Source organism: Hyla sarda, chromosome 6, assembly GCF_029499605.1.
Source record: "Hyla sarda isolate aHylSar1 chromosome 6, aHylSar1.hap1, whole genome shotgun sequence".
Taxonomy (NCBI): domain Eukaryota; kingdom Metazoa; phylum Chordata; class Amphibia; order Anura; family Hylidae; genus Hyla; species Hyla sarda.
In genome coordinates this window covers 228,573,432-228,645,520 of record NC_079194.1, presented here as the reverse complement: position 1 = coordinate 228,645,520, position 72,089 = coordinate 228,573,432, and positions in this window count along the sequence as shown.

Sequence of the window (72,089 nt, the reverse complement as noted above, 5' to 3'; positions counted from 1 at the left end):
TTATGCTCATGCCTCCTCCCTCTCCTTCTCCTTGAGGTGCTTATGCTCCACAAGGGAGATTTGTACATCCATTTCTTGTATTTTGTACAAAGTTGTTATTTCTTACGCAAATGTTCTTCTAGGAGTTGTAGAAGATTATGCCATTTGTTTCTAGGACGAGAGATAAGTGGAGAAACTGTGTCTACTATCTACAGACTCGGTTGATGTGGGGGTCGCTCCTCGCTTATTCATATTTGCCTACCATGTAACTGTTATGACCCTATTCCAGTGTTATTTCCTTATTGTATTTTGAAAACTTTCAATAAACACCTTATTTTGGAAAAAAAATAGTTATAGTCACTTTAAGCAAGTGCCCCGAGGAAAACTCTTGTATAAAAAAAATGGAAAAATATATAAAAATAAGTATTTTGAGACACGTTAACTTTAGATAATATAATGCAAAAACATACAAAAAAGTTAGCACAGTTAAGAAATGTGCCAAAAACTACAAATGTCATAAGCATAAATAGTACTACTGCAAGTAGTCAACTGCAAATTTTTTGCAATTAAAACTTCAGATATTGAATCCAGAGATCATTGTACTGTAGCACATTTTTCTGCTCTCATAAGTGCATACCACATACCTACATCTAAGTAGTTGCTACACAATGCGCTCCGGCCATTTGTGTTGGCTGTTAGCACATTGCTCCTCTCTCCCCTGCTGACGGCTGGGCTGGGATTTCGCAGCGCGGGATGCGAGTCCCAGCCCGTCATTAACCATGGTCCTCTTCCGTGTCCTCCACTGTGTCTCAGCTCTGGTGTGCGTGCCCCCTGTCTCCTAGGACATGCGCGCACTGGAGCTCTGAAATTTAAAGGGCCAGTATGCTCATAATTATGTCTAACACCTAACACTACTCTATAAGTCCCTGCACCTCCCACACTTCCCTGCTGGATCTTCAGTGCCCCTAGCCTGAGATTAAGTGTTCCTATTGTCTGTTGCTTTGCCCGTGTAATTGACTCTTCCGCTACGTTATTTGACTATGCACCTTTTCCTCCTGCCTTGACCTTCTGCTAAGTTGGAGTATGCCTGTGCCTCATCCTTCTGTACCTCATCTTGCCCAGTTACCTGTGTGGTCACGTTATATCAGGGGTAGTGACCTTGGTGTCACCTGCCGCAGCAAGCCCATCCTGCCTTGCGGCGGGCTCTGGTGAAGACCAGCGGCACCTTAGACTCCGCTCCTTAATACTGCCCTTGACATCTGCCACACAGGTTGGAGGATCCACATCCAGCAGTGCTACTACCACTACCGTGAGTGTTATAGTAGTGTACTATTTTGTACCTGTTAATCTGTCAAGGGCCTATATACTGTGAAAGGAAAGCCAATAGTACACACCTGCTGCTGTTCTAGACAAATACTGTTTTAAGCGTAGTCAAGCGTATTGTACTCCCCTCATATATGCAATAAGTATGCCAGGCAGAGAAGTGCCAGGACATGCACAGGGGAGTGGCAGATGCCTAAATTCATCAGGCTGGGGCAGAGGTCGCAGCAGAGTAGGGGTGTGTGGCAGCCAGAGTCGCAGCGAGAAGTCTGAGCTCCTAGTGTTAGCTAGCAGTCGTGTCTCGACCAGCAACTCAGCAGCCGTGATTGATCGGTTCACTCAGTCATCCACTTCATCCCAAGTGACATCCGACACCCCGAGTCAACAATCGGTGGGTTCCTCAGACTCAACCCTCAGTTGGCATGGCCCTCATGCTTCTGCTGCCACCTCAAGGCTCTCTCATTGTGCTGCCATGTGACATGTGACTCTTTGTTAACCCCTTAAGGACCAATACAAGTAAGCCTGTACGCCCCTGAAAGACCAGGCCTGTTTTTTCAAATCGGGGATGTCTGTCTTTATTAGAGAATAACTCTGGTAAAGTTTTGCCAATCACGATAATTCTGACATTGTTTTTTTTGTCACAAGTTGTCCTTCATGTACATAGTAAAAGTAAGCCGATATCATTTGTAGTTTTTTTCTTACAATGCAAAAAATCATGAAATTTAAAAATAATTATGATTTTTTGCTATTTTAACACTAATAGGTGGCATATATTTATACTTACTGATCAAATAGTCTATGAAACTTATACTTTCAGATGTCTATTTTATTTTGACAGCATTTTTTTTGTTTTTAATTCACATTTTAAATTAATTAGAAGCCTAACAATTTAACTTGAAATTTTTAAAATTTTTAAAATTTGAAAAGTGCATCTTTTTTTTATGTGCCATGCAAGGTTTGCAGAAATTTGAAGGTGGTAGAACATAGGAACATCCCCCAAATGACCCCATTTTAAAAACTAGACCCTTCAAGGTATTCGCTAGGGGGTACAGTGAGTATTTTAACACCATAGTTTTTTAGCAGGAATTATTACAAAGTCAGTGTTAAAAATTCGAAATGTGCATTTTTTCACAAATGCATCATTTGTGGGACATATTTTTTGTACATCACTTCTGATATTGCAAGAAATGCACCCTATATTTAATTAAGCTGCTCGGCCCGTGTTTGTAAATATCCCCGCATATTTGGTTTCTTGGCGGTGTGGTGGGACCCAGAAGGAGAAGAGCGCCATTTGGCTTTTAGGGCATCATTTTAGGCCGAATGGATTGTAGACCGCACTTCATGCCTGCAAAGAGTTTTAGCTGCCAGAACCATACAAAACCCCCACAAGTGACCCTATTTTGGAAACGACACCCCCTAAAGTATTCATCTAGACCAAAAGTGAGTACTTTGAGTCCTTTTTGTGTGGCTGGAATGGATACAAAGTCAGTGGAAAAATTTAAAATTTCTTTTTTTTCACAAATGCATTATTTGTGGGACATATTTTTTGTACATCACTTCTGATATTGCAAGAAATGCACCTTATATTTTATTAAGCTGCTCGACCCGTGTTTGTAAATATCCCCGCATATTTGGTTTCTTGGCGGTGTGGTGGGACCCAGAAGGAGAAGAGCGCCATTTGGCTTTCAGGGCATCATTTTAGGCCGAATGGATTGTAGACCGCACTTCATGCCTGCAAAGAGTTTTAGCTGCCAGAACCATACAAAACCCCCACAAGTGACCCTATTTTGGAAACTACACCCCCTAAAGTATTCATCTAGACCAAAAGTGAGTACTTTGAGTCCTTTTTGTGTGGCTGGAATGGATACAAAAATTTCTTTTTTTTCACAAATGCATTATTTGTGGGACATATTTTTTGTACAGTGCACAGTGAAAAGTAGAAAATGTGCCCCATATTTTATTACGCTGTTCGTCCCGTGTTCGGTAATACCCCAGCTCAGGCCATATTTGGTTGCATGGCCACATGGTGGGACCAAAAAGGAGAGGAGCCCCATTTGGCTTTCAGGATATCATAATACAAATTATTGGCTGCACTTCAACTTGCAAAGCATTCTAGCTGTCAGAACAATACCGCACCCCCCAGAAGTGACCCCATTTTCGAAACTACACCCCCTAAAGTATTCACCTAGCGCAAAAGTGAGCACATTGAGTTCTTATTGTGTGGCTAGAATTATTTCAAAGTCAGTGGAAAAAATTGAAATGAGCTTTTTTTTCCCACAAATTCTTTGTTTGTGGGACATCATTTTGGTAGGTCTCTTTGAAATGTAGGAAATGAGCCCCATATTTTATCACGCTGTTCGTCCCAGGCTAGGCAGTACCCCTACTTAGACCATATCTGGTTTCCTGACCGCCTGGTAGGACCAAGAAGGAGAGGAGCCCCCTTTGGCTTTCAGGGCATCATAGTTTGAATAGTCCCCATTTATACTGCATTTCTGCAGTATAGGTGTCCGTTGTCATGTCAGAAAAGGGATGCCAATGTATACTGTAGTATTCTCATTCAGAAATAAATAGAGCAGCTACAATATATGTCAGCATCACTCTTTTTGACGTGATGCTGACGGATACCTCTAACACTGCGGAAATGCAGTATGAACGGGACACAGTGTAGGGGTACAGAGCACATCCGTGGCTTATTTCACACCGCGGATGCCCTGCCAGCAGTCACAAGGGCGAGATCACTGCTGTGGCTGGGTAGCTCAGTGTATCCGCTCATGACTGGCGGCGGGAAATCCGCCGCTATGAGTGGACACACAAAGCTACCTAGCCGCAGCAGGGAGTTCATTATTGTGACTGTTGGCGGGAATCCGCAGCATGTAATATGTTGCGGATGTGCGCCGTGTGATCCTAAACATTATACATTTTATTTTTGATTATATTTATTTAATAAATGTATTTGTATTTTTTACACTTTTTTTTACATTTTTTTACACTTTTTTTTTTTACATTTATTGTCTTTACACTTTCTTTTTTACACTTTTATTTATTTTATATTTTTTTACACTTTTTTTTAATGCTTTGGAATACTTACCGTAGTATTCAAAAGCATTGCAGATATATGCTGTCTGCCAGTTTTACACTAGCAGGCAGCATATCAGGATGTGCCTCAGGCATGTCCTATCAGGTAATAACCGGGGCAGACCTGGGGGTCCTAGTAAAGACCCCCGGCTGCCCAGATAAGTAGCAGCACCCCGCGATAGTTGCGGGGTGCTACAGGAGAGAGACAGAGGGAGCCCCCTCCCTCTGTAAAAACTCCTTACAGCTTGCGGTCGCTTCTGACCGCGGATGTAAGGGTTAAACTGCCGGGACCAAAATTTTCTTCTGTCCCGGCAGTAACGCAGGTCCCCGCCCGTCGGGGATTAAACACAGCACCCCGCGATCGCGCTGCGGGGTGCTGCAAGGGTGACAGAGGGAGCTCCCTCCCTCTGTCATAACACTTACAGCCCGTGGTCACTTCCGACCGCGGCTGTAAGGGTTAAAATGCCGGGACTGAAGTTTATTTCGGTCCCGGCAGTGCGGCAGGGTCCCGGCTGTGTGTTACAGCCAAGTCCCTGCCGCGATCTCGTGGGTACACTGTGCAGCACCCACGAGAACCATGGACAAGTATACACGTCCTAATGGCTGAACGTGCATTCAGCCTGGATGTGTATACACGTCCATGGTATGGTCTTTTGGTTCTGCCACCTCAAGGCTGTGCCATTCAGCCACTATAGAGATTCCTCATGATTCACCAACCTCCAGGCTGTGTCATTCCGCCAATATATGGTTTACTGATGCTGCTGGGCCTGGGCCTAAACATTTTTATGGTAGAACTAGCTACCATAAATCTTCAATTTAAATATCAAAATTCATCTTTTAATCTTAGAGATTGTGAAGCCCTAGTGTCTACTCATGCTGCTGCCAGCTCAAGGCTATGCGATTCAGACACTATATGGTCTCCTCATGCTTCAGCCAACTCCAGACTGTGCCATTCAGACACTATATGGTCTTCCCATGCTGCCACAAACTCCAGGCAGTCATTCAGCCACTATATGGTCTCCTCATACTGATGCCACCTCCTGGCTCTGTCATTGTGCTGCCATGTGACTCCTTGTTTGATTTGGTCCTGTGTACCCACACGCTGGGTACCCGGGGCACTAAAACTTGGGAGTTAAAATTTCAAATTTTAAAATCCTCAATTTAAATTTAAAAATGTTTAATTTAAAAATCTTATATTTCAATGGTTTTCTAATGCTTCTGCCAACTCTAGGCTGTGCCATTCAGACACTATATGGTATCCTCATGCTTCACCCGCCTCCAGGCTTTGTCATTCAGCCAATATATGGTATACTGATGCTGCTGGGCCTGGGCCTTGGCCTAAACATTTTTATGGTAGCACTAGCTACCATAAATCTTCAATTTAAATAAAAAAAAAAATCATCTTTTAATCTTAGGGATTGTGAAGCCCTAGTGTCTACTCACGCTGCTGCCATCTCCAGGCTGTGTTATTCAGCCACTATATGGCCTCCTCATGCTGCCAACACCTCCACACTTTGTCATTCAGCCACTATATGGTCTCCTTATGCTGCCAACACCTCCACACTGTGTCATTTAGCCACTATATGGTCTCCTCCTGCGGCCAACACCTCCACGCTGTGTCATTCAGCCACTATATGTCTTCTCATGCTGCCCACACCTCCACGCTGTGTCATTTAACCACTATATGGTCTCCTCATGTTTCAGCCACATCCAAGCTGTTTCATTCAGCCACTATATGGTCTCCTCATGCTGCCAACACCTCCATGCTGTGTCATTCAGCCACTATATGGTCCCCTTATGCTGCCAACACCTCCACGCTGTGTCGTTCAGCCTATATATGGTCTCATCCTGCTGATGCCACCTCCAGGCTCTGTCATTGTGCTGCTCTGTGGCAGTGATTCTAATAGCGATGCCTGTAATCTGCATGTCATACTGAATAACAGCATTATTTCACTACCCCAGCACACTCCATGTGCATGTTAGAACAATGCAAAGTGTTCCACACCCCTATTGAGGCTCTCTGGAGGCCACAAATTGATGTTTTTAATATAGATTCCGAACCAAATCAGCTGAATCAAATTTTTCAAAAGTTCGCTCATTTCTTGTTATGGCTACAAGGGAACACAGACATTTGTATGGCTTTCTCCATTAAGTCTAGGGAAATTATATGAGTAAGGGCTACAGTAGCTGGAAATGTGTTGATATTTAATGTGCAACTTGCCCATTTAATGTATGTATTGCCATTCTAAAGCCTTAGAATAGTTCCCCTATGTTACTATACATATGTTTTTAATGGCCCTAATAAAGTTTTGAAAGTTTTATGGACTTGGTGGTGTCTCACTTGCATGTTTTCATGTTACTATTGAGGTTTTGGAGTACTGTGGGTGAGGAGAGCTGGGGGAGTTATGTAAACATCCCGCACATGACCCCTACATAGCAAACAATAATGGGATATGTCATAAATGTCACCTCACTTGAACAGAAGCAGTACAGTGTTTTCAGCTGGGTGCCATGGCCTAGTGTCACTACATAAATAAAAAATAAAAAACTTTAATACAAAACAAGTATCAATTGGCACTGAAAATGTTAGATTACTTCTATCGGGGCAGGTGTAGAACCAGTGCTAGCAATTCAGGGGGAGGGGGGGGGGGGGAAATGGCCATACAAATTAATTAGATTAATTTCAAACCTGCTGATCTTTCCAGGACCATCTAATACGTATCGGGGCCTCCTGACTCTTCCCTAAAGGGAGATAAGAGATGTCATTTGCCTAAAGAAAGATAAAAGGTGTCTGACAGTGGCTTGCTACTGTCTCCTTATTCAGAACATGTATGCATGGCCAAGCCAAACGTACAAGTGTATGGTGGATGTTGTTAGTTGTTAGCCAAGGGAGCATTTGGCCAGCAGCTATCTAATGTGTGTGGCCAGCTTTAGGAGATCAGTTCACTCAAACATGAGCTTATATCAATGAAGTTCTCTATCGAAGTCTAGCACAATACACAATGATAAAAGTTCAGTTTCACAGTGTCATGTTTAGGTGCATGCTACTTTTCTAAAGCTTGCCATACAGACAAGATGCTGGCCAAACCTGATGATTTTGGTGGGCACAGCTGGCCATCTGATATGTTTGTTGGCCTCTCAACTCTACCCTTGCACCCGATGTCAGGAACCTTTTGTTCCCCAGGAAATAAGCACTGCCAAACTTTCTACCCTCTCCCTGTTAAGAGGACACACACGCTCAGCTAAGATAAGAATTTACGTGTATTAGAGGATCAGGAAGGACAAAGTAGCTGTTGGTCAACTGGCTGTTTGGCCAAGAGGTATAGCCAGCCTTACGACAGCCTATGCTGTAAAAACAATTCAGCTATAGTTTTTATCTCATGTCTGTTTGCCAATTTAATGATAAATTAAAGATTTGTATTTCTCAATTTTGCTGTTTCTAGTTGTACTTTTCAATTTTCAGACATTGAAGAGATGGGACTTGCCTAAAAATGTACTGGTGTTAACTCAAAGTGCACCAGTCATATCAGTCATGAGGTGGCATATGAAAGAGAAAAGCGTCCAACATATTTTGCAAGATGAGCCAAATAAATAATTCCACGTGTGCTATGCTATTAAATTGTCCACCATTGGCATAAATATTGGCATCCCTGCAACACCCTATTCGCCAATATTTTTTATATGTTGAAGAATACAGGTACAGATAGTCTTAATAAAAAAGAGGAAAGAGCCAAACAGGACACATTATCAGAATCTGCTAACACAAATTGGAGAGGAGACCTTCAGAAGTCCCCTAAAAAGTAAACGTCTGTGTGAATGATAGACATGCAGAGTGCTGGCCGGGTTATTAGTCACATTAGCAAGCAGCAGATGCTATGGGAAAACAGTTTTTTATGAACCACCTGAGCCATTTATAGCCTAAATCTCTCTGAATTATTAATTAAACATTATGGAAACATTAGTTTTGCTGTAAAACAAGGAAATGTTCCTTCCTGCTGAACTCTGGATGGGAGAAGTTATCTTCTTATATCAACTAGTATTATTATGTCAAGTAGCACTGACCATCTCCTCTGGATTATTGGTAGATAAGGTGTTTTTTTACGATTACACAGGGAGATGTGTGGCCAGTGGGCTACAATTTTTTTACATATGTTAGATTTCAAATCATGCACCAGTTTAGACCTATTTACCGTAAAGGAAAACCCCTTTAAGTTTTCAGCCCGCTGACACATCCCTTGTTACATAAGCTAAGAAAAATACAGGCCAACAACAGTCTCATGGCAGCTATTTATGGACCACACTGCGGAGCTTCACCTAGACTCTCGGTCACCTATTCTTTTCTTAGCCCAGCCATGCTTCACAGTGGGTGGATCTAGGCCAACTTCACTCACACAACTTAAACGGGTATTCCACTGCCCCAGCGTTTGGAACATTTTGTTCCAAGCGCTGGGTGCGGGCTGCGGGGGGTGTGACGTCATGACCAAGCCCCTCATGACATCACACCACGCCCCCTCAATACAAGTCTATAAGAGGGGGTGTGGCGCCCCTCCCATAGAATTGCGTTGAGGGGGTGTGACATGCCGTGATGTCATGATGAGCGTGGTCAGGACGTCAAGACCTCCGCAGCCCGAACCCAGCGTTTGGAACAAAAGTGGACCTGTTATTAGGTTTTAAGGGTATGAAGTAAGGGCATGTTTGTATAGAGCATTTGACCCAGAATCTGTATGTACTTCTCATTAAGTATTGATTCCTCCAGAGTTGACATATCAGAGTTAAAAAAATATGCAGATTAGGCTTTGTGCGCACTGGGTTTTCTCCTCAGCTGCCAAATTACAGGGAAGAGGCAAGGAATACAGTGTAGCCTATTGTCGTATAGGTGTCAAACTGTGCTAAAACAAGCTGGAAAAAGCTCTCGGCTAACCATTGCTCACTACCTAAGATAAGCTCCATAGACTTAAAAAGAAGTGAGTCTTATGCAGTGAACAGTATGATGCGGAGAGAAGCGCTTAGCTGAACACTTCTCCTATATCATTCTGGCAATTGGTGGAGGTCTGAAAACTGGACAAATCCTGACAAATCAAAACATTTTGACATGTCACTTTAATAACTTACATACATACAGTAAATAAATAAATAAATACATAAAATACTGCATGTTTTGCAGTTAGAAACACAGATACCATGTTAACGCAAAAGGTGACAGAACTTCATAGTTGTGTTCAATGACTGGCCTTAGGGGCTAGTGCAGTGTGAAATATGGCTGCATTGTGAACATTTATTTCCGAACACTTTGCGCGCCCTGTGGGAGCCAGCCACGTCCCTAGTGATGTCAGGCCACGCATCCTCAATGCAAATCTATGGGAGGGGGTGTGGCGGCCGTCACACCCTCTCCCATATACTTGCATTGAGGGGGCATGGCCTGACATCACAAGGAGAGTGGCTGACTCCCGCAGCACATGCAGCGTTTGGAAAACTGGCCAGTGGAATACCCCTTTAAAAGCTTCGAGGTCATTCAATGGCTAAAATATAGATTCACCACCAAGTCCTCATGCACATGAAATATAGATATTGTAGAGTTTTTCTCCCCTAAAAACAACAGCCTCATAGGCATTTGTGGGTGCTGTATTACAGCTCAGTAGCATCTGCAGGCATCTAGTAGACAGCTTAGAAAAATGCTTAAGTCAAATGCTGATTACTTGTGGTGCCATCTGGGTCTAATATTACAGTGACACCCATTGCAGTAGGCTCCTTAACCCTATCACCTGATCAACAAGCAAGAACAGATTGGACATGGACTGATGAATAACTGCCTGTACTGCTGCTATATATAACATCTCAGTAAACATTTGCATGTGCCGCATACATTGGATACATACCTAAGAAGACACATACATTACTAGAAGGAAAGAAGATAACTAATGTGCTGACAGCTTGCGTTATTAGAGCACTTCATTTTCTTGTGGCTTTACTTTCATCCTGTACATTTATAGGACAGGGTGCTAGTTAACAAACTTCTTTCTACCCAAAAGTTCTGCAAAAAAAGCTGAAGACCCTACATAGAAACCCTTCATTGTCCATTGGCATCAAACTCTTATTCTCATCTGGACCAATGCAGATGTTTTACAGGGGCTAAGTTGAAGTGAAGGGACCACATAATAAATATTATAATGGGGTCACCTTCTGGTACTAGTTAACACCACCACATTTCTAACCGTCTGGTTGTTTGCTTTCCCCATTCATTTTCCAAGTGCTTGGATTCATTGCCCACTTCACAAAGGGAATTTCTCCACAGGTTGTCAACAGGTCCACAAGTCACAGCTGCAGGGCCCCCACAATGTCTAGAGGCGGAGTACCCCTTTAAAATAAGTGAAACCTCAAACCTCGGCTGGGCTCCCTTCTCTGTAAGGGCCTGATAGCTGTTACGCCTAGCGCTCCGGGTCCCCGCTCCTCCCCGGAGCGCTTACGGCGTCTCTCTCTCCGCAGCGCCCCGGTCGGTCCCGCTGACCGGGAGCGCTGCACTGTCATGGCCGTCGGGGATGCGATTCGCACAGCGGGACGCGCCCGCTCGCGAATCGCATCCCAGGTCACTTACCCGTTCCCGTCCCCTGCTGTCATGTGCTGGCGCGCGCGGCTCCGCTCTCTAGGGCGCGCGCGTGCCAGCTCCCTGAGACTTAAAGGGCCAGTGCACCAATGATTGGTGCCTGGCCCAATTAGCTTAATTGGCTTCCACCTGCTCCCAGACTATATCTGATCTCTGCCCCTGCACTCCCCTGCCGGATCTTGTTGCCTTAGAGCCTAGTGAAAGCGTTACTGTGTTTGTCCATACTGTGTACTTGACCTCCTGCTATTACCTTATTGACTACGATCCTTGCTGCCTGCCCCGACCTTCTGCTACGTCCGACCTTGCTTCTGCCTACTCCCTTGTACCGTGCCTATCTTCAGCAGTCAGAGAGGTTGAGCCGTTGCTAGTGGATACGACCTGGTCACTACCGCAGCAGCAAGACCATCCCGCTTTGCGGCGGGCTCTGGTGAACACCAGTAGTGACTTAGAACCGGTCCACTAGCACGGTCCACGCCAATCCCTCTCTGGCACAGAGGATCCACCTCCTGCCAGCCGGCATCGTGACAGTAGATCCGGCCATGGATCCCGCTGAGGTTCCCCTGCCTTCTATCTCTGATCTCACCACGGTGGTCGCCCAGCAATCCCGACAGATCGCCCATCTAACCCACCAGCTGTCGGAAGTGTCCACCATGGTGCAGCAACATCAGTCGCAACTTCTGCCTCTGCTACAGCAGCAACCATCTCCTCCGCCAGCTCCTGCACCCCTTCCGCAGCGAGTGGCCACTCCTAGCCTCCGCTTGTCCCTGCCGGACAAATTTGATGGGGACTCTAAGTTTTGCCGTGGCTTTCTTTCGCAATGTTCCCTGCACTTGGAGATGATGTCGGACCAGTTTCCTACTGAAAGGTCTAAGGTGGCTTTCGTAGTCAGCCTTCTGTCTGGAAAAGCCCTGTCATGGGCCACACCGCTCTGGGACCGCGATGACCCCGTCACTGCCTCTGTACACTCCTTCTTCTCGGAAATTCGAAGTGTCTTTGAGGAACCTGCCCGAGCCTCTTCTGCTGAGACTGCCCTGCTGAACCTGGTCCAGGGTAATTCTTCCGTTGGCGAGTACGCCATACAATTCCGTACTCTTGCTTCTGAACTATCCTGGAATAATGAGGCCCTTTGCGCGACCTTTAAAAAAGGCCTATCCAGCAACATTAAAGATGTTCTGGCCGCACGAGAAATTCCTGCTAACCTGCATGAACTCATTCATCTAGCCACTCGCATTGACATGCGTTTTTCTGAGAGACATCAAGAGCTCCGCCAGGAAAAAGACTTAGATCTCTGGGCACCTCTCCCACAGTCTCCGTTGCAATCTACGCCTAGGCCTCCCGCCGAGGAGGCCATGCAAGTGGACCGGTCTCGCCTGACCCAGGAGGAGAGGAATCGCCGTAGGGAAGAAAATCTTTGTCTGTACTGTGCCAGTACCGAACATTTCTTGGTGGATTGCCCTATCCGTCCTCCACGTCTGGGAAACGCACGCTCGCACCCAGCTCTCGTGGGTGTGGCGTCTCTTGATTCAAAGTCGGCTTCTCCACGTCTCACGGTGCCCGTGCGGATTTCTCCTTCAGCCAACTCCTCCCTCTCAGCCGTGGCCTGCCTGGACTCTGGTGCCTCTGGGAATTTTATTCGGGAGTCCTTGGTGAATAAATTCCGCATCCCGGTGACCCGTCTCGTCAAGCCACTCTACATTTCCGCGGTCAACGGAGTCAGGTTGGATTGCACCGTGCGTTACCGCACGGAGTCCCTCCTAATGTGCATCGGACCTCATCACGAAAAAATTGAGTTTTTGGTCCTCTCCAATTGCACTTCCGAAATTCTCCTTGGACTACCCTGGCTTCAACACCATTCCCCAACCCTGGATTGGTCCACAGGGGAGATCAAGAGCTGGGGTACCTCTTGTTTCAAGGACTGCCTTAAACCGGTTCCCAGTACTCCCTGCCGTGACCCTGTGGTTCCCCCTGTATCCGGTCTCCCTAAGGTCTTTATGGACTCTGCCTGCCATAAGAAGTGCCTCTCCCCCCCTCCCAGTCCAGTCAGGCAAGCCTCGGTGCCTCCTCATGGCCCCCGTCCTGGTGTCACGCTGCCCCGTGCCAGGCCTCGCCCTCTGCCCTCCCTCCCCATTCCCACTCCTGCTGTACTGCCTGCCGTTGAGGAATCCCTCCATTCTTTCCCGGTGTCCTCATCCCAGGGGAGGCAGTTACCGGACAAAGAGAAGGGGAGACCTAAGGGGGGGGGTACTGTTACGCCTAGCGCTCCGGGTCCCCGCTCCTCCCCGGAGCGCTTACGGCGTCTCTCTCTCCGCAGCGCCCCGGTCGGTCCCGCTGACCGGGAGCGCTGCACTGTCATGGCCGTCGGGGATGCGATTCGCACAGCGGGACGCGCCCGCTCGCGAATCGCATCCCAGGTCACTTACCCGTTCCCGTCCCCTGCTGTCATGTGCTGGCGCGCGCGGCTCCGCTCTCTAGGGCGCGCGCGTGCCAGCTCCCTGAGACTTAAAGGGCCAGTGCACCAATGATTGGTGCCTGGCCCAATTAGCTTAATTGGCTTCCACCTGCTCCCAGACTATATCTGATCTCTGCCCCTGCACTCCCCTGCCGGATCTTGTTGCCTTAGAGCCTAGTGAAAGCGTTACTGTGTTTGTCCATACTGTGTACTTGACCTCCTGCTATTACCTTATTGACTACGATCCTTGCTGCCTGCCCCGACCTTCTGCTACGTCCGACCTTGCTTCTGCCTACTCCCTTGTACCGTGCCTATCTTCAGCAGTCAGAGAGGTTGAGCCGTTGCTAGTGGATACGACCTGGTCACTACCGCCGCAGCAAGACCATCCCGCTTTGCGGCGGGCTCTGGTGAACACCAGTAGTGACTTAGAACCGGTCCACTAGCACGGTCCACGCCAATCCCTCTCTGGCACAGAGGATCCACCTCCTGCCAGCCGGCATCGTGACAATAGCAACCACATGAGCTGCCTCAACTGAACATGCTCCTTGGTGTATATGTTTTCCATATACATTTATACATTAAAATACATAAAAATTTTGTAAACCCTTTTTTTCGATATTTTTGATGTTTCATAAGAGGGCATGTTTGCTGAAATTGGGCAAGTGGGAAGAGTTTAGATGTGCTAAATTAAAAAGTACCTGTCATCAAACCATATTTTCTAAACTAACTCATTATATTCCCTAACTACTCCTAACACCCCTCCTGCCCTTAAAAATGTTTTCCAAGTTTTAAAAATCTCTGTATCATACCTTTCCCCTTGCTCACATTGTGTGAGCACCCGGCAGGAGATAGTGGGCATTCCCCAGCAGGTGCGATGTTACTGAAGCATGCGAGAGCTGTGCCCCACCATGCCCCGCATGCCATTCCTGAGTTTGGTCTCCTGTCAGGCCGGGAGGAGACCAAACTAACTGTTTGACTTGCAGCAGAGATCAGAACAGAGCCACCTAGTGGCTTTTTTTCAATCACATTAAAAACATATAAAGGTTGAGAATTTTAACAGCAAGTAAATAGCAAAGTGTCTTATACTTACACATATTAAAAGCTTATATATATATACAATATATTAAAAGCTTAGTTTGGTGACAGGTACTCTTTAAGAGAAAGGAGAACAAAAGCAAGGTTTCCGTTAATGTCAAGGGGGAGAAGGCATTGTATGCACTTACTTTCCTCAAATCAGCAACTACATAATCTTTTCTGCTCTATACTATACACATTCTCTAAATAATAGTCATATAGTGACCAGATAATCCCACTATACAAGAGTCACATGATAGGATCACATTGTTTTTCAAAAATTCGCTCATCTCTACTTCACACCAGCCCCACATACTACCTAATACCATGACACTGGACTGATCAAAATCACTTTACTAAGACTAATATTATCACTATATGTAGTGTCTCACAGGGTCAACTACAAAAATGTTAGGTTAGGTGTTTCATGTTTTGTCTGTCACTTTTCATTCTGTATCCTATGGTAAAAAATGAGGTTACCAACTTTAATACTGTTACAAACTTCCTGGAAGAAAGCATCAACTCTACTGGAGGAAGTCATAGTGAATGTAGAGTAGTCTAAGTTTAGGTGCAGGAGGGAGAGGAGAGAAGCGTAGCCTGTGCAAGGGCCTTACAGCTCCGGACTAGGCTAGTAAGCCTGCAGCACACCTGTCCCTATTGCACCACATATTTCTTAAAGGGGTACTCCAATGGAAAACATTATTTTTTCTAATCAACTGGTGCCAGATTTGTAAATTACTTCTATAAATTTTTTTTAGTCCTTCCAGTACTTATCAGCTGCTGTATGCTCCACATGAAGTTCTTTTCTTTTTGAATTTCTTTTCAGTCAGACCACAGTGCTCTCTGCTGACACCTCTGTCAAGAACTGTCCAGAGCAGGATAGGTTTGCTATGGGGATTTATTCCTGCTCTGGACAGTTCCTGACATGGACAAAGGTGTCAGCAGAGAGCACTGTGGTCAGACTGAAAAGAACTATATAACATCCACTGGAGCAAACAGTAGCTGATAAGTCCTGGAAGGAATAAGATTTTTAAATAGAAATAAGTTACAAATCTGTTTAACTTTTTTGCACCAGTTGATTTAAAAAAAAAAAATATTAATAAGTTTCCAATGGAGTATCTGTTTAAGGATCATCACCCCGCAGCAGGGAATTGTTTTATAAAAATGTATGTACCTCACTGCTGGGAATTGCTTTAGCATTTTGCACAATGTTACACCAGCCCGTACCACACGTTGAAACCTATCTACTTTGTTATTTATAAAGAATGTGTACCTCTCTGATAAACACAGACAATGATAAATTCTGCCCTATGCCTCTATTTTCATGTGTCTCGTGTTAAGATTTTGTTTGCTGAATAAAAGGAATGAGTTACCCCTGTCTTTGACTTGTCATTTGCACATTACCATCAAGGGCACCCAAACTACATCAGCCAGGAGACATAGACAGGGACTGCCCCAGGGACTAAAACCACCACCCTCCTGATTACAGGAGGGACCAGACCATGACTCCTGAGGACTATAACCTTTTTGATCAAGTCACACATTACAATCAACTTCTGCCATGATTACAGCCCCTGAAGTATCTCTGCCCCCTTAGAGCCTCCATACAGTATAATTGTTCCCATTGTGTTCTCAGACGCCAATAGAGCACCCAGCATAGTGATATATTGCCTCTTGAAAGCAATCTGCACTAAAATAGTTCATCTATGCAATAATAGTGCCCGTTTAGAGCCCCTCTAACAGTGATAGTGCCTCTTCAGAGCTCTCTTCATAGTAATAGTGCCCATTTAGAGCCTTCTTCACAGTAATAGTGCTTCTTTAGGGCCCTCAACAGTAATAGTGCCCCTTTAGAGCCATCTTAACAGTAATAGTGCTCCATTTCAGCACTCCTACAGTTATAGTGCCCTTTTAAAGCCCTCTTTCCAGTAATAGTGCCCCTTTAGAGCACTCTTCCCAGTAAAAGTGCCTCTTTAGAGCCCTCTTCACAGTAAAGGTGCCCCTTTAGAGCTGCATTCAAAGTAATAGTGCTTCTTCTTTAGAACCTCTTTCACAGTAATAGTCATTCTTTAGAGCGCTCTTCACCATATTAGTGACCATTTAGAGCCTTTTTCACAGTAATAGTGCTTCTTCAGGGCCCTCTTAACATTAATAAAGCCCCTTTAGAGCCCTCTTCACAGTAATACTGCCCCTTTGGAGCCTTCTTCACAGTTATAGTGCCCCTTTAGAGTGCTCTTCCATGTAATAGTACCTCTTTAGAGCTGCTTTCACAGTAATAGTGACTCTTTAGAGCCCTCTTCACAGTTAAAGTGCCCCTTTAAGGCCCTCTTCACAGTAATAGTGACCCTTTAGAGCCATCTTAACAGTAACTGGGCCCCTTTAGAGCCCTCTTCACATTAATTGGACCACCTTACTCAGCACAGTACAGGTACATTCACACATACTGTGTTTGTTGCTAGTTTGATACTATGTTTAATCTTATACAGTGGGGATCAAAAGTTTGGGCACCCCAGGTTAACATTTGTATTAATGTGCATAAAGAAGCCAAGGAAAGATGGAAAAATCTCCAAAATGCATCAAATTACAGATTAGACATTTTTATAATATGTCAACAAAAGTTAGATTTTATTTCCATCATTTACACTCAAAATAACAGAAAACAAAAAAAATAGCGTCTGCAAAAGTTTGGGCACCCTGCAGAGTTAATATCTTGTATTGCCCCCTTTGGCAAGTATCACAGCTTGTAAACACTTTTTGTAGCCAGCCAAGAGTCTTTCAATTCTTGTTTGAGGTATCTTTGACCATTCTTCCTTACAAAAGTCTTCCAGTTCTTTGAGATCTCTGGGCTGTCTGTCACACACTGCTCTTTTAAGGTCTATCCATAGATTTTCAATTATGTTGAGGTCAGGAGATTGTGAAGGCCGTGGCAAAACCTTCAGTTTACTTGATGTAATCCCCCGTGGAATTTGAGATGTTGTCACGATTCGGCTTACAGGTTGTGGATCCACTGTGTCAGCGAGGGATTGGCGTGGACCGTGCCGGTGGACCGGTTCTAAGTGGCTACTGGTGTTCACCAGAGCCCGCCGCAAAGCGGGATGGTCTTGCTGCGGCAGTAGCAACCAGGTCGTATCCACTAGCAACGGCTCAACCTCGCTGACTGCTGAGAAGGCGTGGGACAGAAGGACTAGGCAGAGGCGAGGTCAGACGTAGCAGAAGGTCGGGGCAGGCGGCAAGGTTCGTAGTCAATATGGATAGCAGGAGATCAGGTAACACAGGCTTGGACAACACTAAACGCTTTCACTGGCACAAGGCAACAAGATCCGTCAAGGGAGTGCAGGGGAAGTGATGTGATATAGCCAGGGAGCAGGTGGAAGCTAATCAGGCTAATTGGGCCAGGCACCAATCATTGGTGCACTGGCCCTTTAAGTGTCAGAGAGCTGGCGCGCGCGCGCCCAAGAGAGCGGAGCCGCGCGCGCCAGCACATGACAGCCGGGGACCGGGACGGGTAAGTGACTTGGGATGGGATTCGCGAGCGGGCGCGTCCCGCTATGCGAATCGCATCCCAGCCGGCAAAGTCAGTGCAGCGCTCCCGGTCAGCGGGTCTGACCGGGGCGCTGCAGGGAGAGAAACGCTGTGAGCGCTCCGGGGAGGAGCGGGGACCCGGAGCGCTCGGCGTAACAGATGTGCTTAGGATCATTATCCATTTGTAGAAGCCATCCTCTCCTTAACTTCAGCTTTTTCACAGATGGCATCAAGTTAGCATCCAAAATTTGCTGAAATGTTATTGAATCCATTTTTCCTTCTACTCGTGGGATGTTCCCTGTGCCACTGGCTGCAATACAACCCCAAAGCATGATTGATCCACCCCCATGCTTAACACTTGGACAGAAGTTCTTTTCATTACATTCTGTTCCCTTCTTCTCCAAACATACCTTTGCTCATTCCGGCCAAAAAGTTTACTTTTAACCTCATCGGTCCAAAGAACTTGTTTCCAAAATGCATCAGGCTTGTCTATATGTTCATTTGTAAAGTTCAAATACTGATTTTTGTGGTGAGGACTCTTCCATGAAGACCATATTTGTACAAGTATCTCTTTATAGTGGAATAGTGTTGCACAACTCCAGTGTCTGTCAGATCTTTCTGGAGGGATTGAGCAGTCAAACGTGGGTTTTGAATAGTTTTTCTCACAATCCTGCGAGTTGTTCTGTCTGATATTTTCTTGGTCTTCCAGATCTTGCTTTAACTTCCATTGTTCCTGATGACTTCCATTTCTTAAATAAATTCCGAACAGAGGATATTGACATCTGAAAAAGTTTCGCTATCTTCTTATAGCCTTCTCCAGAAATTATTTTCAGTTTCAGATTTCTAGACAACTGCTTAGAAGAACCCATGGTGCTGATTGTTAAGGCAAGGTCAGATGAGTCTGGGAATTTAAAACCTTTGAGATTGACATCACCTGAGAACAATCCATGACACTGGCAGGTCTCAGCTTTGCCTGCTATAAATTCTGCAGGGTGCCCAACTTTTGCAGACGCCATTTTTTAGTTTTCTGTTATTTTGAAAGTGTAAATGATGGAAATAAAACCTAACTTTTGTTGACATATTATAAGAATGTCTAATCTGTAATTTGATGCCTTTTGTAGATTTTTCCATCTTTCCTTGGCTTCTTTATGCACATTAATACAAAATTTTACCTGGGGTGCCCAAACTTTTGATCCCCACTGTAGTTGTATTCATTTACACAGCATGAAATCTGAAGCAAACATGGTGTGTGTGAATGCACGCTAAAAGTGTCCTTAAAAAAACTAATGATAAAATTAATACTCACCTAATTCCCATTCCCATAAAGAACACATAAACTTAAAATATAGGACTCTTCTGGCCCATGGTCATCCCTTAGTGTGTTCAGTAAGGGGAGTATAATGTATTTGGTTGTTTTATACTAAAAGATGTCACATTTTTTGTCCAAAAACTACAGCTAATTTTGCACCAAAAAACTAGTGTAAATGGTTACATCAGATTTATTATGAAATTAGCCACATACTGTTGGCATAATACAACCAAAAGGTAATGAAAATTTAGACAATCACGTCTAAAAATGAGCCATAATTATCATACATCCCGCAAGATAATTTTATGGATTACTCAATCTGCCCTACAATGTTTTTACAGAATAACACAAGGTGTGTAATAATTTAATTAAATAAGCCAAATATAAACAATTAAATACCCCAATAAACCATATATTCATATCATATGTAATATATATTAGTCGATTTTTCTTTTCCTGCTTTTTCTCTCCATTCATTGATCTTTGCTACTAAATATAGTAACTCATTTAAAGTTGATCTGTGCATGAACACAACACTGATAAATTTCCTAAGATTAGCGGAACCACTAATACGGTGTCCCAATTAATCCCTTCACTGCTGGGGAGGCGGCCACGAATGGCACAGGGATTAAACTTTTCAACATGTTGTAATCTTTGATATTTGATCTCCTACTAGAATTACAGTTTCCTTGTCATAAAGCCATGGTGAATAACTAGTACAGTTTCCAATACTAAGCTATGCCTTAAAGTCAATGCCTCATAGCCATTCCATTGGGGCGATGACATATTATTCATGCATTTTATGCTGCAAAGATTTATGCTGTTAGTTTAATATCATTTAGTTCCAATAAAGTTACACTGATGCTATCTTAACAGGGTATTCCAGGATTTTTTTTTATTTGACTATGCTACAGGGGCTGTAAAGTTAGTGTAGTTCATAATATAGTGTCTCTGCCTATGGTTGATAGTGGTCTCACAATTCTTCTGTTATCTTTGCCCAGGTGTTTATTTTTAACAGCATACAAAATGAGTGTCGTCTCAGGTTTTCCCAGGTTGCAGTGCAGCCCAAGACATTACATCACTAGTCAGCTGTTCAGAGGGAGCCTGTCTGCATCAATGGGTAGAGCGACCTCTGGGTAGGAGGAAGATCATTCTGCAAGAATTGTAGTTTTGTAACAGCTGGAGGCAGCCTGGTTGGAAAACACTGGCCTATTGTTTACAGTAGAGCATGGGAGCTCAGGTGTGCTTCAATGGGTGGGGTGGCTGACGTGTGGGAGGGTAAAAGTGGTCTCAAACTTACAAACAAGGAATCCTGGGACTTGCAGTTGGAGGGAGGGAACTCCAACAGGAAACAGCCATTTCATAAAAAGATGGCCTCAGCGTTATGGTAGACTCACAATACAGCCATTTAGCTCCAAGACAAGCACGGATCCTTCATTAGCATGTCCATTACTGTCTGATAGGTAAATACTAAAATCACTTTATGGTGGATAACCTCTTTAAGGTATGGGGTTGTTTCCTAAAATGAAACCTTCCACCTAATGCTGGATGATTATACAGAACCTTCGAGAATATATAGAAAATTATTAACAAATCTATGACCAAATTTATTTTGTATGGTTAATTTACATGGAACATCCTTTATTTTTGCAATTTAATAATAGGGCCATTGTGTTCGTCATATAGGATCAAGCGGTAAGTGCAAGACCTTTTTGGTCTAATTTGCTGGGGTTCCTGATAACAGTACCATGTTCACAAATCCCTAACTGATCAATTAAATAAGGGCTTCCATTTCCAAAGTCAGACAAAAAATATGTTGTGAGCCAAAGAGATGTACAGTATAGCAGAACTTATTTTGAAGATGTAGTAAAGATGAGATTGTCAGTTGTCATAATTTATTGAGATACTACTTGTTTTACACATTTATATGAATGCTCTTTCCAAATCATTGCTCATGCCTACCGATCAAATATGTGATATAATGCATTTGTAGTTGATTGGGTCTTTTACGTTGGCAGCATCTGCCCTTCTGTAAACAGCACATTCTGACAATAATGCAAAATTGTTTAAATAAATGATCAATTGCTCATGATCATCAAAATGAAAAATATAAAGGGATTCACGTAACATGCTGCAGACATGGTCAGATTGCGGATGGAGAGGCACAACAAAGGACACCTGTCTTTTAGCTGATGGCTCTATGGAAAGTTAAAAAATAATATTTTCCTTCCCAGCTCAAGTGTCATAGAGACGAAGAGTTGAAGATGGCACCTCATGTAATCCCATGGGGAAACACTTGGTTCAAAAACTTCAAATGTACTTCCACCTGGTGGAGTACTTGAGTATAAACATATGGGGGGACATTTACTAAGAAAGTCTATTTAAAGTCTGTTAATAGACCAGCGTATGTCTCTGTTACTGGTTTAATGTGCGCCAAATTTACGAAAAGTCGCACGGACTTTGATAAATTTGTTGCACGGATTTCCCGCCTCCCCACTCAGTCTAGTTTAGATGCCTGACAGGAAAAGTCTCAGCAGGCTTTAGAAGACGGTCTAATTTAAGTAATTTCGCTCAGGTAATAGTTTAAACTAGTTTTCTTAGCTTTTCAAACGCCTTACTCTGTCCTGAGTGAAATCATTAATGTGAAGGTCTGTTATTTTTATTATTTGAAACGTTAATTACATTTATAATTAAAGTAAGAAAAATGTAGTAAAAAAATTAAAACACGTACAAAAATATATAGATCACAAACTTAAAACACATTTAGGTGAGGTCAGGGATCATGCATGTAAGATGCAAGCTCAGGTCAGGAGCTTGAAGCATGAATGAAGTAACATTTAAGCCAGCTTCGGGATGGTCTGAGTTTTTGGTCTAAACAGAGCTGCTGTGACTTTCGCGGATAAGTCGTGAATAATAAATACCAGCCTAATGTTTAGAACAATCTAATTTAGAGCCTTATGCTTTCGAGGAATGGGAAAAATCTAAAGTGAAAGTCGCAGATAAGTCGCAGAAAAATAGACTGCGACTTTCAATGCAACAAATTTAGATGAGAAAAAGTGGTCTAAAGAGCTTGATAAATGTCCCCCATGATCCCCAAGGATGGCTGTCTGGATTGTTCAACTGGTATTCTAGCAGGGAACCCATGGGCCGCAAGAAGAGAACAAAAAGGAACACTGCTGCGGGCACTGCTCAAAGAGAAGTTCTGTAGACTTTCAGATGCTTTGCCTAAAAAAGTCAAATCTACAAATTAAAAACCTAAAAATAATAATAAATAAGGAATAAGAAAAATACTATAAAATAATGCGTTTTCGTGAGTGAATGTTTTACTTTCTATTTTGTTGTGTTATTTTGTAAGCAGCAACTGTAGCAGTATTCCTTTTTGTTTCTTCTTTTCTTGCACTCAGGTGTCATAGAGGCTATGCTGAGGGAGGAGGTGTGTATGCTGTAGCTTAGAAGGGAAACATGATTTTACAATTTAGCAAAAAGCCATTAACTAAAAGACTAGTATAATTTGTTCTGCCTCTTTATTAACTATCTGCCCATGTCTGAAGCTTTGAGCACTATATAGAGATGACAGAAGCTCCCAATAGGGAAATGTGCGTTGGGGTAGGTATGTATGGACTTTGCATCACACATGGTTTTAGAGTTACTCCTTGTTAGTTCCTCGGTATGTGTTGCATATTTGCCACTTTTTTCTCTCATTGTAAGTCAGCAGTAGTGTTCATCTGCCATTTCATTTGTTTGATTCTATTTGTCCTCTCACTATCTGTCTTATATGTATTCTGAGTCCCATTGTCTGTGCGCCTCTTTCTATATAGTTATTGCTATATATGTTACCATGTTATACTACCCTTAAGAAAGTCTTTCAAATTAAATACATACATCACCTTGTGACAGTATGAGGGATAAATATTTGCTCTCTAGGGGCCCCACCACTAGGAGGCCCCACCGAACACTACAACTGGGGACTGGAATAAGGGTGGATACAGGCAGAAAAAGACCCTGTCCCCCCAAAAAATATTAGCACATGGGGCCCTATTTTTCCAGGAATTCTTCACAAAGTACCCCCTCCACCATGTTTTAACAACTTACCAAACATTGCAAGCCATTAAATTTACATGCAATTCAAAAGACAACAGGGAGCTGTTTTAAGGACCAGGGAACCTCTTACCAACTGGAGGCATGGTAAAGAGTGTAAATGTCATAGTCTTCGGGGGTCCAAATAGTGGGCCCTCTATAATAAAACTATTCCATGGATTTATTATAAATGTATTTGATAGATAACTCCTTTTAAAACGTACTGTATAGGACTATACTTCCTTTGCAGAAACAGTCTGTAAACGAAATTGGTGCTGTGTCTGTGTATTACAAGTCAGTCCCATTCAAATAAATCCACAATACCCCCTTTAATATATGTACATGCTTCAAATGTTATTTTTCTAATGCACCTATAAATAACTGACTATCAAAAATTTAGAGGAGTAGAAATGTGCAAGAGACATAGAAAAGTGAATTCAACAAAGACAACAATAATGCATCTTCACGAGAGATTAAAAAGACATGAAAAGCTGTCAGGTTGGTTTTGCATTAATCAAATGCTTGGATAAGCAGATATGTTTTAATCTGATTTTGAAGATTTTCAGGGAAAGCAGCCTGCGATAACTCTCCGCAGAGTGGTCTTGTAGAGGCTGTGTACTCCGAGGTGTAATCTACTAAAGTTCACTGTACATTTGGCTAAGTATGTAATTATCCCATGAAAGGCAGAATGTGACATTTCTATAGATTGACTCCTTCCTGAAAAGGGAAACCAATTTAACAACTTGTCAGATTAGACACATGGGATTACAGCAATTTTACATATTGTAGACACAAGGTCTGGCCAGTGGAGAGAGCAAAGGATTGGAACAAGAGTGCCATAGTTAGGATTATACAGCCCCATAAAAATCTGAACTGCTGGATGTTATGGGGGCCATTTATCAACCTGCACCTCTTTGGCACAAATGTTGTAAATCAGGTAGAGTTGCAAATTTATTTTTTTTGTGCAATTTACACCACTTGCACCAGGGAGACAGTAGGGTACCTCAGCTCATTATATACACTTAAATGTTTACTGGTTAATTTTCATCATTTTTGACAACTACTCCATGGACAGACTCTGTCAAATAGAAACAATACAGTTACCCTCACTCACCGTTAGGCTTCAGACTTCCTGCTTTGACATGGAGTCTCCAGCGTACCCGGTGCTAGACAAACTATAGGGAACTCAGAAGCGACTGCCAGCGGTTCTGCGCTGTGTGTGCTTCTTCCGGCCTCAAGGCCAGAAGATGCGCACACAGCGCAAAACCGCCAGCAGTCGCCTCGGAGCGCCCTGCAGCTTGTCCAGCATCGGGTACCCTGGAGACTCCATGTCAAAACAGGAAGTCTGAAGCCTAACGGTGAGTGAGGGTAACTGTATTGTTTCTATTTGAGAAAGTTATTGATTCTATATTTCTGGTTCCCTGCAGTGCCAGACATGATATAAGGACCGAAGTCTCTCATATTGCAGTTGTAACCCCTCCTCTGAGCCCAGCTATCCAGACTCAGGCTTAGCAATAGTGCCACTGTGTTTTTTTTTTTTGTGAGCTATATCTCTAGGGACAGAACTTACGGCAAGACTGAGACCAGAGTCATTTCAGACATTTGTTGTGTGGCATTCAGCCCATTCACATTGATGTGAATTAAGAGGAGCTGCAATGCCACACACAAACTATTTATTTTTATTTTTTTCATTATCCTGTACAATCCCTTTAAACTGTTGGGATCTATTGGATTGAGTGTGGTAAAGCTGTTTACGAGGACTTCCTTGGAAGTCTGTCATAGTTGAGGGGGGTTCCCTGGTGGCCTAGGATTGTGCAAAGGGTCTTTGACCCCCCTCAAGTGATCTGCTATATATTTGTTTCTATGATTAGGAATTGCACTTGATTAACACTCTAACCAATCACCCAAAGTACCCTTTTGTGGGCATTTCCCTGTCAGTTAAAGAGCCAATGCTGTAGAAAGCAGTACCCCTTGTTATGCTCTATAGAGGTTCCCTGATGCCCATTGAGAGCAATCTCACTAATGCTTATGTATAGGAGGGTTAGAAGGACCTTTTGACACAACACAGATAGCACAAAACATTACATTGAAGGAGTTGAGATTTTAGAAATTGGTAGAGATTTGTAGGGTGCAGCCGGGAAGGTCCCAATGTATTTCACATCTAAAAACAACATGGTTGCTGAGCAAAACAAAAACATCTGACACACCATTATTTCTTGTAGTATTACTGTATGTCAACACTATATTGATGTATTATTTGGGAACTCGATTGATGTACTGTGTGAGAATTATATTAAAGAATTGTTAAAGGGGTTGTCAGGGAAAAACATTTTCTCCAAGTTGATGTAAGAACATTTTACAAGCTATATTCACTCTCCTGCTCTCCTGCAACTGCTGTGCCAATGCTCCTAATCCCACAATGGTCACAGCTTCCATCGATCCCATAGGGACTGGTTCACCCACCTACCTTATTTATAAAACATAGCTGAGCCATTTTATCAATGGCTCAGCTATGTCTTAACTCCATTCTTCATAATCTGTAAGCTCTCACGAGCAGGGCCCTCACTCCTCCTGATTGAATATTTAGTGTGCAAAATTGTAATGTCTAATACTTGTCTTTATTTGTATCCCCATAATGTTAAAGTGCTGTAGAATCTTTTGGTGCTATATAAATATTATTATTGTTGTTATTTTTATTATTATTATTATTATCGTACCTACAATGTTTAGCAAAGCGTTGTTTTGCTTACGTAAGTAATTGACTATGCAAGCACTTCCTGTGGGTTTACCATGTCACTGGAGTAGAAGGCAGTGACCAGCAGGGACCAAGGGAGTAGTTTTGGCAGCTGCTGGTGACTGGAGGAGGTAAGTATAGTCTGTTAATATTTTTACACCACCACAAACCTTTTGGTTTTAAGCACTGTATAATAAAGCTATATCATGAACAGCATTTGGGATGTTACTCACTTTTAATGTGCATTATATTGTACATTGTAAAATAGTATCTAAGGGACCATTTCGTCTCAATATCATAATTTTAGTACTGAGATCATGACATCTTACATCGCAGTTCTGCAACTATTGCAGTAAGAGATCATAAACTCAGAGAGAAAAATATCCAACATATTCTTCCTCATCAAAATCTCAAAAATCATGTCAAGAGATTTACACTATATCCAGAGCCCCTTTCTTCCCTGTATTTTACTGCCGCTGAATTTCTTTGCTGAAAGCGACGACATCTCATTAGTTCTGCCTCTGTGAAATGAAATGTGCACAACATTCTCTAAACACACAATCATTTCTGTTAGACACAGTGGATTTTCCATCAGTAATACACACAATTAGCCTGATTTAGAACATTCTAGCAGTGGAAGTAGAATATGTTAATTAATGATCCTTGGGATGGGAGTGGGGAATGTAGGCAAAGAACAGTGAGTTGTATAACAATCACAACACTGAACCCCCTTCCCAACTTTGCCTTCTATTCTAGATCTTTGGGCTTTCGAGGGCCTTTGGAAGGACGCCATTGTCTACTTTAAGCCATCAAGGACCAAGCCCATTTTCACCTTAAGGACCAGAGCATTTTTTGCACGTCTGACCACTGTCACTTTAAGCATTAATAACTCTGGAATGCTTTTACTTATGAATTTGATTCCGATATATATTTTTTGTGACATATTTTACTTTAACATAGTGGTAAATTTTTGTCGATACAGTACTTTTTTGGCTGAAAAATTCCATAGACATACGAAATAAATTATATATTGATTCACATTTGCAATTTGTCTACTTTATGTTGGCATCATAAAGTTGACATATTTTTACTTTTGGAAGACATCAGAGGGCTTCAAAGTTCAGCTGCAATTTTCAAATTTTTCCCAAAACTTTTAAAATTTTTATTTTTCAGGGACCAGTTCAGTTTTGAAGTGAATTTGAAGGGCCTTCTTATTAGAAATACCCCATAAATTATCCCATTATAAAAACTGCGCCCCTCAAAGTATTCAAAATGACATTCAGAAAGTGTGCTAACCCATTAGGTGTTTCACAGGAATAGCAGCAAAGTGATGGAGAAAATTCAAAATCTTAATTTTTTACACTTGCATGTTCTTGTAGACCCAGTTTTAAAATTAAGAGTAAAAGGAGAGAAATCTCCCCAAAATGTGTAACCCAATTTCTCTCGAGTAAGGAAATACCTAATTGTTCTGTTGGCGCAGTAGAAGGCTCAGAAGGGAAGAAGCGATAATGGGATTTTGGAGAGTGAGTTTTTCTGAAATGGTTTTGGGGGGGGGGCATGTCCCATTTAGGAAGCCCCTATGGTGCCCTAACAGCATAAAAAACAATGGCATACTATTTTGGAAACTACACCCCTCAAGGAATGTAACAAGGGTACAGTGAGCCTTAACACCCCACAGGTGTTTGACGACTTTTCGTTAAAGTAGGATGTGTAAATTATTTTTTTTCTTTATCACTAAAATGCTGGTTTTCCCCCCAATTTTTTATTTTTACAAGGGGTAATAGAAGAAAATGCCCTACAAAATTTGTAACCCCATCTCTTCTGAGTATTTAAATACCCCATGTGTGGACATCAAGTGCACTGCGGGCGCACCACAATGCTCAGAAGAGAAAGAGCGCCATTGAGCTTTTTGAAAGCAAATTTTGCTCAAATGGTTTTTGGGGGCATGTCACATTTAGTAAGCCCCTATGGTGCAAGAACAGCAAAAAAAAAAAAAAACATGGCACACTATTTTGGAAACTACACCCCCCAAGGCACATAATAAGGGGTACAGTGACCCTCTACACCCCACAGGTGTTTGACAAATTTCCGCTAAAGTTTGACATGAAAATGAAAAATTAGATGTGGATGTAAAGTGCTCTTTGGGCGAACTATAATGCTCAGAGGAGCGGCATTGAGTTTTTGTAGAGCGAATTAGGTTGGAATGGAAGTCAGGGGCCATGTGCGTTTACAAAGCCCCCCATGGTGCCAGAACAGTGCCCCCCCCCCCCAACATGTGACCCCATTTTGGAAACTACACTTCTCACAGAATTTAATAAGGGGTGTGTCACGATGCCGGCTGGCAGGAGGTGGATCCTCTGTGCCAGAGAGGGATAGCGAGGACCGTGCTAGTGGACCGGTTCTAAGACACTACTGGTTTTCACCAGAGCCCGCCGCAAAGCGGGATGGTCTTGCTGCGGCGGTAGTGACCAGGTCGTATCCACTAGCAACGGCTCACCTCTCTGGCTGCTGAAGATAGGCGAGGTACAAGGGAGTAGGCAGAAGCAAAGTCGAACGTAACAGAAGGTCGGGGGCAGGCGGCAAGGTTCGTAGTCAGGGGAGATAGCAGAAGTTCTGGTACACAGGCTTTAAACACACAAAACGCTTTCACTAGGCACAAGGGCAACAAGATCCGGCAAGGAAGTGCATGGGAGGAGGATAGATATAGTCAGGGACCAGGTGGAAGCCAATTAAGCTAATTGGGCCAGGCACCAATTATTGGTGCACTGGCCCTTTAAGTCTCAGGGAGCTGGCGCGCGCGCGCCCTAGAGAGCGGAGCCGCGCGCGCCAGCACATGACAGCAGGGGACGGGAACGGGTAAGTGACCTGGGATGCGACTCGCGAGCGGGCGCGTCCCGCTGTGCGAATCGCATCCCCAACGGCCATGACAGAGCAGCGCTCCCGGTCAGCGGGACTGACCGGGGAGCTGCAGGGAGAAAGACGCCGTGAGCGCTCCGGGGAGGAGCGGGGACCCGGAGCGCTAGGCGTAACAGTACCCCCCCCCTTAGGTCTCCCCTTCTCTTTATCCGGTAACTGCCTCCCCTGGGATGAGGACACCGGGAAAGGATGGAGGGATTCCTCAACGGCAGGCAGAACAGCAGGAGTAGGAATGGGGAGAGAGGGCAGAGGGCGAGACCTGGCACGGGGCAGTGTGACACCAGGACGAGGGCCATGCGGGGACACAGGGGCTTGCCTGATGGGACTGGGAGGGGGGGAGAGGCATTTCCTGTGGCAGGCAGAGTCCTTAATGACCTTAGGGGGACCGGATACAGGAGGAACCACAGGGTCACGGCAGGGAGTACTGGGAACCGGTTGAAGGCAGTCCTTGGAACAAGAGGGGCCCCAACTCTTGATCTCCCCAGTGGACCAATCCAGGGTTGGGGAATGGTGTTGAAGCCAGGGTAGTCCAAGGAGAACTTCAGAAGTGCAATTAGGAAGGACCAAAAATACAATTTCCTCGTGATGAGGTCCGATGCACATTAGGAGGGGCTCCGTGCGGAAACGCACGGTGCAATCCAACCTGGCTCCGTTGACCGCGGAAACGTGGAGTGGCTTGACAAGACGGGTCACCGGAATGCGGAATTTATTCACTAAGGACTCCCGAATAAAATTCCCAGAAGCTCCAGAGTCCAGGCAGGCCACGGCTGAGAGGGAAGAGCTGGCTGAAGTAGAAATCCGAACAGGCACCGTGAGACGTGGAGAAGCCGACTTAGCATCAAGAGACGCCACACCCACGAGAGCTGGGTGCGAGCGTGCGTTTCCCAGACGTGGAGGACGGATTGGGCAATCCACCAAAAAATGTTCAGTACTGGCACAGTACAGACAAAGATTCTCTTCCTTACGGCGATTCCTCTCTTCCAGGGTCAGGCGAGACCGATCCACTTGCATGGCCTCCTCGGCGGGAGGCCTAGGCGCAGATTGCAGTGGAGACTGTGGGAGAGGTGTCCAGAGATCTAAGTCTTTTTCCTGGCGGAGCTCTTGATGCCTCTCAGAAAAACGCATGTCAATGCGAGTGGCTAGATGAATGAGTTCATGCAGGTTAGCAGGAGTCTCTCGTGCGGCCAGAACATCTTTAATGTTGCTGGATAGGCCTTTTTTAAAGGTCGCGCAGAGAGCCTCATTATTCCAGGATAGTTCAGAGGCAAGAGTACGGAATTGTATGGCGTACTCGCCAACGGAGGAATTACCCTGGACCAGGTTCAGCAGGGCAGTCTCAGCAGAAGAGGCTCGGGCAGGTTCCTCAAAGACACTTCGAATTTCCGAGAAGAAGGAGTGTACAGAGGCAGTGACGGGGTCATTGCGGTCCCAGAGCGGTGTGGCCCATGACAGAGCTTTTCCAGACAGAAGGCTGACTACGAAAGCCACCTTAGACCTTTCAGTAGGAAACTGGTCCGACATCATCTCCATGTGCAGGGAACATTGCGAAAGAAAGCCACGGCAAAACTTAGAGTCCCCATTAAATTTGTCCGGCAAGGACAGGCGGAGGCTAGGAGTGGCCACTCGCTGCGGAAGGGGTGCAGGAGCTGGCGGAGGAGATGGTTGTTGCTGCTGTAGCTGTGACTGTACTTGCTGTAGTTGTGACTGGAGTTGCTGTGTCATGGTGGTCAAGTACGACAGCTGGTGATCTTGTTGGGCGATCTGACGAGCTTGCTGGGCGACCAGCGTAGGGAGGTCAGCGACAACTGGCAGAGGAAGTTCAGCGGGATCCATGGCCGGATCTACTGTCACGATGCCGGCTGGCAGGAGGTGGATCCTCTGTGCCAGAGAGGGATAGCGAGGACCGTGCTAGTGGACCGGTTCTAAGACACTACTGGTTTTCACCAGAGCCCGCCGCAAAGCGGGATGGTCTTGCTGCGGCGGTAGTGACCAGGTCGTATCCACTAGCAACGGCTCACCTCTCTGGCTGCTGAAGATAGGCGAGGTACAAGGGAGTAGGCAGAAGCAAAGTCGGACGTAGCAGAAGGTCGGGGGCAGGCGGCAAGGTTCGTAGTCAGGGGAGATAGCAGAAGTTCTGGTACACAGGCTTTAAACACACAAAACGCTTTCACTAGGCACAAGGGCAACAAGATCCGGCAAGGAAGTGCATGGGAGGAGGATAGATATAGTCAGGGACCAGGTGGAAGCCAATTAAGCTAATTGGGCCAGGCACCAATTATTGGTGCACTGGCCCTTTAAGTCTCAGGGAGCTGGCGCGCGCGCGCCCTAGAGAGCGGAGCCGCGCGCGCCAGCACATGACAGCAGGGGACGGGAACGGGTAAGTGACCTGGGATGCGACTCGCGAGCGGGCGCGTCCCGCTGTGCGAATCGCATCCCCAACGGCCATGACAGAGCAGCGCTCCCGGTCAGCGGGACTGACCGGGGAGCTGCAGGGAGAAAGACGCCGTGAGCGCTCCGGGGAGGAGCGGGGACCCGGAGCGCTAGGCGTAACAGGGTGCAGTGACACCCCACTGGAATTTGACAGATCTTTGGAACAGTGGGCTGTGGAAATGAAAAATGTAATTTTTTTTGGACCACTGTTCCAAAAATCTGTCAGACATCTGTGGGGTGTAAATGGTCACTGCACTCCTTATAAAATTCTGTGAGGGGTGTAGTTTCCAAAATGTGGTCACATGGGGGGGGGGTCCACTGTTCTGGCACCATGGGGGCTTTGTAAACACAAATGGCCTTCAGTTTTGGACACATTCTCTCTCCAAAAGCCAAATTGCGCTCCTTCTCTTCTGAGCATTGTAGTTTGCCCGCAGAGCACTTTACATCCACATATGGGGTATTTCCATACTCAGAAGAAATGGGGCTACAAATTTTCCTTTGTGAAAATGAAACACCAGCATTTTTGTGAAAACATTTTTTTTTTCATTTTCACATCCAAATTTAACAAAAATGTGTCAAACATCTGTGGGGTGTTAAGGCTCACTATACCCCTTGTTATGTTCCGTGAGGGGTGTAGTTTCCAAAATGGGGTCACACAGGGGTATTTATTTTTTTGCATTTATGTCAGAACCGCTGTAAAATCAACCACCCCTGTGCAAATCACCAATTTAGACCTCAAATGTACATAGTGCGCTCTCACTTCTGAGCCATGTTGTGCGTCCACAGGGCACTCTTGCGTCCACATATGGGATATTACCGTTGCATTACAAATTTTAGCTCTTGGGAAAATTTTAAGTATGGGGCAACACCAGCATGTTAGTGTAAAAAATTTAATTTTTTTACACTAACATGCTGGTGTAGACCCCAACTTTACCTTTTCATAAGGGGTAAAAGGAATAAAAAGCCCACCAAAATTAGCACAATTTCTCCTGAGTATGGAAATACCCCATATGTGGCACTAAACTGTTGCCTTGAAATACGACAGGGCTCCAAAGCGAGAGAGCGCTATGCCCCATTGAGGCCTAAATTGGGGGTTTGCATCAACCACCAAAATACCTTACGGCAGTTTTCCCCAAACAGGGTGTCTCCAGCTGTTGTAAAACTCCCAGCATGCCTTTGCTGCATCTCAAACTTGCAGCAGAAAACTCACTGTAAACCCCCGCCCCAGTGAATGTACCCTGTACATTCATGGGGGGGGGGGGGGGGCAAACCTCCAACTGTTGCAAAACTACAACTCACAGCATGCATTGACAGACCATACATGCTTAGAGTTATAGTTATGCAAGAGCTAGAGGCACGTTGGTTGCGAAACACTGGGGGTTTGTTACTTAACTCAGGGTTTCGAAACCAGTGTGTCTCCAGCTGTTGCTAAACTAGAACTCCCAGCATGTACAGTTGTGCTGGGAGTTGTAGTTTTGCTACAAATGGAGGCACACTGGTTGCGAAACACTGAGTAAGGTAACAAACGCTCAGTGATACACAACCAGTGTGCCTTCAGCTGTTGCAAAACTACAACTCTCAGCATGAGTTGACAGCCGAAGGGCATGCTGTGAGTTGTAGTAATGCAACAGCTGGATGCACTCTACTACAACTCCCAGCAAGCCCTTTGGCTGTCCATGCATGCGTGGAGTTGTAGTTATGCAACAGCTGGAGGCATACTGGTTGCAAAACGCTGATCATTTGTTACTTAACTCAGTATTTTGCAACCAGTGTGCCTCCAGCTGTTGCAAAACTACAACTCCTGGCATGTCCGGTCTCTCAGTGCATGCTGGGAGTTGCATTTTTGCAACAGCTGGAGGCACACTGATTGAAAAACACGGAGTTAGGTCACAAACTCTCAGTGATACACAACGAGTGTGCCTCCAGCTGTTGCAAAACTAAAACTATCAGCATGCATTGACACCTGAAGGGCATGCTGAGAGTTGTAGTTTTGCAATAGCTGGAGGCACACTGCTACAACTCCCAGCATGCCATTTGGTAGTCTGTGCATGCTGGGAGTTGTAGTTTTGCAACAGCTGGATGCACACTTTTTCATAGAAAAAATGTGCCTCCCACTGTTGCATACCTACAACCCCCAGCATGCGCAGACTACCAAAGGGCATGCTGGGAGTTGTAGTTGGAACTCCAGCTGTTGCAAAACTACAACTCTCAGCCTGCCCTTTGGCTGTGCATACTGAGAGTTGTTGCTAAGCATATTTACTGAAATCAAAAGCTATTTCAATCAAACTTTTAACAGACCTCACCTCCTGCTGTATCCTGCCGCCTGCACCACCACCACTCCTGCCGCTGCCACCACTTCTAACCGCTCCTGTCCGCTTCTGCCGCTTCTGAGGGGACCCTCGCTGGGTCGGGCAAAGGGAGGAGACCCCCGCCATCCCCCGATCACCGCCCAGCAGGGTAGTGATTTGTCGGTCGTTCCAACTGATCAATCATGTGACCGTGAGGGGGCACCCGTCTCAGACAGCCCCATTAACCCTTTTTTTCCAGGTCACCGGAGACCCGATTGACGCAGAATCGCCGCAAATCGGCGATCTGAATTGTCTCAGGACCCCCCCAGGGATTTACACGGGGTGATTTCAACAGGCCTCCCGGTCCAGTCCCCGTACAGGTATGTCCTTGGTCCTTAAGTGGTTAGAAAGTGCTTATCTATGTGCAGAGGCACCTGTCCCAGCTGGTGATCGGCTGAGTGGACCATTACTCCTGCTCAAATCTGAGGGTGGGGTCTGAAGCTTTCAGGAGTGGTTGCACCCCCTGTGATCAGACACTTATCCACTTTTCTGTGGATAGGGGATAAGTTGAGTTCCCTTATACCTCTTTAGGCTGCCCCTAGAGGAGACTGCAGGCAACCAGAATTTTTTTTATTCAATTATTTGTCTAGGAAGTGGATTTAGAGTTCTGTACAAAACAAAATGAGCTAGAATTACTTAAAATAATATATTAAGAAATAAATCAGCACAAAATTGTAGACCTAAAAGTTATATACATATGCACCCTGTTCCAAATTATTATACAAATTATATTTTTCTCATTTACCTAAATAATTGATGTAAATAACAGTCAGCATAATTCTCATGTTATCAACTATTAAGAGTACAATTCAAATTTTATTAAACAAACCTCTTAATGAAAACAGTATTTTTTCTAAACATAAAAAACTTACAATGCACTGTTCCAAATTATTACACATAGTAAGTTTCAAAACACTTTGTAGGTTGTAAAGAACTGAAAATTGTCGTTTGTTATGTTTTCAGCATATTTACTGAAATCAAAAGCTATTTCAATCAAACTTTTAACAACATTTTAACTTTTTAAACATTTTAACAGGTCACGTTACATTTTAATATAGTACCTTTTATTTGCTGGCAGTTTCACAAGTCTTGCATCCATTGAACTTGTGAGTCTTTGGACAGTTTCTGCTTGAATTTGTTTGCAAGATGACTTAATAGCCTCCTATAGCTGTTGTTTGGATGTAAACTGCCTCCCACCCTCATAGATCTTTTGCTTGAAGATGCTCCAAAGGTTCTCAATAGGATTGAGGTCACGGGAGTATGGAGGTCACACCATGACTTTCTCTCCTTTTATCCCCATAGCAGCCATTGATGCAGAGATTTTCTTTGCAGCATGAGATGGTACATTGTCATGAATGAAGATGATTTTATTACGGAAAGCATAGTTCTTCCTTCTGTACCAGGGAAGAAAGTGGTCAGTCTCCACATACTTTGCAGAGGCCATCTTTACACATTCGGGGACACTAAAGGGGCCAGCTCTCTTCCTATGATTCTGGCCAAAACATGACTCTCCACCGCCTGACGTCGCAGCCTTGTTGGAACAGGGTGGCCGTCCAACCATCCATTACACTAACCATCCATCTGGACAATCCAGAGTTGCACCACACCCATCAGTAGTGTTAAGCACGAATATTTGTAATGTGAATTTGCAAAATATTGCGATTTTGGCCCCTGCTGCTCATCACTATGAAGTAAACAGGACTGTTTAAAAACTAGTCTTCATGTATTTTTCTGCGCAATGCAGTCATTTCTGCTTGTGAGCATTGGTTAGATGTGGCTGAATAGATGCACAGTTACAAGACTCTGGAGGACTCTACACCTTGATGTCTGTGGGACTCCAGTAGCACCAGCAGCTTCAAATATCTGTTTGCTGCTATGTAATGGTATTTGAGCAGCTTCTCTCTTAAACCGATGCATGGATCTGGAAGAAATCTTCCTCAATGTGCTTTTATCTGCACGCACCCATCTGTGCTCTGAATCAGTCACAAATCTCTTAGTGCAATGATCACACTTAAGTTTTCATGAAATATCTAATGTTTTCACTCATTTCGGCAGCAGAGAGATCCTTTTCTCCCCATATTAATTGAAAATGGTGCTCTGCTTAGTTTTTCGTTAAATTGGGCTCACCTGGCAATCTAATTATCACAGGTGTCCGAGATTGTTTTCAGTAATCAAAAGACACCTGAGACACAATGCCATCCATGAGTTATACTGAAAAACAAAATAGTTAATCTTTTTGACACTTAAATACTGTAGAGTTTGCATAATCATTTTTTAATAGGGTGTGGTGTTAAAAAGTTGCCATTCACTTCAGATTCCACAATCAGTGTGGGGAGAAGGAATTGGAATGGGGCACTTATCGAAGTTCTGATTGCTACCTACAATATATAGCTGACCATATTTTCTAATAACCGTACACAGCTCTACATCGAATTTCTCCCCAGTGTGCATGAATTCTAAATGTGAACAGTGAAGAATGCTGCTTCCAGATACCTCTGGCAGCAGCTTATCTTCCTTAGTACAAAAGGTTCGGGCATGTTAAAATTCTACATGTTTAACCTCTCTCTTATCCAACATCTGCCATCAGGGAGAACTGAGAAGATGCCATGCATATAAGATGCCTGGACGATCTTGCTGACATTAATCCAGCTTAAGGGTATGGTGCTGCATGCAGATACCCCACACACAGATATAATGGCCATTGGTCACTGCACAAGGACATGGTTTTGCCCACATGTATCAGTAACAATATAGAACTATTCCTTTAAACTCTTACTTTAAATGGGCACTCTCATTAAAACATTTTTTTTGCTATTGCACTCCTTATAAATGGTAAATAAAAAATCTTTATTGTTTCCTATATTTTATTTGTGTTTAAAAATGCTGCCACTAGGTGTCTCCCTCCTTGACTAAAGCACATTTCCCCCATCTCCAGCACAGACTTTCCAAAATCAGGAAATGCAGTCTGGAGTGCTGAGGTGGGTGTGAGCAGCTGTTACGCCTAGCGCTCCGGGTCCCCGCTCCTCCCCGGAGCGCTCACGGCGTCTTTCTCCCTGCTGCTCCCCGGTCAGTCCCGCTGACCGGGAGCGCCGCACTGTCATGGCCGTCGGGGATGCGATTCGCACAGCGGGACGCGCCCGCTCGCGAATCGCATCCCAGGTCACTTACCCGTCCCGGTCCCCTGCTGTCATGTGCTGGCGCGCGCGGCTCCGCTCTCTAGGGCGCGCGCGCGCCAGCTCTCTGAGACTTAAAGGGCCAGTGCACCAATGATTGGTGCCTGGCCCAATTAGCTTAATTGGCTTCCACCTGCTCCCTGGCTATATCTGATCTCCTCCCTTGCACTCCCTTGCCGGATCTTGTTGCCTTGTGCCAGTGAAAGCGTTTAGTGTGTCCAAAGCCTGTGTTTCCTGAACTTCTGCTATCCATCCTGACTACGAACCTTGCCGCCTGCCCCCGACCTTCTGCTACGTCTGACCTTGCCTCTGCCTAGTCCTTCTGTCCCACGCCTTCTCAGCAGTCAGCGAGGTTGAGCCGTTGCTAGTGGATACGACCTGGTTGCTACTGCCGCAGCAAGACCATCCCGCTTTGCGGCGGGCTCTGGTGAAAACCAGTAGCCTCTTAGAACCGGTCCACTAGCACGGTCCTCGCCAATCCCTCGCTGACACAGCGGATCCACAACCCGTAAGCCGAATCGTGACAGTAGATCCGGCCATGAATCCCGCTGAGGTGCCGCTGCCAAGTCTCGCTGACCTTCCCACTGTGGTCGCTCAGCAATCGCAGCAGATTGCCCAACAAGGACAGCAGCTGTCGCGGTTGACCGCAATGTTACAGCAACTTCTGCCTCTGCTACAGCAGCAACCATCTCCTCCGCCAGCTCCTGCACCTCCTCCGCAGCGAGTGGCCGCTCCTAGCCTCCGCTTGTCCCTGCCGGACAAATTTGATGGGGACTCTAAACTCTGCCGTGGATTTTTGTCTCAGTGTTCCCTGCATATGGAGATGTTGTCGGACTTGTTTCCTACAGAACGGTCTAAGGTGGCGTTCGTAGTAAGCCGTCTTTCAGGAAAGGCCTTGTCTTGGGCCACACCGCTCTGGGACCGCAATGATCCTGCCACAGCCACAGTCCAGTCCTTCTTCGCTGAAGTCCGGAGTGTCTTCGAGGAGCCAGCCCGAGCTTCTTCTGCAGAGACTGCCCTGCTGAACCTGGTCCAGGGTAATTCTTCAGTGGGCGAGTACGCCATCCAATTTCGTACTCTTGCTTCCGAGTTATCATGGAATAACGAGGCTCTCTGCGCGACCTTTAAAAAAGGCCTATCCAGTCGCATCAAGGATGTGCTGGCCGCACGAGAGATTCCTGCCAACCTGCAAGAACTCATCCATTTGGCTACCCGCATTGACATGCGTTTTTCTGAGCGACACCAAGAGCTCCGCCAGGAAAAAGACTTAGATCTCTGGGCACCTCTCCCACAGTATCCGTTGCAATCTACGCCTGGGCCTCCCGCCGAGGAGGCCATGCAAGTGGATCGGTCTCGCCTGACCCAGGAAGAGAGGAATCGCCGTAGGGAAGAAAATCTCTGTCTTTACTGTGCCAGTACCGAGCATTTCTTGGTGGATTGCCCTATCCGTCCTCCACGTCTGGGAAACGCACGCATGCACCCAGCTCACGTGGGTGTGGCGTCTCTTGGTTCTAAGTCTGCTTCTCCACGTCTCACGGTGCCCGTGCGGATTTCTCCTTCAGCCAACTCCTCCCTCTCAGCCGTGGCCTGCTTGGACTCTGGTGCCTCTGGGAATTTTATTTTGGAGTCCTTTGTGAATAAATTCAGCATCCCGGTGACCCGTCTCGTCAAGCCGCTCTACATTTCCGCGGTCAACGGAGTCAGATTGGATTGCACCGTGCGTTACCGCACAGAACCCCTCCTGATGTCTATTGGACCCCACCACGAAAGGATTGAGCTCTTCGTTCTCCCCAACTGTACCTCTGAGGTCCTCCTCGGTCTGCCATGGCTCTGGCTTCATTCTCCCACCCTTGATTGGACCACCGGGGAGATCAAGAACTGGGACTCTGCCTGCCACAGGAAGTGCCTCTCCCCCCCTCCCAGTCCCGTCAGGCAAGCCTCTGTGCCTCCTCATGGCTCCCGTCCTTGTGTCTCCCTGCCCCGTGCCAAGCTTCACCCTCTGCCCTCCCTCCCCATTCCTACTCCTGCTGTACTGCCTGCCGTTGAGGAAACCCTCCATTCTTTCCCGGTGTCCTCATCCCAGGGGAGGCAGTTACCGGACAAAAAAAAGGGGAGACCTAAGGGGGGGGGTACTGTTACGCCTAGCGCTCCGGGTCCCCGCTCCTCCCCGGAGCGCTCACGGCGTCTTTCTCCCTGCTGCGCCCCGGTCAGTCCCGCTGACCGGGAGCGCCGCACTGTCATGGCCGTCGGGGATGCGATTCGCACAGCGGGACGCGCCCGCTCGCGAATCGCATCCCAGGTCACTTACCCGTCCCGGTCCCCTGCTGTCATGTGCTGGCGCGCGCGGCTCCGCTCTCTAGGGCGCGCGCGCGCCAGCTCTCTGAGACTTAAAGGGCCAGTGCACCAATGATTGGTGCCTGGCCCAATTAGCTTAATTGGCTTCCACCTGCTCCCTGGCTATATCTGATCTCCTCCCTTGCACTCCCTTGCCGGATCTTGTTGCCTTGTGCCAGTGAAAGCGTTTAGTGTGTCCAAAGCCTGTGTTTCCTGAACTTCTGCTATCCATCCTGACTACGAACCTTGCCGCCTGCCCCCGACCTTCTGCTACGTCTGACCTTGCCTCTGCCTAGTCCTTCTGTCCCACGCCTTCTCAGCAGTCAGCGAGGTTGAGCCGTTGCTAGTGGATACGACCTGGTTGCTACTGCCGCAGCAAGACCATCCCGCTTTGCGGCGGGCTCTGGTGAAAACCAGTAGCCTCTTAGAACCGGTCCACTAGCACGGTCCTCGCCAATCCCTCGCTGACACAGCGGATCCACAACCCGTAAGCCGAATCGTGACAGCAGCCTTATCCAATCATAGTTCATCTCACACTGAACTGCTCTGGGTTGTGTGTAACAGAGTGAGAGAGGAAGTTCTCACCTGTATGGCTTCAGATTATGTCACGCTTGCTGGGGAATGCCCCTTCCCAGTCTGTGAATCTGAGCAGAAAATACAGAGCAATATCAAGGTAGAAAACTACAAAAACAATAAAAATAAAGGCAGGGGTGGTTTATCATGATGGGGGAAGTGAACTGGGAGGATTATAAAAGTTAACAAGATCATGAGAGGTACTCTTTAACCCCTTAAGGACACATGACGTTCTCATACGTCTCCATTTCCGAGTCCTTAAGGACACATGACGTATGAGAACGTCATGTGTTTTACCGGCCCCCCGCAACCATCTGGAGCGGAGCCGGTCCCCGATGCCTGCTGAAATCGTTCAGCAGGCATCGGGGCATATCGCCCAGGGGGGTCATTATGACCCCCCATATCGGCGATGGTCGCAGATCGGTGGACAATTCAGTCCAGCGATCTGCGGCGGATTCCGGGTCAATCGGGTCTCCAGTGACCCGGTGACCCGGAATTATTGGCTGATCGGGGCCGTCAGAGACGGCCCCGAACAGCCAGAGCCGAGCCAGCAGGGGTGAGGTGGCACTGGTGCCACCTCACGATCGCCCTGATTCGTCGGCCGGATTACCGGCCGACCAATCAGGGCGCCTGATGCGGGTGTCACTCCCGCAACCCGCTCCGCCCCTCTTCCGGAGGACGTGAGCGGGTGCGGGACGTGCACCCCGGGTGCTGGGGACCCCGATCCCCGGCGCCCCTGTTGGGATCAGGGCCCCAGGAGCAGCGGCGGCGGCGGAGACGACGAGGGACTGACCTGGTGCAGCGAGGATCGTTGGAGGTGAGTGACAGCCTCCTGCTGTTGCTTAGCAACAGCTCCCAGCATGCAAAAAGGGCATGCTGGGAGCTGTAGTTATGCAACAGCAGGAGGCAGACCACCACAACTCCCAGCATGCCCTTATGGGCATGCTGGGACTTGTAGTTTTGCAACAGCTGGAGGCACATTCTTTCTATGGAAAAGTGTACCTTCAGCTGTTGTGTAACTACAACTCCCAGCTTGCACAATCAGCTAAAGTGCATGCTGGGAGTTGTAGTGGTGCATCTGGTGGTTGCATAACTACAACTCTCAGCATGCCCGTTGGCTGTCGGTGACTGCTGAGAGTTGTAGTTTTGCAACAGCTGAAGGCACACTGAGTTAAGTAGCAAACCAGTGTGTCTCCAGCTGTTGCATAACTACAATCCCCAGCATCCCCAGCCAAATTAGTATGCCTCCAGCTGTTGCATAACTACAACACCCAGCATGCCCTTCCGCTGTCCGTACATGCTGGGGGTTGTAGCTTTTGCAACAGCTGAAGGCACACTGGTTGCAAAACACTGAGTTTGTTACCAAACTCGGTGTTTCACAACCAGTGTGCCTCCAGCTGTTGCAAAACTACAACTCCCAGCATGCACTGATAGACCGTACATGCTGGGAGTTGTAGTTTTGCAACAGCTGGATGTTCCCCCCCCCCCCCCCAATGTGAACGTACAGGGTACACTCACATGGGCGGAGGATTACAGTAAGTATCCGGCTGCAAGTTTGAGCTGCGTCAAATTTTCTGCCGTAGCTCAAACTGCCAGCGAGAAACTACTGTGAACCCCCCGCCCGTGCGACTGTACCCTAAAAACACTACACTACACTAACACAAAATAAAATAAAAAGTAAAAAACACTACATATACACATACCCCTACACAGCCCCCCTCCCCTCCCCAATAAAAATGAAAAACGTCTGGTACGCCACTGTTTCCAAAACGGAGCCTCCAGCTGTTGCAAAACAACTACTCCCAGTATTGCCAGATAGCCGTTGACTGTCCAGGCATGCTGGGAGTTTTACAACAGCTGGAGGCACCCTGTTTGGGAATCACTGGCGTAGAATACCCCTATGTCCACCCCTATGCAAGTCCCTAATTTAGGCCTCAAATGCGCATGGCGCTCTCACTTTGGAGCGCTGTCGTATTTCAAGGCAACAGTTTAGGGCCACATATGGGGTATCGCCGTACTCGGGAGAAATTGGGCTTCAAATTTTGGGGGGTATTTTCTGCTATTACCCTTTTAAAAAATGTAAAATTTTTGGGAAAACAAGCATTTTAGGTAAAAAAAATATATATTTTTTTACATATGCAAAAGTCGTGAAACACCTGTAGGGTATTAAGGTTCAAATTACCCCTTGTTACGTTCCCCGAGGGGTCTAGTTTCCAAAATGGTATGCCATGTGTTTTTTTTTCCTGTCCTGGCACCATAGGGGCTTCCTAAATGCGGCATGCCCCCAGAGCAAAATTCGCTTTCAAAAAGCCAAATGTGACTCCTTCTCTTCTGAGACCTGTAGTGCGCCAGCAGAGCACTTTTCACACCCATATGGGGTGTTTTCTGAATCGGGAGAAATTGGGCTTCAAATTTTGGGGGGTATTTTCTGCTATAACCCTTTTTAAAATTGTAAAAATTTTGGGAAACCAAGCATTTTAGGTAAAAAAAATATATTTTTTTTTACATATGCAAAAGTCGTGAAACACCTGTAGGGTATTAAGGTTCACATTACTCCTTGTTACGTTCCCCGAGGGGTCTAGTTTCCAAAATGGTATGCCATGTGTTTTTTTTTTGCTGTTCTGGCACCATAGGGGCTTCCTAAATGCGGCATGCCCCCAGAGCAAAATTTGCTTTCAAAAAGCCAAATGTTACTCCTTCTCTTCTGAGACCTGTAGTGCGCCAGCAGAGCACTTTTCACCCCCATATGGGGTGTTTTCTGAATCGGGAGAAATTGGGCTTCAAATTTTGGGGGGTATTTTCTGCTATTACCCTTTTTAAAAATGTAAACATTTTGGGAAAACAAGCATTTTAGGTAAAAAAATTTTTTTTTTTTTACATATGCAAAAGTCGTGAAACACCTGTAGGGCATTAAGGTTCACGTTACCCCTTGTTACGTACCCCGAGGGGTCTAGTTTCCAAAATGGTATGCCATGTGTTTTTTTTTTGCTGTTCTGACACCATAGGGGCTTCCTAAATGCGGCATGCCCCCAGAGCAAAATTTGCTTTCAAAAAGCCAAATGTGACTCCTTCTCTTCTGAGACCTGTAGTGCACCAGCAGAGCACTTTTCACCCCCATGCGAGGTGTTTTCTGTATCGGGAGAAATTGGGCTTCAAATTTTGGGGGGTATTTTCTGCTATTACCCTTTTTAAAAATGTAAAATTTTTGGGAAACCAAACATTTTAGGTAAAAAAAATATATATTTTTTTTACATATGCAAAAGTCGTGAATCACCTGTGGGGTATTAAGGTTCACTTTACCCCTTGTTACGTTCCCTGAGGGGTCTAGTTTCCAAAATGGTATGCCATGTGTTTTTTTTGCTGTCCTGGCACCATAGGGGCTTCCTAAATGCGGCATGCCCCCCAAAAACCATTTGTCGCTCCTTCCCTTCTGAGCCCTCTACTGCGCCTGCCGAACAATTAACATAGACATATGAGGTATGTGCTTACTCTAGAGAAATTGGGTTTCAAATACAAGTAAAAATTTTCTCCTTTTTACCCCTTACAAAAATTCAAAAATTGGGTCTACAAGAACATGCGAGTGTAAAAACTGAAGATTTTGAATTTTCTCCTTCACTTTGCTGCTATTCCTGTGAAACACCTAAAGGGTTAATACACTTACTGAATGTTTTTTTGAATACTTTAGGGGGTGTAGTTTTTATAATGGGGTCTTTTATGGGGTATTTCTAATATGAAGACCCTTCAAATCCACTTCAAAACTGAACTGGTCCCTGAAAAATAGTGAGTTTGAAAATTTTGTGAAAAATTTCAAAATTGCTACTGAACTTTGAAGCCCTATGGTGTCTTCCAAAAGTAAAAACTCATAAATTTTATGATGCAAACATAAAGTAGACTTATTGTATATGTGAACCCAAAAAAAATATATTTTGAATATCCATTTTCCTTACAAGCAGAGAGCTTCAAAGTTAGAAAAATGCAAAATTTTCATTTTTTTCATCAAATTTTGGGATTTTTCACCAAGAAAGGATGCAAGTTACCATAAAATTTTACCACTAAGTTAAAGTAGAATATGTCACGAAAAAACAATCTCGGAATCAGAATGATAACTAAAAGCATCCCAGAGTTATTAATGTTTAAAGTGACAGTGGTCAGAATTGCAAAAAACGCTCCGGTCCTTAAGGTATAAAATGGCCTGGTCCTTAAGGGGTTAAATGAGCATGATTATTATTATTTGTATATAATTATTTGCATATACAGTGACCCCCCGACCTACGATGGCCCCGACATATGATGAAATCGACATATGATGGCCTCTCAGAGGCCATCGCATGTCGATGTCAGCATCGACATATGATGCTTTTTTATGTCGGGGCCATCGTATTAAGTGCTATCCGGCAGCGCTAAACGCTTAAGCTGCTGCCGGATAGCAGCTTAATGTTCCCCCGTGTGGTGCGGTAAGTATTATTTACCCCTCCACGATGCTCCGGGGTGCCCTCCGGGTCCAGCGCTGGTCTTCCGGTGTCTTCTCGGCCCTCTCCGATGACGTCAATACGCTGCTGCGCACGTCATCCAATAGGAATGGCGTACGCAGCGGTGTAATGACGTCGCTACGCAGGCCCAGTGAGGCCTTGCGGAAGACAGAAGAGGATCGGAGAAGACAGAAGAGGACCGGAGAAGACAGCAGAGGACCGGAGAAGACAGCGGAGAGCCCAGCGGAGGCCAGGGTCACCATCGGGATCGGCGGGGACACCATCTCGAGCGGCGGGGACAGGTGAGTACAGCTTCCTATACTTTACATTGCACGAATCCCTCAACATACGATGGATTTGACAAACGATAGCTCGTTTGGAACGAATTACCATCGTATGTTGAGGGACCACTGTATAGTCTTTATACATGTGCTCGGTGTATACATAAAGGACACACGTATTGCAATACTGCATATTGGTATTGCAGCAGATAAATATCTCTCCACTTGTGATATGTCCAATGACATATTCATATTGTATTTAAATCGATCAGAAGGGTAAAGAGAACAAAAAAAAGAAAACAACAATTTGATATTTTCCTAGTATTTATAAAGGAAAATATGGATTTTATTAAAGACAAGAGGCGAGTATTATACTGCCAATCTTTCTTTACTAGCTCAGAATAGGAGCAAGTAAACAGTTAACAGAACAGCAGAAACAATCATTCAGGTGGTAACAGTTATTGTATAGGTAACATGTCCACCAATCAGCGTGTAGCACAGGTAATATAAGATCCAGGTATTGCTTCAAATTCCTCTTTCTTTGATGCAAAGTTGATTGAAAGTAGGTAGAATATTAAGAAAACCGGAACTTGTAAAATTATAAATAAATCAAATTAAAAAAAAGAAGAAAACCGGAAAAATAAATTACAGGATAGATGAAAACCACAAATTTCTCAAAAGATGAACTAGATCAACTGGAACAAGATCCGGAAGAGGTAAGTAGAAGATGTGGAACATGATTCAACGATGCTGAATCTATCAAGCTGTAGGGAACACAAGCAAAAACATAATAATAGTAGGGTGGGCAAAATCCATAATTTCCTTCATAAATGCAAGGAAAATCTCACATTTTATTACAAGACAAGAGGCCTGTTCAAAGCTTAACATTAATGTAGATTAAACATTAATAATACACTTAAACTGATGTACTAGATACATGAGATTCTGGTTGAAAATAAAAGGTCTTGAAAGTGGATTCTGAAGACCAATCAGCTGTTCTAAGAACATTTGACAAGGAGCCTCCTGCCTTAAAAACTTTTGTGGACATGGCGCCCCTGGTAGTGTGGGCACCAAATCTGAGAAATATCGATAGCAGTTAGTTGCATAGTGCACTAAACCCATCTTGCTAGAGTGGAAGAGGAAACTGGAAGAAAAGGTCTGCAATAGGAAATAAGTAATTGAGATGAATTTTTGGATCTGATATGAATTGTTTTTGATTCATAAGCCTTGAGGCAACGGACTACGCACAACTTGTCCTGAAGAGGAAAAGCAGGATAAAACGCGGTCTGAAGATTAATTTTAGTATGTCTAGCTATTGTGAAAAGCACACCCTAAGGAGAAAAGGTTCTGTGGGAGATGTATAAAGCTCTAACATCTGAAATTATTTTCATGGAGATTCATTATTTTCCCAGGATTTAAACAAATTAAATATTAAGGTAACGTCCCAAGTAGAATGGTATCTGGGACGAGGGGGTCTCTCGAATGTAATACCCTTCATTAATTAGCAAATTAAAGGATGTTGAATCCGCAGGGGGATGAAAAAATGAAATTGCTGAATGATAGACGTTGATAGTGTGGTAAGCTTTACCAGATTCAAAGGAAAGGAAAGGAAATTTAGGATGTTGGTGATAGATGCAAAGGTATCCAAATCCAGTTGCATGCACCAATGAACCCAAAGCTTCCAGGCTAATCTGTAAGCCAACCTGGTACCTGGAGCCCAGGCTTCTGAGAGTATGTCTCTAGTAGTTTGTGAAAATTCCGAATCAAAGGTTGTTGTCCCAAAATCAATCACACCAGCAGAGACAGAAGTTCTGAAGTTATTAAAGGATGAGGATTCCCTGTCTGGTCCTGAAGTATTTCCGGATAAGAAGGGAGGATCCGAGGAAAGTCTATTGCTATCCCCAATATTTGGGGACACCACGATTGGGTTGGCCACCAAGGGGTTATTATGACCAAGGTCGATTGTTGAATCGTAGTTTGAAGAAGAACTCTCGGAAAGGTGTAAAATGTCAGTGGAGGCCAGAATTGGAGAAAGGCATCAACCCCTAGAGCTTTGGGATCGGGGTGCCAACTGAAGAAATTAGGTAGTTGGTGATTCAAACGAGAAGCAAAGAAATTTATGCCGAATGGACCCCATAATGCCTTGATTTGTATGAAAATCCGATGATTGAGTTTCCAATCACTGCTCTTGATCAGATAACGAGAGTTCCATTCCGCAACAGTGTACGAAAGTCCCGGAAGGTACTCCACTTTGAGGACAATGGAGGAGATTTATCATTGCTTTTAGAACATTTTTTTGTTCTATGTTTTGGTGCAGTTGAGGCGCAAGTAGCATATTTTGCGACTTTTATGCGTCTTTTGATATAGACAGTTTCAATCTTTTTGCCTACTCGTAGAACTTTTTCTTTATGACCATGCAGTGGTCACGTATTTATCATTTGTGACTTTTGTCAAAAGTCGCTATTTTGTGCGCAAAGGTACTTTTTAGGTGCAAAGCTACACCACCTACCAGTAGGCGTGAGAGTCATTTCTACCTTCCGCAATTCAACCTTTAACCTCTTGTGGACGACAGCGTCCCACTCCCCTTCACTGGAGCTGAGTGCGAGTCATAGCCGCATGGTCATCACCAGGACAAATCTCTAATGTCATACATCACCGATCACAGTGATGCCCTGCTTAAACCCTTTAGACACCACAATCAAATTTGATTGTAGTGTCTAAAATGCAAGTAAAAATGTCCCAGCAGCTCTGTGAAATTTAGTAAAAACACCTAACAATCTAAATTCAGGACCCGGAAAAGTGTCTACTTCCCTCCCTCCTAAGCGTCTAGAAAAAGTGTATGTGGTAGAGCTTTTCCCACCACAGCAGAGCTGCGCAAAATTTATCATCCTGCTGCACCTTCTTAATAAATAAGATGCAAGCTAGTCAAACCCACAACCCAAATAAACGTGGGAAAATAGCTCTACTGTAGAAATTCTTTGATAAATCTGGCAATTTGTCTTTGGCAATATTTGCTAGATGTTTCGATTTTGTACCTCCGAGAAAATTTATGTATTGTACCGCTGAGATGTTGTCCATCTTCAGGAGGATACAACAGTGAGATTTGTCCCTCGCAAAGCTTTTGAGGGTAAAGAAACCCGCTAGAAGTTCTAGGCAATTGATGTGTAGAGAAGATTCTTCTTCTGACCGTTTGCCTCCAGACGACTGGCAACCGACTCCGTGATATGATCTGGAATGGAATTGAAGATAGCTTTTCCATTCCAATTCTGAATGTGGTGTAGCCACCATAAGAGTTCCTCTTTGGTATCTGGATTTAAAGCCACCTCATCTGAGTATGCCAGGCCCTTTCTCAGTTGTTGAGCCTTGAAACGTTGTAGGGCTCTGTAATAGAGGGGTGCCGGAAAAATTGCCTGGATAGAGGCTGAAAGAAGTCCCACTACACGGGCTATGCTCCTTAGAGAAATACGTTTTTCGTTCAAAATTGACAGGATCTTTGGATGAATGTCAACCTTCTGGTTGGAAGACTCAAGAGGGCTAAAGGAGTGCTTATCGTAAAGCCCAAAAATTCTACCTCCTTTGAAGGGGTTATGATGGATTTCTTGGTATTGATTAGAAATCCCAGACTGGTAAGGAGCGACAATGTCCATTGTGCATATAGACTGATCAGGTAAAGAGACTGGGCCATGATGAGGATGTCATCCAAATACATTATGAGACAAACTCCTCTGCTTCTTAAGGTCGCTACCACTGGTTTTAACAGCTTTGTAAAGCACCAGAGGGCTGACGACAGACCAAGTGGGAGACTTGTAAATTGCCATTTTTGGCCTTCCCATATGAATTGGAGGTATGGTTGATGCAAATGATGCATAGGTATTGTCAAATAGGCATCTTTTAGGTCTATTTTGACCATTCAATCGTCCTTGATCAAAAGATCTCTTAAAAGATGGATGCCCTCCATCTTGAAGTGTTGATATTTGACAAAATTATTCAATTCTCTGAGCTTTATTACAGGTCTGTGACTGCCATCCTTTTTTTTTTCCAAAAAGAGGTTGCTGAGAAAACCCTGAGTGTGATAAGAAACTTGAGAGATTGCTCCCTTGATAAATTCCATGACTTCTGAATTTACTAGACTGTGGTCTTCCTGAGAAAATAATATAGGAGGAGGAAGGCACTCTTGAACTGGGGTTTGCCAAAAATCTATTTGATAGCCTGTTATGTCGTTCAGAATCCAAGTGTCTGAGGTAATCATATGTCAAATAATTTCAATAGGATGGCTGGAGGATGCAGCTTCCTCAGACATATCTAAAATTTTTATAAGGATAAGGGGCCCTAACAAGTCAAGAAACTCATCCTAACAAAATTTAAACGGGCGATCAATCCTTTTTCTGGGATTGCTACCCGATTTTTGAAGATACTTTGATAAAATGGGATCCAATTAAGGAGTCTGAGAAGATTTGTTTGGTAAGGAAGGCCTGGGGCACTCAGCCCTCAGACTCCTCTGAGGAATCCTGACTACATGAAGTATTGTAGGAATCTGGCTTAAGCCTATTAGAGGCTTTGGTAACCTGCTTAATAATTAACTTGACGAGGGTATGGGGTACTTGTCATGAACACCTTTATGTACGCTGCCTTTCAGAGGGGCCTCAGTTATCAATACTTGATCCTCTTAGCGTACAGCCTCTTTTTTAGGAGCTGGAGGATCAGTCTTACAATAGTGTCTCTTTTGAGAACACTTGTCAGATATTTTAAGGCCTTTAGCCAAGCCCGAGGTTGAGCTCTCTGCTGACCAAAAAATGTCAGACAGGGTAGAAGAGCGTTTCTTTTTAATATTGGAGGAAGCAGTTTGTGTGACTGCCATGACCACTGACTTGGTAATTGATTCATGAATAGAGCCCATAGCTGACTGGACAGCTAAATTGACAGATTTGGCTACTGAATCATCCACAAGGTTTTTAATATGATCTTCCAGAGCATAATGGAAGTCTTTATCCCCTGAGGGTGAGCAAGAGAGGAGAGACTGCCTAGTATTGTTCTCATTTGCCATGTTATCCAATTGGGAATTGTTACGATATGCGCTCCAGCCGCACACGCTGGCCATGAGCGCATGGTCCCGTTACCTGCTGCTGCCGGCTAGGGCTGCGACTCGCATCGCGGGACGTGCCCACATGCGAGCCCCAGTCTCAGCTTCTCCAGCCTCTGCCTCACTGCTCTGGTGCGCACGTCCCCTTGGGCGCGTGCGCGCCGGAGCTTTAATATTTAAAGGGCCAGTGCGCTCATTAGTGTGATTCATCTGTGGCTGATTTATATTCCTCCACCCTCCTCATTCCCCTCTGCAATGCTCCAGCCGTTTTTCAAGAGTTCGTCAATGATATCTTCCTACACCTGTGTTGTCGTATACCTAGATGACATCCTGATCTTCTCTTCCTTAGAAGACTTAGAGGAGCATCGTACTCATGTTCGTCTGGTTCGTCTGGTTCTTCAGCGACTATGGAAGAATCATCTCTATGCCAAACTGGAGAAATGCCTGTTTGAGAAATCTAGCCTTCCGTTTCTTGGATACATTGTCTCTCACTAGGGTCTGCAGATGGATCCGGATAAATTGTGTGCAGTATTGGATTGGCCTCGTCCTTTGGGCCTACGTGCTATTCAACACTTTCTGGGGTTCACAAACTATTATCATCAATTTATCCCACATTTTTCATCCTTGGTTGCTCCAATTGTGGCTTTCACCAGGAAGGCTTCTAAACCTAAGTCTTGGCCTCAAGAGGCTGAAGAGGCCTTCTCCCATTTAAAGTCTGCGTTTGCCTCTGCTCCCATGCTTACAAGACCTGATCCGGAGAGGCACTTTGCTTTGGAGGTTGATACTAGTGTTGCTCACGAATATTCGCAATTCGAATATTATTCGCGAATATCGCATATTCGCGAATTCGCGAATTTCGCGAATATAGCGCTATATATTCGTAATTACGAATATTCGTTTTTTTTTTTTTTTTTTTTTTCACAGTACACATCACAGTGATCACCCCTCACTGCTTCCAGGTTGTGTGGTGTAAAGAAGGCTGTAATACTACTGTGTGAGACTGGCGTGCGAAAAATCGCATATGCGAAAATTCGCATATACTAATTTTCCAATATGCGAATTTTCGCGTATGTTAATTTTGTATATGCTAATATTCACATATGTTAATTTTCGCATACGCGAATTTTCGCATATGCGAAAATAAAACGGGAATATAACGAATATGCGATTATTCGCGAATATATGACGAATATTCTTCCATATATTCGCGAATATTCGCGAATTCGAATATGGCCTATGCCGCTCAACACTAGTTGATACCTCATCTGAGCGGGTGCCGTTCTTACTCAGAAAAATGCCAAGGGCAAGACTGTTACTTGTTGGTTCTTCTCCAAGACCTTCTCTCCTGCTGAGAGGAATTACTGCATTGGAGATAGTGAACTCCTCGCAATTAATCTAGCTTTGGAGGAATGGCGACATTTATTGGAAGGTTCTTCTCATTGGGTCAGCATCTACTCCGACCATAAAAATCTTCTATACCTTTAGTCTGCTGAGCGTTTGAACCCCCGCAAGGCAAGGTGATAACTATTCTTTTCTAAGTTCAACTTCTTCATTCACTTCCGTCCAGCAGACAAGAACATCAGGACTGATACTCTTTCCAGGTCCTCTGACGTCATTGGATTGGACTCCAAGCCTAGGCATATTATTCCTCCTGAACGTTTGATTCCTGCAGCTCCAACCGAGATTCAGAAAGTTCCTCTGGGAAAATCCTTTGTGCCCACCAGATTGAGATGCAAGGTCCTGAAATGGGGTCATTCTTCCTTGACAGCAGGACATCCTGGAATACGCAAGACTCTACTTCTTATCTCCCTGCATTACTGGTGGCCCCATCTTGAACGTCATGTTTTTGATTTTGTTCGTTCCTGTGAAACTTGTGCCCGCGACAAACCTCCTACAGCCTTTACCCATTCCAGAGACTCGCTGGTCCCATATCGCCACTGATTTCATCATCGATTTATCACCACCTCATAATAACACCTGGGTCGTTGTACATCGGTTTTCCAAGATGGCTCATTTAATTCCTCTACCAGGTCTTCCTTCTGCCCCGCAGCTGGTGAAGTACTTCTTGTTACATGTCTTTCGTTTACATGATCTTCCTCAGCATATCGTTTCGGACCGAGGTGTGCAGTTTGTTTCTAAGTTCTGGCGAGCCCTTTGTAACCGTCTGGACATCAATCTGGACGGCTCCTCGGCCTACCACCCTCAGTCCAACGGACAGGTGGAGAGGGTTAATCAAATCCTAGAGACTTTTCTTCGGTATTTTGTTTCAGCTCGCCAAGACGATTGGGTCGACCTTCTTCCCTGGGCTGAATTTTCATATGATCATAAGGATTCAGAGTCCACGAGGTCATCTCCCTTTTTTGTTGTCTACAGACTCCATCCCCATCCTCCTCTTACTCTCCCAGTCTCCTCCGCTGTGCCTGCTGTTGATGAGCTAGTCCGTGACTTCTCTACCATCTGGCAACAGACCTGACAGTCATTATCTCAGGCTTCTTCACGCATGAAGGCACAAGCGGATAAAAGTAGAAGACCTCCTCCATCCTTCTCTCCTGGTGACATGGTGTGGCTTTCATCCAAGTACATCCGCTTCAAGATCCCCTGTTACAAGCTCGGTCCTCACTACCTTGGTCCCTTCCAGATTCTGCAAAAAATCAACCCTGTCTCCTACAAACTCCGTCTACCTGTTACGTTACGTATTCCTAATTCCTTCCACATCTCTCTCCTCAAGCCTCTTGTCAGAAACCGGATTTCTCAGAAGAATCTTGTCCCCACACCTGTCTCTGGCTCTTCTGACATATTCAAGGTTAAAGAGATTCTTGCTACAAAGACTGTGGGAGGTAAAGAATTTTTTTTTGTTTCCTTGAGCCTGAGAGATAGCATTCCTGTTTCTGCTTTGCCGTGTATCTGATCCTTCACTTTGTGACCCGACCTTGCTTCTCTGCCGCCTACCTATTGACCTCCTGCCATGTCCTGACAACGCAACCGTTCTGCCTGCCCTGACCTTCTGCTATCCAGACTACAAGCTGCCTTATCCCTCCTGTGCCTCACATCTCCTCATCCGCCTGTGCGGTCGAGCCGTGCAAGGGGTAGTGACCTGGGTGCCGCCTGCCGCAGCAAGTCCATCCCGCTTTGCAGCGGGCTCTGGTGAAAACCAGTGGCACCTTAGACTCTGCTCCCTCGTACAGTCCGAGTGATCTGCCACACAGGTCCAGCGGATCCACATCCATTGGGGTTCCTGTCTTCTGAAATGTGAGTGTTACAGGAATGGACAGTTTATATGAGGAAATATATATATATATATATATATATATATATATATATATATATATATATTAAAGCTGGGAATATACATACACTGTAACAATATATATTATATTAGATAATATGCCTCAGAAATAATATCAAGAATACTGCTGTAAAGGTAAGAAAACTATCTCTGACAGGACGGTATGGGAACGAAAATAACTCAGCTGTGACAGAATCCTGTCTTCTACGAATCTGAGAGGCGGGAGCACTAAAGGAGTATTATAACAGTACAGAGGAGAGAGATCTCGCGAGACTCGACAGGATTGCGTCAGGAGCGAGAACCGGAGTCTGCTCGGCAACAGCGGACAGCAGCAGAAGGGGTATGTGGAAGGAAGAACTGTAGTAAAGGTGAAAGACTGCCTAGCAACAGAGTAGCAGAAAAGTAAGTGATATAAGAATATAAGGAAAAACGAATATAAAAGTGGGGGAGAAAGCGAGGTATCGCAACAGCACAGAAGTGGGGAAATTCCTTATAAATTCCATTCACTATAAATGGGACTGACAAAAATAGCCAAGTACAGTAAGTGCAATAGGCAGTAAATGGTGAAGTGGTGATGTGACTGATGGCCTACTTGCTTCTTTGACATCATTGGAAAATATGATATATGCTTTACTTTTTTTTTTTCTTTTGGTCTGTTTTATAAGTCATTTGGAACTAAAGAAGTCCCAAAATGGTGCATGGGAACATTGCTTCCCACACAGTATTCTGGGCATCATTTTGGTCAGTGTTTTTACCAAAAGCAGGAATGGGGGAGATTTATCAAAACCTGTCCAGAGGAAAAGTTGTTGAGTTGCACATAGCAACCAATCAGATCACTTTCATTTTCTAGAGGCCTTTTCATACATGAAAGAAGCAATCTGAATGGTTGCTATGGGCAACTCAGCAACTTTTCCTATGGACAGGTTTTGATAAATCTCTCCCCCCCCCCCCCCCCCCCACACCTAATTTTGATTTTCGTTATGTTGTCTTCACTCCTGGTTCGGTTAAAATTTTTGCTAAAATGAAACAGGCTTAGGGTATGTTTACACACATTTTTTCAGCCTCATTTTAAGCCTCATTGAAACTATAAAGCAAGGGCAGGGGACGCTAATTTCCATAATCATCCAACATGCTAATGCCCACCATTACCCCTTCAGATGCCAGGATAAATCTTGAAGCAGTGGCAGTCCTTGTATTCACTCATTGCTCCACCCACAGCATAATCGCAGGGGTCTGATGAGTGAAAAAAAAAATTATACATTTTTTTAAAAATGTGATTAAGCCCCTCCAGCTAAAAATTTTAGAAATCCCCTCTTTCTCCCATCTTACTAAAAAGTGTAAAATAAATAAATAATAATAAAAAACAAAATGGACAAACTATTAAAATATTATGTTAATGAACCTGCACAGTGAATGGCGTAAACATTAAAAAATACCAAATTCCAAAATCATACATACACTTAGGTGCACTACTGTGGTAGATGTAGACAGTAACATGTGAATAACCCTCAAAATGATGTTAAAATTGAGACATTAGACAGTATATCCTTATATGAAGGACATACCTGAGCTCGCCAAGGTTTCTCAAGTTGCACGGGACCTGACACCAAACCTACCTGTGCCATATGGGCAATACCAGGGGCCAGTGGGCAATTACAGCGGCATTAGGTCCGACTCACAGCCTCCTCCCAGTTCACTCCAGTGTGACTGGGCACATATACAATGGGAGGAGGGAGGAAGGCTATGAGCCCCCCCCCCAAAGCAGGCTGATATGTTGCTGGCCTCACAGGTGCACCAAAATGCCGCCTATAATAGTGATTAAGGCACATTAGATTTTGAATTTATACACCTCCAAGTACAAGATATAAACAACAAGAAAAAAATGTGGTTTCAAATGGCAGGAAATGCTCAACCCCAAATGTGCATTTATGCTGGGGGAGAAGATCCTGCGCTTGTGGTCTGTTACTAAGGGCGATGCGATGTGGTCTGTTGCAAGTGCCACAATAGCATCCTACACCCGATGAAAAGTGTGGATATGTAACATGTAGAATAATGCATACATTTAGGTGCACTACTGTGGTAGATGTAGATAGTAACATATGACTAACCCTCAAAATGATGTTAAAATTGAGACATTAGCCAGTATATCCTTATATGAAAGACATACCTGAGCCCGCACACCAACACCTAGGTTTCTCAATTGGCATGATTCTCAAATTGCCCAAAAGTGGTATAAATAAAAACTACAGATCAGGACACAAAACAAATGAGCCTCCATACTGCCCTGTTTACGGAAAAACAAGAAAGATATAGGGGTCAGATTAGGTTAATTTTAAACATGCTTATTTTGTAATAAAAACTTTAAGTATGTTTAAAAGCAGTACCATAAAAGAAAATCATGTCATTATAGGTATTACTTTAATTGAATCAACCCAAAACTCTAAAAAGGTTGCAAAATTGCAAAAACAATATATATTTTTTTTTGTTACACCATACACTTTATGGTAAAGTAAAGGGTGTCATAGCAATTCTGTGGATGGAAAAATAAAAGAAGTCATGGGTCCTAAAGGAAGAAAAAAATGAAAAATAGCGGTGTGCTCAAGGCCAAAATTAACTCTGTACATAACAGAGGGTCCTTAACCCCTTAACGACGAGCGCCGTAAATGTACGTCCTGGTGATGTGGTACTTAACGCACCAGGACATACATTTAGGTCCTAAGCATAATCGCGGGCATCAGAGCGATGCCCGGATCATGCGTGGCAGGTCCTGGCTGTTGATCGCAGCCAGGGACCCGCCGGTAATGGCGGACATCCGTGATCCCGCGGATGTCTGCCATTAACCCCTCAGATGCTGTGATCAATATAGATCACGGCATTTGCAGCATCGCGGTCACTTAACCCCTTAAGGACGCAGGACGTAAATGTACGTCCTGGTGAGGTGGTACTTAATGCACCAGGACGTACATTTACGTCCTGTGCATAACCGCGGGCATCGGAGCGATGCCCGTGTCATGCGCGGCTGATCCCGGCTGCTGATCGCAGCCAGGGACCCGCCGAAAATGGCCGACGCCCGCGATCTCGCGGGCGTCCGCCATTAACCCCTCAGGTGCCGGGATCAATACAGATCCCGGCATCTGCGGCAGTTCGCGATTTAAATGAACGATCGGATCGCCCACAGCGCTGCTGCGGGGATCCGATCATTCAGAATGCCGGACGGAGGTCCCCTCTCCTTCCTCCGTCCGGCTCCTGGCGTCTCCTGCTCTGGTCTGTGATCGAGCAGACCAGAGCAGGAGATGACCGATAATACTGATCTGTTCTATGTCCTATACATAGAACAGATCAGTATTAGCAATCATGGTATTGCTATGAATAGTCCCTTATGGGGACTATTCAAGTGTAAAAAAAAATGTAAAAAAAATGTAAAAGTAAAATTTAAAAAAAAGTGAAAAATCCCCTCCCCAAATAAAAAAGTAAAACGTCCGTTTTTTCTATTTTACCCCCAAAAAGCGTAAAAAACATTTTTTATAGACATATTTGGTATCGCCGCGTGCGTAAATGTCCGAACTATTAAAATAAAATGTTAATAATCCCGTACGGTGAACGGCGTGAACGGAAAAAAAAAAAGTCCAAAATTCCTACTTTTTTAATACATTTTATTAAAAAAAATTATAAAAAATGTATTAAAAGTTTTTTATATGCAAATGTGGTATCAAAAAAAAGTACAGATCATGGCGCAAAAAATGAGCCCCCATATTGCCACTTATACGGAAAAATAAAAAAGTTAGAGGTCATCAAAATAAAGGGATTATAAACGTACTAATTTGGTTAAAAAGTTTGTGATTTTTTTTAAGCGCAACAATAATATAAAAGTATATAATAATGGGTATCATTTTAATCGTATTGACCCTCAGAATAAAGAACACATGTCATTTTTACCATAAATTGTACGGCGTGAAAACAAAATCTTCCAAAATTAGCAAAATTGCATTTTTCGTTTTAATTTCCCCACAAAAATAGTGTTTTTTGGTTGCGCCATACATTTTATGATATAATGAGAGATGTCATTACAAAGGAAAACTGGTCGCGCAAAAAACAAGCCCTCATACTAGTCTGTGGATGAAAATATAAAAGAGTTATGATTTTTAGAAGGCGAGGAGGAAAAAATGAAAACGTAAAAATTATATTGTCCTTAAGGCCAAAATGGGCTGAGTCCTTAAGGGGTTAATTGGATGATCGGATCGCCCTTAGCTCTGCCGCGGCGATCCGATCATCCAGCACGGCAGCCGGAGGTCCCCTCACCTGCCTCCTCTGTCTTCCGGAAGTCTTCTGCTCTGATCTGCCTTCCCGCAGACCAGAGCAGAAGATGACCGATAACCCTGATCAGTGCTATGTCCTATACATAGCACTGAACAGGATTAGCAATCAAATGATTGCTTTAAATAGTCCCCTATTGGGACTATTAAAGTGTAAAAGTAAAAGTAAAACAATTAAGTAAAAAAAAAATGAAAAACTCCCTCCCCCAATAAAAACGTAAATTGCCCCATTTTCCCTATTTCACCCCCAAAAAGTGTTAACATTTTTTAATATACATATTTGGTATGGCTGTATGCGTAAATATCAGAACTATTAAAATAAAATGTTAATGATACCGTAGGGTGAAAGGTTTGAACATAAAAAAAAAACAAGTCCAAAATAGCTGCTTTTTATAACATTTTATTCCAAAAAAAATTAATAAAAAATGTATTAAAAGCTTTATATAAGCAAATATGGTATCAATAAAAAGTACAGATCAGGGCGCAAAAAATTAGCCCTCATACCGCTGCTTATACGGAAAAATGAAAAAGTTATAGGTCTTCAAAATAGGGGGATCTTAAACATACTTGTTACGCCGAGCGCTCCGGGTCCCTGCTCCTCCCCGGAGCGCTCGCGGCGTTCCTCTCTCTGCAGGGCCCCGGTCAGACCCGCTGACCGGGAGCGCTGCACTGACACTGCCGGCGGGGATGTGATTCGCATAGCGGGACGCGCCAAGTCACTCACCAGTCCCGCGCCAAGTCACTCACCAGTCCCGGTCCCCGGCTGTCATGTCCTTGCGCGGCTCCGCTCCTTAGGGCGTGCGCGCGCCAGCTCTCTAAGATTTAAAGGGCCAGTGCACCAATGATTGGTGCCTGGCCCAATCAGCCTAATTAGCTTCCACCTGCTCCCTGGCTATATTTCCTCACTTCCCCCTGCACTTCCTCCCCTGTCACGATTCGGCAGGCTGGATGTGGATCCTCTGTGTCAGCGAGGGATTGGCGTGGACCGTGTCGGTGGACCGGTTCTAAGTTGCTACTGGTTTTCACCAGAGCCCGCCGCAAAGCGGGATGGTCTTGCTGCGGTGGTAGCAACCAGGTCGTATCCACCGGCAACGGCTCAACCTCGCAGACTGCTGAGAAGGCGTGGGACAGAAGGACTAGACAGAGGCAAGGTCAGACGTAGCAGAAGGTTGGGGCAGGCGGCAAGGTTCGTAGTCAATGTGGATAGCAGAAGATCTGGAACACAGGCTTTGGACAACACTAAACGCTTTCACTGGCACAAGGCAACAAGATCCGGCAAGGAAGTGCAGGGGAAGTGAGGTAATATAGCCAGAGAGCAGGTGGAAGCTAATTAGGCTGATTGGGCCAGGCACCAATCATTGGTGCACTGGCCCTTTAAATCTTAGAGAGCTGGCGCACGCGCGCCCTAAGGAGCGGAGCCGCGCGCGCCAGGACATTACAGCTGTGGACCGGGACAGGTGAGTGACTTGGGATGCGATTCGCGAGCGGGCGCGTCCCGCTATGCGAATCGCATCCCCGCCGGCAGTGTCAGTGCAGTGCTCCCGGTCAGCGGGTCTGACCGGGGCGCTGCAGAGAGAAGAACGCCGCGAGCGCTCCGGGGAGAAGCAGGGACCCGAAGTGCTCGGCGTAACAGTACTAATTTGGTTAAAAAGTTTGTGATTTTTCTTAAGCGCAACAGTAATAGAAAAGTATGTTATTATGGATATCATTTTAATCGTATTGACCCAAAGAATAAAGAGCACATGTCACTTTTACCGTAAATTGTACGACGTGAAAATGAAACCTTCCAAAATTAACAAAATTGCGGTTTTCTTTTTAATTTCCCCACACTAATAGTATTTTTTTGATTGCGCTATACATTTTATGGTAAAATGAGTGATGGCATTACAACGGACAACTGGTCGCGCAAAAAACAAGCCCTCATACTAGTCTGTGGATGAAAATATAAAAGAGTTATGATTTCTTGAAGGCGAGGAGGAAAAAATGAAAACTGGTTAAAAATTCCAAAATTTTATGAAAAAATAGAAAATGTAGCATTTTTATAACTTTGAAGCTCTCTGCTTGTAAGGACAAGAGACATTCCAAATAAAGTATATTTTGATTCACATATACAATATGTCTACTTTATATTTTCATCATAAAGTTGCCATGTTTTTACTTTTGGACGACATCAGAGGGCTTCAAAGTTCAGCAGCAATTTTTCAATTTTCCACAAAATTTTCAAAATCTGAATTTTTCAGGGACCAGTTCAGTTTTGAAGTGAATTTGAAGGGCTTTCTTATTGAAAATACCCCATAAATGACCCCACTATAAAAACTACACCCCTCAAAGTATTCAAAATGACAGTCAGAAAGTTTTTAACCCTTTAGGTGTTTCACAGGAATAGCAGCAAAGTGAAGGAGAAAATTCAAAATCTTAATTTTTCACACTCGCATGTTCTTGTAGACCCAGTTTTTGAATTTTTACAAGGGGTAATAGGAGAAAAAGCCCCCCAAAATTTGTAAACCAATTTTGCTCGAGTAAGGAAATACCACATATGTGGATGTCAAGTGTTCGGCAGGCGCAGTAGAGGTCTCAGAAGGGAAGGAGCGATAATGGGATTTTGGAGAGTGAATTTTGCTGAAATGGTTTTTGGGGGGCATTTAGGAAGCCCCTTTGGCACCAGAACAGCAAAAAAAAAACACATGGCATACTATTCTGGAAACTACACCCCTCAAGGAACGTAACAAGAGGTACAGTGAGCCTTAACACCCCACAGGTGTTTGACGACTTTTTGTGAAAGTTGGATGTGTAAATGAACAAACAATTTTTTTTCACTAAAATGCAGTTTTTCCCCCAAATTTTACATTTTTACAAGGGGTAATAGGAGAAAATGACCCCCAAAATTTGTAACCCCATTTCTTCTGAGTATGGAAATACCCCATGTGTGGACCTCAAGGGCTCTGCTGGCGCAATACAATGTTCAGAAGAGGAGGAGCGCCATTGAGCTTTTTGGAAACTACACCCCTCACAGAATTTAATAAGGGGTGCAGTGAGTATTTTCAGCCCACTGGCGTTTGACAGATCTTTGGAACAGTGGGCTGTGCAAATGAAAAATAGAATTTTTCATTTTCATAGATCACTCTTCCAAAAATCTGTCAGACACCTATGGGGCATAAATGCTCACTGTACCCCTTATTACATTGCCTGAGGGGTGTCATTTCCAAAATGGGGTCACATGTTGGGGGGGGGTCCATTGTTCTGACGCTATGGGGGCTTTGTAAATACACGTGGCCTTTAATTCCGGACAAATTTTCTCTTCAAAATCGCAATGGCGCTCCTTCTCTTCTGAGCATTGTAGTTTGCCCGCAGAGCACTTTACATCCACATATAGGGTATTTTCTTACTCAGAAGAAATGGGGTTACAATTTTTTTTTTCCTATTTTCCCTTGTGAAAATGAAAAATTTAGGGTAACACTAGCATTTTAGGGATTTTTTTTTTCATTTTCCCATCCAACTTCAATGAAAATTTGTCAAACACATGTGGGGTGTTAAGGCTCACTATACCCCTTGTTACGTTCCGTGAGGGGTGCAATTTCCAAAATGGGGTCACATGTGGGTATTTACTTTTTTGCATTTGTCAGAACCGCTGTAAATTTAGCCACCCCTGTGCACTCTCACTCCTGAGCCTTGGGCATGGGGAAGTTCCGCAGAGCATGGGGAATTTCCGTACTCAGGAGAAATTGTGTTACAATTTTTTTTTCTTTTACTGCTTGTGAAAATAAAAAGTATGGAGCAATACCAGCATGTTAGTGTGAAAAATAAAATTTTCTTACACTAACAGGCTGGTGTAGATCCCAACTTTTCCTTTTCATAAGGGGTAAAAGGGAAAAAAGCTCCCCAAAATTTGAAGTGCAATTTCTCCCAAAATACCCCATATGTGACCCTAAACTGTTTCCTTGAAATACGACAGGTCTCCGAAGTGAGAGAGCGCCATGCACATTTGAGGACTACATAGGGGTAGACATAGGGGTATTCTACGCCAGTGATTCCCAAACAGCGTGCCTCCAGCTGTTGCTAAACTCCCAGCATACCTGGACAGTCAGTGGCCGTCCGAAAATGCTGGGAGTTGTTGTTTTGCAACAGCTAGAGGCTCCGTTTTGGAAACACTGCCGTACGATACATTTTTGATTTTTATTGGGGGGGGGGGACAGTGTAAGGGGGTACATATGTATGCATGTGTTTTACCCTTTATTATGTGTTAGTCTATTGTACTGTAGAGTTTTTAGGGTACATTCACACTGGCGGGCATTTACGGTGAGTTTCCCGCTATGAGTTTGCGCTGCGGCGAAAAATTTTCTGCAGCCCAAACTTGAAGCAGAAAACTAACTGTAAACCTACCCGTTTGAATGTACCCTGTACATTCACATGGAGGGGGGGCAAACCTTCAGCTGTTTCAAAACTACAACTCCCAGCATGTACTGACAGACCATGCATGCTGGGAGTTGTACTTTTGCAACAGCTTCAGGGGGATTGTGGGTGTCATGGACAACCGCGATCGCCCTTATATTCCGGGTCACCAGGTCACCATAGTCCCGTAATGACCCGGAATTGCACAAATCGCAAGTGTGAATTCAATTGCGATTTGCCGCGATTGCCGACATGGGGGGTCTGATGACCCCCTGGGCATTTGCGTGGGGTGCCCTCTAATCGATATTAGCAGTCACCCTGGTCGGTACAGGTACGCCCTGGGTCCTTAAGTACAAGGGACCGAAGGTGTACCTGTACGCCCTGGGTCCCTATGTAGTTAAAGGGGTACTCCGCCTTTAGACCTCTTACCCCCTATCCAAGGATAGTGAGGGACCTAGCTCCTTCTCTGTGCAGACACCCAGCATTCTGAACATTATGTTCAGATCGTTGGGTTGGGGTGCACGTGTTTGTGACATAACGCCACACTACCTCCATTAATGTCTATGGGAGGAGGAGTGATGGTTTAACCCAGGTGAGAGTCCATGATACATAAATAGTTAAATAAAATTCTACATGCAGCATAACGGATGTATAATGTAATTTAAAAACAGAAAAGCATGATTTATCAATTGCCGGGGACGATGCTGCGCGAGCGGCAGTGTGGAGCAGTCACGAAGGAGAAGATAAGCCAATCGGCTTAAAGAGTAGCTCCCACCATGTAAAAAAAAACTATTTCTGTCCCTGCCTATTGCCCATCTATCCCTAACCCCATCCCTTCCTTTTACCCCCTTGGAAGTATATTTTTTCTCTGCCTGGTAGTGTGCTCACTTACCAGTCAGACTTCCTCAGCAAGCGCAACATCACTGATGCCTGCTGGGGGGGGGGGGCACTTCTGCCCTTAAATCATCTATGCTGCGCTCCTGTCGGGAGCGTGCATAGATGAGCAGCCAATAGCATGGCAGGCTGCTCCTCCCTGTTTAGCAGTGAAGTGTTATTCAGGGAGGAGGAGTATAGGAGCATCGCCCACCTGCTGTGCTATTCTACACCGCCGAGACCCGGGACCAAAATGAAGTATGGGTAAGTGAAATAAGAACTCACTTACCCGTACAGGACATGTACAGTCCTGGAGCATCAGCACAGCACTGAGATTCAGTGCCACGCTGCCTCCAGACTGTACATGCCGGGGGCGGGTAGGCAAAGAGCGCAGGTAGCTGTGAGGCCAGGCAGCCAATGAGCGCAGCCCAGGCGTTCAAAGCGCTCGCTCCAACCTGTCTGATTGACAGGCAGGGAGCGGGCGCAGGCAGATGGAATTCGGACTGAATGCCTGGCCGAGTTTGGGCCGAATCCAGCTGTGACGTCACAGCAGGCTGCAGCCAGCCACTAGGAGGAAGACCCCCTAGTGGCCGGATTTCAAATGCAAAAAAAAAAATTTAAACACAAAAAAAATAACAGAAATATATTAGAGATATGTTGTAGTACATACGTACTACAACATATCCCAAAAAAAGTTGATGACAGTGCCCATTTAAAGTAAACAAAGGCACATGTAGTGGAGTTAGTGGGGGAGCGGCCATCTTCCAACAGAAGCGAGCAGAGTGAAAGACCAATCAGCCCACAGAAAGGAGAAGACAGCGATACTGATACAATATAGCAAGGATGTGGTATAGCAGAATATTGATAAATAGCGAAAAGTGAATAGAGGATAATAGGCAGAACAGGGGACTGGATTAATGAATATAAGAATGGGGAACTGAATGAATAATAGATATAGAACAGAGATGCATTACTGATGTGGATGACATGAATATGGATGGGCTGGAAAAAAGGCATATAGACCAAGGTAAATGGAACAAGGGGTAGAGAAGAGGGGTAGGGGGGAGGAGTAATTGGAGCAAGGGAGGAACAGTGAAAAGAAGGGGGGAAAGGGGACAAAGCATAGAAAAAGATGGGTATAGGGGTAGATGAAAAATTAGAAAAACAATTATATGGATATTGGTAAAAATGTGTATAGGTACAATTACTAGGGGACATGTTAAACTACATTTTCAATATATTTGTTTAAGCCAAGCGGAATTAGTGTTTTTAAGTGATGAATCCAATCATTTTCTCTTTTCTTAAGGGAACTGAAATGTTGGTTAGTATCTTTTGATATATGTTCAATGGTGAGCAATCTGAAAACATTAAATGTTCCCCATTGAACATATAACAAAAGATACAAACCAACGGTTTCAGTTCCCTTAAGAAAAATGAAAATTATTGGATTCATCTCTTAAAAACACTAATTCCGCTCGGCTTAAAAGAATATATTGAAAATGTAGTTTAACATTTCCTGTAGTAATTGTACCTATACACATTTTTACTAATATCCATATAATTGTTTTTCTCATTTTTCATCTATCCCTGTACCCATCTTTTTCTATGCTCTGCCCCCTTCCCCCCTTCTTTTCACTGTTCCTCCCTTGCTCCCATTACTCCTACCCCTCTTCTCTACCCCTAGTTCCATATACCTTGGTCTATATGTCTTTATTCCAGCCCATCCATATTCATGTCATCCACATCAGTAATGCATCTCTTCTTATTCTATATCTATTATTCATTCCGTTCCTCGTTCTTATATTCATTCATCCAGTTCCCTGTTCTACCTATTATCCTCAATTCTTTTTTCACTATTTATCAATATTCTGCTATACCCCATCCTTGCTACATTGTATCAGTATCGCTGTCTTCTCCTTTCTGCTGGCTGATTTATCCATCCTTCACTCTGCTTGCTTCTGTTGGAAGATGGCTGCTCCCCCACTATCTCCGCTACATGTGCCTTCGTTTACTTTAAGTCGATTGGCTTATCTTCTCCCTTGTGACTGCTCCACAGTGCCGCTTGCAAAGCGTCGATCGCACAGCGCGATACCCGGCAATTGATAAATCATGCTCCTCTGTTTTTTAAATTACATTATACATCCTTTATGCTGCATGTAGCATTTTATTTATTATTCATGTATCATGGGCTATTTGATTCGGACTTAGCTCCGTTTATTTATTTATTACGGCTATTGATTATGTTCCGGGTCATAACCCGGATGTTTATTTTTTATCCACTGACTGATCGAAGTGTATATTGTTTTATATTTGATTATAGCACCTTGTTTTAATCACTTATTATGACAATCCTATTTCATGTGTGTTATTTGATACTCAGTGGCCACACCCATAATATTTGCACCCTCTGCTCTGGACTATAAAGAGGGCCTCTATACCCACTGCACGCTATTCATCTGCAACTGAGGAAGGGTGGTACAAGACCCGAAACGCGTCTTGTTTGATATAATCATTTTTATTTGTTTTATTTTTGTTTTATACAATAAACAAGCCTTTCTTGAAGAAACAAGAAAGTTCATATCCTTGACAAACCATTTGGGGATAGCACCTATTGGAGATATTCCTTTTTTTTCTACTCTCCTCTCATTCATTTACCGGTTCCACACTGCTGGTTACTGGTCGGACTCCAGACGGCCTGCAAATCTCCTTGAATACCCCATTTCCAGGGGTGATATGCATAACCTTAAGGTTTAACCCAGGTGAGAGTCCAATTATGGACCCTCACTACCCTATCCCCCCCCCCCCAGACCCACAGAATTACATGAGCCGCTGCCCTCATATTCTTGTATCTTTCTGCTTACAACTATCTAAAGCATTACAGGAATATGGGTGCACTACTGTGGTAGATGTATACAATGACATTGGCTATCCCTCAACACTGATGTTAAAATTGAGACATTCGCCAGTGTATCCTTATATGAAGGACACACCAGAGCCCGCACACCAACGCCAAGGTTTCTCAAGATGGTGTGGGACCTACGCTAATCCTACCTGTGCTTGATAAGCAAAACAGGGGCCAGTGGGCAATTACAGCAGCATTCGGTCGACTCACAACTTCCTCCCAGATACCCTCCAGCGTGACTGAGCACACATGCAATGGGAGGAGGGAGGCAAGCTGCAAGCCCCACCTGAGTTGGCTAATATGGGTGCCTGGCCTCACAGGTGCTACCTTAATGCTGCCTTGAAGATATTCAAGGCGCATTAATTTTGGAGTTTACACACCTCCAAGTATAAAATTTAAACAAACAACAAAAAACATGGTCTCAAATGGCTGGAGGTGCTCAACCCCAAATGCAGTTGTGCATTTATACTGGGGGAGCAGATCCTGCCCTTGTAGTCCGTTGCTAAGGGCGATCCCCAGCATAAAAATGCATACAATGGAGGATGCCTGCAGCGGACTACAAGTGCCACAATAGAATCCTACACCAGATAAATGGTGTGGATGTGTAACAATTAGAATACAATACAGGAATATGGGTGCACTACTGTGGTAGATGTATACAATGACATTGGCTATCCCTCAACACTGATGTTAAAATTGAGACATTCGCCAGTGTATGCTTATATGAAGGACACACCAGAGCCCGCACACCAACGCCAAGGTTTCTCAAGATGGTGCGAGACCGAACGCTAATCCTACCTGTGCTTGATAAGCAAAACAGGGGCCAGTGGGCAATTACGGCAGCATTCGGTCGACTCACAACTTCCTCCCAGATACCCTCCAGCGTGACTGAGCACACATGCAATGGGAGGAGGGAGGCAAGCTGCAAGCCCCACCTGAGTTGGCTAATATGGGTGCCTGGCCTCACAGGTGCTACCTTAATGCTGCCTTGAAGATATTCAAGGCGCATTAATTTTGGAGTTTACACACCTCCAAGTATAAAATTTTAACAAACAACAAGAAACGTGGTCTCAAATGGCTGTAGGTGCTCAACCCCAAATGCAGTTGTGCATTTATACTGGGGGAGCAGATCCTGCCCTTGTAGTCCGTTGCTAAGGGCGATCCCCAGCATAAAAATGCATACAATGGAGGATGCCTGCAGCGGACTACAAGTGCCACAATAGAATCCTACACCAGATAAACGGTGTGGATGTGTAACAATTAGAATACAATACAGGAATATGAGTGCACTACTGTGGTAGATGTATACAATGACATTGGCTATCCCTCAACACTGATGTTAAAATTGAGACATTCGCCAGTGTATGCTTATATGAAGGACACAACAGAGCCCGCACACCAATGCCAAGGTTTCTCAAGATGGTGCAAGACCTACGTTAATCCTACCTGTGCTTGATAAGCAAAACAGGGGCCAGTGGGCAATTACAGCAGCATTCGGTCGACTCACAACTTCCTCCCAGATACCCTCCAGCGTGACTGAGCACACATGCAATGGGAGACAGGCTGCAAGCCCCACCTGAGTTGGCTAATATGGGTGCCTGGCCTCACAGGTGCTACCTTAATGCTGCCTTGAAGATATTCAAGGCGCATTCATTTTGGAGTTTACACACCTCCAAGTATAAAATGTAAACAAACAACAAGAAACGTGGTCTCAAATGGCTGTAGGTGCTCAACCCCAAATGCAGTTGTGCATTTATACTGGGGGAGCAGATCCTGCCCTTGTAGTTCGTTGCTAAGGGCGATCCCCAGCATAAAGCAGCATTAAGGTAGCACCTGTGAGGCCAGGCACCCATATTAGCCATATTAGCCAACTCAGGTGGGGCTTACAGCTTGCCTCCCTCCTCCCATTGCATGTGTGCTCAGTCACACTGGAGGGTATCTGGGAGGAAGTTGTGAGTCGACCGAATGCTGCTGTAATTGCCCACTGGCCCCTGTTTTGCTTATCAAGCACAGGTAGGATTAGCGTAGGTCTCGCACCATCTTGAGAAACCTTGGCGTTGGTGTGCGGGCTCTGGTGTGTCCTTCATATAAGGATATACTGGCGAATGTCTCAATTTTAACATCAGTGTTGAGGGATAGCCAATGTCATTGTATACATCTACCACAGTAGTGCACCCATATTCCTGTATTGTATTCTAATTGTTACACATCCACACCGTTTATCTGGTGTAGGATTCTATTGTGGCACTTGTAGTCCGCTGCAGGCATCCTCCATTGTATGCATTTTTATGCTGGGGATCGCCCTTAGCAACGGACTACAAGGGCAGGATCTGCTCCACCAGTATAAATGCACAACTGCATTTGGGGTTGAGCACCTCCAGCCATTTGAGACCACGTTTCTTGTTGTTTGTTTAAACTATCTAAAGCATGTCTAGGGGCGGAGTACCCCTTTAAGGAGTTAAGTCAAAAGGGTTGTCCAGGATTAGAATGCATTAAATAAAGGTCTGCTTTATTTTTTATTTTTTCCAGAAACAGTGCCACTTTAGATTTTTGGCTGTGTCTGGAATTGCAGCTCAGATGCATTGGCATTAGGGGTGATCTAAAATATCAGACTGAAACCATGTGCTATATCTGGCTCTGTACCTCTGCATTATTTGTGGTTCACCTAGGTACCACTGAAAACATTAAAATAATATTATTTCCAAATTGAACATATGCAAATTAAATATAATCAGCCTATAATCCTGTCACAGGTCTCTTTTTGAGGGTCATTGAAAAAGCATCTACTGCCCTCACCAACAAACTGAAAATGATAAATCTGCCAATGGTGCCCAGCGTGAGAAGATGTGTACAATTACATCAGAAACATAGGAGGAAAATGCCATTGAAGTGTGATTTGCACAACCCCGGGGTGAAATGTTGTTGCTTATCAGTTATATTCGGAGCTGTCACTTCTTAAAGCCCTGTCATCTCACATTAAATTACAGAAGCCGTTTTGCCTTCCATATGCCCCCGGGCACTTATGTTGTAATGCTAATAGAAAACTAGAAATAAAAGAAAAGTCTAATTATATGATATAAATATTTAAATGCTGCAATGGCTCCATGGGAATATCATACTAATAAGCACTTGTAATGAAATGATTGCAATCAAACCACTGCATGGCATAGTACATTATGCACAAGAGTCATTCCATGCCAAAATATTGCACATTGCCTAACAAGCAAAATGTGCCACTGGAATACCAAGGGCTTTCTATTTAAAAGTGCTCTTTATAATTTGTATCATATGTATGTAGAAGTGCTGAAGAACACTGACCTGTGCAGCATTCCTAAAGGGGTTATAAAGTCTTATGTAAACCAAATTTAAAGGGCCTTCTTCTTTTGGGCATTTATTCTCTTCTGTTAGGTAGTAGTGCAGATATGTGCTGGCCCCAAACCACTCTCCCTACTTTATTGGATAATCTGTTCTAAATAGTGGCCTCCAACTGGGTGATGGTCCCTAGACTGGACTAAGGGCATGGGGCATCAAGTAAGGTCAGACAGGCAAGGTCAGCAACACATGGGCAGATAAGCCAAAATGTAAAAATACAAAGAGGCAGCTTAGTACAAATCCTGAACCAGAAGCAATGTCAGGACAAGCAAGGGTCAAACCTAGAGAGTAGCGTGGTAATAAGTAAGAAAAAGTAAGGTCAAGACAAGTCACAGAATAGCACAGGGAACAGGAACACTGGTGAAGGAAGAAATATTAAATCACAGGCAACTCAGCTAGATGCCCACATAAATTTTCCCCCATTGGAAAGCGTGAGCCCCAGCGCCTCAGCTGATTGGCTTGGTGCTCCCAGCTACTGACAGGCTGAGAAGATTGCATCATACCGTCATACATTGACGAACATCCCTGTAATGAACAGCCCAGGATGATGAACAACGCCACCAGCTGCAGCGATTAAAGACTAGATGTGACTCTGAAACCTGGTAAAACAAGCTGTCACATGCTACCCACACAGCAGTGCAAAATCAACATCTCTGCACAGCACAGGATGGCACTCCAGCGATCCAATGAAAAAAATGGTTTAATTCACCCAAAGGAAAAGAGACGTTTCAACCTACCCAATGAGGTCTTTTTCAAGCATACAACACAGTGCAAGTGAACTATATATATATATATATATATATATATATATATATATATATATAGGGTACAACACTCCCAAAAAGGGGTAAGTACATTGTGACATCATCAGTGTAAACAATAATATAAATCATCATAAAATGTGCAATCAATTATCACTTATATGAAATAATCATCACCATAAGTATATGAATAAAGTGTAGTAATAGACCAAAACTGAATTCATATGTAATACACAATAAAAACATTTAGATTGCTCATATAAACCTCAATAAGTGGGCATGTACTCACTCCTATACTGCTGGGACCTCCTTCTAACACGCCGCTAATCCCTTGCTTGTAAACAATGGGACTGCGCATGTCCGGAACTTAGCGCATCATATGATGCACCACATGACTCTGTCATATCCCGAGAGGAACGATCTCTCTTGCGCGTAGACAATGTAAACAAACACACATGTCGCAGTCCGCATTTCAGCACAAGTCACGTGCATCCGAGTATCCTGCAACTACGTAGGGATCTCAGAGCAACAAAAGGACAAAAATGCGCGTTCGCAAGGTGAGATTTGCCATATTAGCTATGGGCAAAGCTCAGGGCAAGCAAAAAAATTGGGCATATGTACATATATATATATATATATATATATATATATATATATATATATATATTAGAAATATGTAAAAAATTAGGGTAGGCTCATGGGACCAACAATATATCATATAAAATGCTGCAAACAGGTCACTCAGTAGCATGTCTAATACATGGACTGTTGTGTGACAACTAGTCTCATGTAATGCAATGTGACGGGGGCAAAGTGTGAAGGGGTGCCTTTACTACATCCCAAACCCAATCCTTCCCCCCATACCCTATCTACAAATCAGACCATCGCAAGCTATTAAACTTATTATCATGTCCACTTGAGAGCCAATAACCCAAACATATTTGTCATGCCTCAAAAACCATATTTATTAATAGACCAAATAAACTCTTTCGAAAAATGGCAATGTCATTGATAGTGTGTCATAGAGAAAAAAGGAGAAAACAAAAATATTATAACTAAACATTAATAATCTCGCTTCATTGTTCCAGCTTGAAAATGTTAACAATCCAGGGGTATCCGAAGCAGCAGAGGGGTGAATCTGTATAAAAAAAAAGGGGGAGAAAAAGATAAACATATATTAGAAGTTGTGGTCAATAATAAATAATCAAAGTGAAGATTGTGACCATAAAAATATAAAATATGTGAAAAATATATATTAAGAAAAAAACCTACTAATCACGACACGATGTAGACAAAACATGAAGTAACCCATGGGACATAAATCTATAAAAACATCTTCAGAGACAATTCAATATTCAAACCATGTGGTTGTAAGGAATTTAACCTATTAATTCACAACACTTCCCTTTTCTTCAAAATTTTTTTCTATTGCCTCCTCTCCTTGAGCATACTTGCACTTTGTTGTATGCTTGAAAAAGACCTTATTGAGTAGGTTGAAACGTTGCTTTTAACTTTGGGTGAATAAAACCATTTTTTAATTGGATCGCTGGAGTGCCGCCCTGCTCTTTTGGAATTGTACAGCTTGGGACTTTATGGTCGAGTCTTTGATAAGACTGAGCACCCGCCTGGATCCTGGGATTGAAATCCCACACAGTGCCACTTTTTTTCTACAATATATATATAATATATTTGTGGTCGGTGCCCAAGTGTATAGTGTGCCTACCTAAACACCCCTACCAAAAAAACACTCTAAATAAGCTAAAGGCAGTCTGTGTTGTGCCATATATTGCTGCATACGGGTACACCTGAATAATTAGAGGGCAAAACTCCATAATCAGTTCAAAAAAGCTTTAATAACATACAGAATAATTACATGACCAAAGACTGGAATGCATGAGACATTTCGGACTTGGGATTGGGGATATAGCGCATACAAGTTCTAGATTTCCAGCACCCCAACTTTCGGATCACATGTGCCGGCACCCCCTGGCGTGAAGCCGACGCAGCTGCTCCAACTCAAAGAGAGTGACCTGATATGACGGATGGATCACCGCCTGACGCTTTCACAAGAATGCGAACGTGTTTGATAAACAGTTAGGTGGTAAGAATGGCCCCCATAAACAACAACAGCGGTTGAACCCTGTCGGATTCTAAACGTGTGGACAGCAGAGCGTGCAGCACTCGTACTGGGCACCACTTGTTGGACATAGAAAAATACAGAATGGAAACAACCTGACCTGGCAAAGATGTCTTACTATTGTGCAATTTTAACACATAATGTGTCTCAGTTTCCCAACAAAGCTGATGCAGTTTCAACCACGCACCTTTAACTGATCTGCAGGTAAACTCACCGGGTCTTAGGAAGCCATAATACCCTAGAAATAAAGCAGCTTTCAAAGTCAGACTATCCTTATACCCATATGGTGATTTATCTATGGTATCTGCTAACTGC